This window comes from Engraulis encrasicolus, chromosome 8 (assembly GCF_034702125.1).
Source record: "Engraulis encrasicolus isolate BLACKSEA-1 chromosome 8, IST_EnEncr_1.0, whole genome shotgun sequence".
NCBI lineage: Eukaryota > Metazoa > Chordata > Actinopteri > Clupeiformes > Engraulidae > Engraulis > Engraulis encrasicolus.
This window is the reverse complement of record NC_085864.1, coordinates 5,293,333-5,365,421: the sequence shown is the minus strand read 5'-3', so window position 1 is coordinate 5,365,421 and position 72,089 is coordinate 5,293,333. Positions and strand designations below refer to the sequence as shown.

Genomic DNA, 72,089 nt, shown 5'->3' with positions numbered 1-72,089 from the left:
GCATTGTGAAGTTTTTAAACATCTCTCAGACATCAAAAAATAGAAAAAAATTGTTAGGAAATATTCTGACATCTGAGCTTGCATTTGCGGTTTTTAACACATTTTAAAACAATTACTTTCATCAAAAAACATCCACACATCAGAACTTTTCATCTTGAGAGTTTTAATGTCTCACACTTATGGAAAAGGGGATTTGTGGATAGCCTAATTAGTTTGACTGTTGCATATTTTTGCAGATATCGAGTCAGCGCCCATCAGGGTTTGGATGTGTGTGTGATCATATACTGCAAGAGTATGGTCATTAATAATGCTCTCCCAAGGAGGTCTACAGTATCATTGTGCTCTCCACATGACGCAAGAAAGGGCAGTGTCCAGATCAAATGGAGGAATACATTATTACAAATACAGATACAGGCAGTGGAGAGCTGTGCAATTTCTCTTTTCTTTTGGTTTGTCTGTTTTACTTTGTTTGTTCTATCTAATGCCGGACTGGGTTTTTTACTCTCTTGTGCTGTTTTTATTGTGATATCATCCCCTTGAGTCTGGAATAAAGAACTAAATTGAATTGATTTTGTCCTTAGCATCTCTGACAGTACATATGTAACTCGGGATATAAACAAACTGATGTAGAACCATTTATATCTATTTTGGTGTCTGTTTTCCAAAATGTGGAATTCCCAAGTTGTTCAACATTGAAAACTGTTTGGTTTCCACTTCCTTCCGTTTTGACAGTGAGGGACAAATTGTGTCATTTTAAACAAGTTGCCTAAAGACGTCTTTTAAAAGCTGAATTTGCTTATTTATTGCTCATTCATTTTCAAATGTTTATTTTTTTTTATTTTTTATTTTGAAGTAACTTGTTCAATCACGAGTGTGAATATGGCGATTTCCTTTAGGAAGTTTATGAAAGCAGCATAGTCCTGCTAGTGTAACTTTTGAAGACTGCTCCAAGAAAAGAGTGAAGACAGTATCAGTACAGGATTCAGTTTCATTTGCTGATAATGTCTTGTCTTCAGTCACGCCCTTATGGGTCAAACGGGTCATTTTTCAATATAAAGACAACTGTTTTACAGATGGGTTCAATGAAACATATTGTATTGGGGTATTGGAGGAATGAATGCCTGATGTACATACACTTTGAGTTAGGTGGAGATGCATTGTTTCATGTAATAGCCATGCTTTCAAACAGATGTAGTGAATTGGAGCATAAAACAAGTATAAATAGATATCAGGCAGAGGCAATATTTTACATTTTTATTCTTTTTTTGCATTACATTTCATATCCAGATCAAAAGATAGTGAATGGTGAAAGATATTTAAATATTAATAAAATATAACAATAACATAAATCACCATAATCACAATCAAAACTAAACATTAAGACAGCACTATTCAATCATCTACACAGATGTTATTGTAATTTTCTAAAAAAAAGAAAAAAAAAGTGGGTGAATATTGTGACCAAGATTGGTAATAGAAATAGTAGAAAACAAAAAGCATGCTATGCAGTGATTATGTAGGATACACTTCACTACTCCAGGACCAAATACAACCTTAGCTAGAAAATTATAAACTGGCTCTTTAAATGTTGATTTAGCATTTTTTACTGTGTATCGAGAATGATTAGGCCTAAACATACAAACAGTCACAAGCACACGAAAAAACTGCCAAGACATTTGTGGGATTATCTCTAAGAATCCTAGCAATAGCCTAAGTTTAATTGCCATTCATTTCTTACAGAATTTTGATGTTTAAGTGTCTATGTATGAATTCTAAAGTTACTAATGTCTTCAAACGAGAGCCGAACAATAATAAAATAAACAAAAGAAAGTGGGGAAATGGCATTAGATCTTAAAATATAATGATTACAAATGTAAATAAACATGCTGAAATATGACAAAGAATCTGAAAGTAAAATATACGCGAACCATTAAAGGCTTAGAATGTTTGTTCTTTAAAATAAAACAAATATATATATATATATAAAGATCTGATAGGGACTTTTATGCTGAAGGATAATGGTGTCTTTGTATAAGTGGCCTGTGTAAAACAGAAGGGTGAGACATACCGGACCCTCTCCAAACCAACCTACCCATTTGGGTGCCCGCCAAAACACTTTATGGGGCCTTTTAAACGGGACTGGCAAGATTTTTGACTCCACTTAAAGGTTTAAGTCTTTTTTTAAATGATAAGCAACTGAACCTTTTTTTTTCTCTCCCTCTTACCCGACTTCCAAAAGCGGACATGGGCGGAATATAATGTCTGAGGATTACAAAAATCACACACACACACACACACACACACACACACACACACACACACACACACACACACACACACACACACACACACACACACACACACACACATACATATACACACACACACACACACACACACACACACACCCCTTCCTGGGAGGTCTGAGAGGCCTATAATGTGTGTGTGTGTGTGTGTGTGTGTGTGTGTGTGTGTGTGTGTGTGTGTGTGTGTGTGTGTGTGTGTGTGTGTGTGTGTGTGTGTGCGCGCGCACGCGTATGTGAATGCAAATGCATGTGCATATACGTAGATGTGCGTATGCATTTCAGTGTGTGTACCGCATTTATGAGCGTGTGATGCTTTAGCGGGCTTTACGTGTGTGTCCGCGGCACATAGGTCACATGATGTGCTGGGATCAGAGGGATGTTGGCATGGTCTCCGTGGCGACTCGCTGGCTGGGTGAGTGACCGGCCTCTGAACTGCACAAGGGCCACATGATGCCTAATACCCAAAGAGACTTACTACACTAAATATGGCCCAAACAGCAATTAGCTTGACACCCACAATAAATAGTGCTACTTATGCACACCGAAACACCAAAGAATGGGGATCTCGTGGTTTGAAGTCTTCTGAGAAATATGGTGCACACACAGAGGTACAAGAACTAATTGTTGATTTCAGAATGGGGAGTCACGCCCATCAGAACATGGTCGTACATGGGGAAGATATTGAGGTTGTGTTGAACTACAAATACTTGAGAACAATAATAGATGATAAATGAACATGGACATGTAACACTGATGCCATCTATAAAAAGGGGATGCAGAGGCAATACTTTATGTGAAAGCTAAGACAATTGAAAGGGGATAAAGATATGATGCTTGTTTTTGTTCTTTACCATTCTTTTGTTGAGATCATTGTATGTTTTGTTCTGTGGCCTCGTATTTTCCCCTGTCTAAATAAACGTCACAAGATAATCAACATGGCCAACAAGATTTCTTGGCAGCTACTAAATAGTATGGCCATGACTGTTGAAACAAAAGTGGTAAAGAAGGCACATACTACTGTGAGGATATCTGGAAGGAAGCCTGAAGGCAACAACTTATATGCATGATATAAGGGATTCAAGATTCAAGATTCAAGATTCTTTTTTTAATGGTATCGAAGGAAATTTGTGTATGTCCAAGACAAATTTCCTTCGGGACCATTAAAAAGAATCTTGAATCTTGAATCTTGAAACTTGAATCCCTTATATCATGCATATAAGCTGTTGCCTTCAGGCTTCCTTCTTTTCAGATAAATAGAACCCGCAGGTCATTCACATTGACTAGTGCATCCCTATAACAGTAAACAAGGATCCAACTGCAGGACTGTACCTGAGTAACACATTGCACTTTAGTTCTGAATAACTGCACTTTACAATTGCACTGTATTCACGTTTATTTTGTTGCCATTTTCAACCAGTCCTGGAGGGGGCTGTTTATTGTGTGTTGTGTATTGTGCATTGTGTTTTTCCATTTTGTGTTTTTGTAACTTTATTAGACATACTGTAAATATCTATCTATCTATCTATCTATCTATCTATCTATCTATCTATCTATCTATCTATCTATCTATCTATCTATCTATCTATCTATCTATCTATCTAACAATGCTGGATGGTGCTGGCTGGCACTGGGAAACACACACACGCAAGCGCGTGTGCACACACACAAATCCGAGACCATCACGAGGTGTCAATGCTATTTTGTAACTAGGAATGAGACGCTGCGGTAGCTGCATCCCCGCCTTTTTGAATTTCAGTTTCAAAAAGTTCAACCATATTTGTTACCAGTTCCTCACTTCAATCACAATGTGACATTACAGTCACACAAAAACTGGAATCATTAGTCATTTCTCAGGATTCATTACAGGTAATTGAAGGCCATTCTTAGAAGTGCTGCCCCACTGAAAAAGCACAAGTTAGACGTCATTTTGCTCTTTACTTTATGCAAGGTATGATGAGGCATGGGAAATGCCTGCTCATCTGTTGAGCTATCTGCAAAAGTAGTTAAGTAGTTTATTGCATGAATTTACAGATAGTATGTGCACAAAAATAATTCATTATCAAGATTATATTGCGATACATGGGGTGGATCATTTTCATAATGGAAACAGCCAAGCAGGGAGGGGTTATTTGTGTGTGTGTGTGTGTGTGTGTGTGTGTGTGTGTGTGTGTGTGTGTGTGTGTGTGTGTGTGTGTGTGTGTGTGTGTGTGTGTGTGTGTGTGTGTGTGTGTGTGTGTGTGTGTGTGTGTGTGTTTTTACTGATGGGGATGGGGCCAAATGATGGCAAATGTTGAAAGCTGCTGTGAGTGATATGGCCAATAACTCTAATATAATTGCACTCATAAGATTGCCTGAAGGCACTTAAAAGCTTATATTCATGTAATATACTGTATAGTCCAGATCCAAGAAATCAGTCATTTACGATAACCCTTTCTGCCCTTCCAGTGTTAAAAACTGTGATATTTATGGATAACTCATCAATCCATCTTGTGCTTTTGATCTCACCATATGCATTTATGCAAGAATGCATTTAACCCTTGTAAGATGTTTGTGTTTCTGTTACATAAAACTTAGTTGTTATATAGAATGGACATATAGAAAAATAATTTAAAAAATGAAAACATCATGGCTCATATTCACCCTAATGCTCCCTTCATCCTAATTATGAATTTCTGTGTTTTATCTTTGAGGGTGAGAGATACAGAGAGAGAAAGATGAGGAGACAGTGAAGAAAGCGAGTAAACTCAATCCAAGATCTCGGATTGAGCCACTAGTGCCTCTCGTACAAGGTTACAACATTGATGCACATCTGGAGAGGACCAAACAATACCTGCACTCCTTTTTCCACATAAATGCCTCTGCCTTGTCTACACAACATGTGATCAGTATTGTATAAACGAGTTTAGAAAATATTGATAGCAACCCAAAATGATACGGGTCAAAAAGACCAGGGAACACCTCCTGTGTAATAGAAATGTGCAGGGGGTGGTTAACAGATTTGGGTTAGGTTAGATTCAGACTCAGGTTAGCAGGTTTTTGCAGATTCATGTTCCTCACAGAAAATGAGCCAAAGCCAGTGAATCTCAATGTCAGAGACAATAGATACTATATACTATACTATGCTATATACTATACTAAAGATAATAGATACTATTTTTATCAGGCAATTTTTTTTAAAAACGGGTCAAAATGACCCGAACACCTTTCAAGGGTTACGTGTAAACAATGTGCACTTCAAAAAATCCACATGCTATTCTATAGAATGCTCATCCTCCTAGAACATTCTCCTCAGATCAGTGTGATAATCTGCCTTCGAAGGCGGGAGATGCTCTACTGGCCAACAATGACATGAACAAAAGAAAAACGACTCCTGGAGAAAAAAAGAGAGAGCAAGAGAGAGCTAGCCCGAATATCATCGACGTTCAAATCTCTTCGAGACTTGGTCTGACCACGAGCATCACAATTAACATTTCCCAAAAGGCATGGTTGACCCGCCTCCCTTGGTTTGCTAATGGTTGCTTGCTTCCCGGCACAGTGAAAGGAGTTCCTGTATTTTCGGGAAGTCAGAAAGTACTTGCATTGCTCTTGACCTGACTAGTTGCAACGGCGAAGGTGTTGCGTCACTAGGCCATGGCCTGGCTAAGAGGGAGCGGGAGTAGGAATGGAATAGATAGAGGCAGGGAGAGACATAGAGAGAGAGACATAGAGAGAGAGAGAGAGAGAGAGAGAGAGAGAGAGAGAGAGAGAGAGAGAGAGAGAGAGAGAGAGAGAGAGATGCTGTCCCTGAGTGTGAGTGTGTTTAAATAGAGGGCCAAACCACACAAGGCAAGGCAGTGTTGTGTTGTCCATGCTGCCTACAGCACAGCCTCTGCAGCTCTCAGCTCTGGGACCATTCTCTCTCTCTTGTGGATCATAATTAGGCTGCCTAAATATGTACAAAGCTTGCCTTGCGGGATGCTGTGGGTGCTTGTGTGTGTGTGTGTGTGTGTGAGAGAGAGAGAGAGAGAGAGAGAGAGAGAGAGAGAGAGAGAGAGAGAGAGAGAGAGAGAGAGAGAGAGAGAGAAAGAGAGAGAGATAGTGTGCACGCAAGAGAGAAAGAGAGAGAGTGTGTGTGTGTTTCAGTTTTGCAAGATCTCAAGTTAGCCAGAGTCACTCATGGGAGAAATATGTTTTTGAAAAACAAACAAGTCACTGCAGTGTCGCTACACATCATATTTCACACTGCCACGAGAAGAGCAGGAGCCCACTAAATAAATAGTAGCCTACTTAAAAGCTAACCAAGCATACAGTATACGTAGTATGGCCTGCAAATTTATAGCACTTGTGTCTAAAAGCACTTTTACAATACACACAGAGTAGATTTCCGAGGGCAGTGCCATAAATCAAGAAATGTAAAAGCCTGACTGCAGGTATGGCCGCCGCGCGGTCAGATAGAGCATTTCTGTTTGATCATCAGCATGATATGTACTATTTCATATGTGACATTAGGTCTACTTCACCTTCAAGTGCCCACCCCACTGTGATGTTTGAACTGCTTTTTTTTACTCAAATTGTGCTATCCTTAAAACAATTCTTTCACATTGCCATGTTTATCTTTACAGTACACGTTCCGAGGCAGGTATTGATTCCTTATTAATTCCAGAAGAAAAACATTTTTTTCACATCATATTACGGTATACATATTAAAGGGTCAATATGTAGGATTCAGTCAATGCTTATTTGAGTCAATCGTAAGTGAATGATGACTCTCGCGACCACTTTCACGGTCCGCTGTCAGAGAACCCCGAATGTAATTTTTGATAGACCGACCTGCACAAGTGTCGTGGGTAACACTTCTCATACGATAAATTTGCTTAACATACCACCAGATACATATTCACATTTGTATCAACTGCTGGCGTTCTGTGATGAAAAACATTCTCACAGCGAGCTTTGTTAAACAACATTTTTTCACGACAGTGTAGATTTTGAGACAGACATGCCATGGGCACCGCACAAACTATGAAATCCGACATTGTGCCCCTTTAAAATGAATATTTTTACATTTGTTGTCATTGTACAAGTACATAATATCAATAAAACAGACATACATTATATTGTATTCCAGCAAAATCATTAGAGCTCTTTAACTATTCTCAGAGAGCGCCTTGGATTTTTTCACCTTAAAGGTACACTGTGTAAGATTTTTAGTTGTTTATTTCTCATGCTAACTCATGCTACCCATTCTCTAATATTACCTTTTTCATGAATACTTACCACCATCAAATTCTAAGTATTCATTATGACTGGGGAAATTGCACTTTTCCTGCATGAAACGGGGGATCTTCTCCATGGTCCGCCATTTTGAATTTCAAGAAATAGCCATTTTTAGCTGCAAAAACGACTGTACTTGGGCCATGCTAGAAAATGTTACTTTATTAGGCCTATTTAGTAAACTTTCATGTAAATATCAAATGTGGCAGTTTCAATGAGCAGCATAGTTGCAGTACCTTTTTTGACCATTTCCTGCACAGTGTACCTTTAACTCAGTCTATTGCATTGGAGATACAGTATATAGGCCCTACCAGTGTATCACCACTTGAGACAATTGATTGATTGAGTGATTTTAAATATGCTCTCCACTATGCAGCTCCACATGCAGCCGTGGACTGATGAGAGTCACTAGTGGAAAACAGCCCTCATTTAATGTCACTCTTATTGCCCAATAACACATGCCCAACAGCACACACAGCTGTTGTTGTTGTTGCACGATGTGTCACTATTCAGGTTCCTGGGTGGTGCAGAAGCAGAGAGAGAGAGAGAGAGAGAGAGAGAGAGAGAGAGAGAGAGAGAGAGAGAGAGAGGAGCAGAGATTGGAGATATTTGCTGCATGAGTGTCATTATTCAGGTTCCCAGCTGAGCAGAGGAAGAGGGGGCACAGATGGGATATACTGCATTGGTTAGTGTGATCGAGGAGCATAGGTCCTCTATCTCCCTATGTAACTCTCTCTTCTCTTTCTCCTCTCTCTCTCTCTCTCTCTCTCTCTCTAGGGCTCTCTCCTTCTCTGTATAAATCCCCCCTCTCTGACTGCTTTGTTTCCTTTCGTTCTTTCTTTTGAGCTCTCTCGATTCCTCTCTCTTTTTCATCTTCCCCCTCTCCCTCCACCCCTCTCTGTGCAGCATGGAGACACGGCTCTCTTCTCTTCTCTTCTCTTCTCTTCTCTTCTCTTCTCTTCTCTTCTCTTCTCTTCTCTGTTGCTGTGTTCGGCTGGAGTCGAGGCTGCCCTTCGTCTGACAACACTCTTCATGAGTATCATGTCTGCACTCTGTTGCTATTACCCTGTACCCTGCACGAGTGGCCGACACACACACACACACACAAACACACACACACACACACACACACACACACACACACACACACACACACACACACACACACACACACACACACACACACGTTCACATGCATGCACGCACACACACAAGTGCACACACACACGCACGAACATGCATACTCACAAATACATGCACGAACATGCACGAACATGCACACGCACACACACACACACACACACACACACACACACACACACACACACACACACACACACACACACACACACACACACACACACACACACACACACACACATACTGCAACACAGGAAATTCTACCCACAATGCACCAGAGCATTGGCACATGCAGGGAGGGGGTGGGGGATTGGAGAAAGCGGTGAGTGTGTGTTTGTGTGTGTGCATAATGTGTGTGCATGCATGCGTGTGTGTGTGTGTGTGTGTGTGTGTGTCTGTGTGTGCACGTGTGTGCATGTGTTGTGTAAGTGTGTGTTTGCATACAGTGTCTGTCGCTGGTGGTCATGACTCTCTCGTCCTCTGCCTCACACCGACCCCCTGAGGGACACAGCCACAGCAGAGTGGGGCTTTCTGAGGACAGGAGAGAGAGAGAGAGAGAGAGAGAGAGAGAGAGAGAGAGAGAGAGAGAGAGAGAGAGAGAGAGAGAGAGAGAGAGAGAGAGAGAGAGAAGCATTACACTACTTTATTGAGAGCTATCGTCACCAGTTAGAAGTGTACTTTACATGACATGTATGTCCATACACTCCATACAGAGAGAGAGAGAGAGACAGAGAGAGAGAGAGAGAGAGAGAGGGAGAGAGAGAAAGAAAGAATGTGTGTCTGTGTGTGCTCTTGAACACATGTGTATATATTTCTATTAGCTGTGTGTGTGTGTGTGTGTGTGTGTGTGTGTGTGTGTGTGTGTGTGTGTGTGTGTGTGTGTGTGTCTGTGTGTGTGTGTGTGTGTGTGTGTGCGTGCGTATGAGTATGTGTACGCTGTTACCTTCATATTAGATTAGACAAATAAGTAATAATGGGAAAGAAAGAAAGAAAGACAGAAAAGAAGACTGACAGAGAGAAAGAGTGACAGAGAGAGAGAAAGAGAGAGAGAGAGAGCGAGAGAGAGAGAGAGAGCGAGAGAGAGAGAGAGAGAGAGAGAGAGAGAGATCACACTCATCTCTCTCTTTTGTTTATTAGTTAAAGACCCCCTCTCCCCCTCGCTTGCCCACTGACCAATTATGCTTGCAAAATGTTTTTGAAGGGAAAGAAAAACCTTCTCTCTTCCCCATTGGGTGTAAATCACCTGAATGATTTAGCTAAGACAGTGACCCTGAGGTCAACGGAAACCAATTTATCCAGTGCTGTTCATTTTGTACCAGCTTCCCAAAGAGCTGGCTTTTAAAAGTAGAGAATATTCACTGCATTTGCCCAAAATGTTGTTAAGACTATTGCCTTTGCTAAGACTTTGTAATAATGAGTTTATTAATAAAAAATAATGTGTTGAGTTGGGTTCTGCTCTCTAATGACATTGGGTGAAAAAAAACTTGAGGAAAGTGTCTTAAATCAATATATTTCTTTCACAGTGTTTTGCATTAAGTCTGTGAGACTTTGTCACTTAGTCACATTATTTGTATTCACCATATTTTATAATAATAAAATAATAATTAGTATGATAACAATATTGGGTATTGATAGATAGATAGATAGATAGATAGATAGATAGATAGATAGATAGATAGATAGATAGATAGATAGATTACTTAAATTACTTTTTAAAGTTAAAGCCATTAACATCTAGTGCCAAAATGCGTTATGCAGAATGCAGTACAGGGGAAAGATTATGCACAAGTAATATGGATTGGTCTATGGGTTAAATATAATAACACACATGTTTTCACTGATGCGTCATATCATTTTGCTCCAGTTTAACCTATGAAAGCGTGGACGTAAACGTCTCGTCTCAACAGTGCTTATCGTGATAGCATCGTGATAGCACAACATGGTTCGTATCTCCATTATTCTTTGCAGTTTGAGGACAAGAATTAAAAGTTTAGGTTATCACATAGCGCCCCATTTGTTATGTCACATTTTGAAGAATAGCTAAAATGTATTGCAAATATTTGTTTAATCTCTATACATCTATTCTTTCGGTTATTTACGTCATGTTGTGAGTCTCCTCATCTTCAGGTCAAGTTCTTACACGTTGTCTTTTATTAGGCTATTATTATCTTATCTAACATCTTTGATATTTTCTAACAATGCCATCGGTCATCAGACAACCTTTAGCATTATTAAAACAGAACCTTTCATTTTTCTTTAGGGAAAAATATTGGGGCTTAGGAATAACTAATAATTTCTAAGAAAATCCATCATGGATAATTTCTCTCTTTTTTCCCCCCAAACATTTGATGTAAAAATATATCCATGACAATAGCACAATAAAGAAACGAAATGCGTGCGTAAAAGCAAGCAAACCAAATCTGTTTATATTTTAATGAAAGCTTAGAGGATAACTCTTTTGGGCAACACCCATGCCTGCCTGGAAGTCAGTCACAGCAAGTGAACCCTGCTCCTGTTCCTAATTTCCAGAACCACGTGACGGTGGGAGTGAGTGAAGTTTAAATTCCCTTTCAGAAAGCCAGCTCAATTCAGCCCCTATAAAAAATCATCCCTTTTATAGCAGCATCTTCTATACCACTCTAAGGTATAACGTGTCTGCTTGTGAATCCCCGAGAAAGGGCGCCTGTCTTTTAAGGAAGCATAGAGGCCGACAGAGCGGGTATTACAGCGTCAGTAAAGCAGAGGTAAGCCGACCATTTTAATCATGTGTGATTACTCAAGCATGCAATGAGCCTGCATGGATGGGCCGTTTTCTCATAGACATAAATATGATTAACACATTGGGATACGTTTGAGTTTGCTATTCAGCAGTTTTTGCGAGCTGGTTAAATGAACGGGCCTGTCTAAGTGTATTTCATACATTTCAGACGCGTGCGTAAACTGGAGAGGTCATCTTCTTAACCGCATGGTCACCACGCGAAAGAAAGCCTAAAATGGACCCCAATAATGTGGCATGACTTTAAAAACGAACATGGCGTTTAATATAATCCTACTAATCAACCCATTCTAGTAATGCGGAAATGTGTTGTTTGGAAAAGGTAGCCTACATTTTAAACATAATTTATTCAGCCGCATTACAGTGAGTATACTTCCACTGCTTGATCACAACAGGCTACAAGCCTATATTACCACATCATATACAAGGCTCATATTTTTAACAAAAATATTTGATAAAAGTGATCTTGCATATAGGCCTAGCATATAGAAAACTTACTAGTGGTAGCCTACTCACAAGGCCTTCTGGAGCGAGCAGACCAACAACGTTATTTTGGCGCCAATGCTGTTTTTTTGACTAATGGCAGCAATATGCCACAACAATTGGAAACAAAGCACAGAAAAAATAAACAAAATAAGAATAATAATTTAAAAAGTAAAAATAAAATAATAGCCAAATAATAATACCCTAATTAATCAATCGCTGCGTAAAATTCGTTGGCTTGATTCTGTTAGGCCTACTATCATGCCCCAAGGAAATGACAATAACTTGATAATTGTTCTAAAATAATTCTAACCCAAATCATGACTAAAATTGGACAGAAACTATTAGGAAAGTAGGTGAGGGAAAAACGAAAAATAAATATTATGGAAAACCTCTTGGCAACCTTTCATGATAACCAATATTGAAGGTTTTCTATTTTCACATGTCCACGTTGTTATCGACCATTTAAACCTATGTCAGAACCACAACACATCTAATTTCACAAACTTAGTTAGCCTAACTAGGCTGCAAGGGTGAGATAACCGTTACACGATGCCCAAGGTCTAGGCCACAGCTGGATAAGATCTTCCTCTCAGGCCTGCTGGAAATGGGCCTTCGCGTCACACCTTGTTGCTTGTGATAAGGTGTTAGTAATCACGTTACAAATATGATTGAGAAATGACTACTCACCTTGCGCCCAGATGACAAACGGTCACTAAAAGGACGTTAAGGCTGTTGCTGTTCATTTGGTCACGTCACCAGTAGATAAAAGCCAAAGCCTCACCGGTCCTCCAAATTCTTCGCATGATTTATTGATCTTTCAGCCTCAAGCTTTGAGCCATTTACTACAAAACCACAACCATATTTCAATGAAAATATAGAGTTAAAGAACAATTTCTCTTGACCCATCACAAAACAACCTCAGCCTATAGCCTAGCAATAAGCTAGGCCTATATAAGGATGATTCAAACACCACTTTCACATGATGGAAATGAGACATGGCAAAATCGTCACATTGCCTTAAAGGACGAAATGCAGATGTCGAATACGGTGATGATGACCAATAGAGGTAAATAAAATAATGGAACATAGGTTTGGAATGTGCTCTTCATAAGTGAAAAGTGCCAAATAATTGTTTACGCATTAAGAAAATGGGGCAGATTCAAAACTCAAACTAGACACAAACGGCATTCTACTTCAGAGATTAAACATTATGCAGATGTTTGTCTTTTTGGGACAGCTCCAGTGGACAGAAAGTGGATAGAAAGGACATTTGATTGACTGCATGCCAGCGTCGTGCGTCAATTAGCCTATGATAACTTCTCCACATGATATGAGAATCAGTTGTTGGGATTGGGGCATGTGGAAGGGCCATCTCTGTATTGAGCTGAAGGTGTTTTATTTGAGAGCAACGTCAGCAAAGGAGATGGGAGAGGGAAGGAAGGAGGGAGCGGGTTGAATGAGCCAAGTAATACACCCTGGTGTTTGAACAAATCAAGGGGTTGAGCAGATTCTCTTTTTTTGTTTCTTTGAAAACATTACGCTTTGGGCTTCCCCAGCACACACGCATACACACAGACAGCGAGGAGGACGTAGTTCATTGTTCTCTCTCGTCATCAGATCCACGCCGGGGTTAACGCGACAGTTCATGCGCGAGGAGTTGATGCGTAACGGGATATCGCCGGAGTACCGTTATAGCGCATAGATAAACAAATCTATCAACAGAAGATGCTGAGCAAACCAACAGCGCGCTAACGACGTACGACGCACAGGAACGTAACTTCCTGCCCTAACCTAGGGTAAGGACAGAATATTGTCGTGGGGAGAGATATGGAGGATTTCCGAACATAATATTTCATGAGGTAATTTCAATATGATATTTTGCGTCTTGTGTAGTCTACACGGAAAGCCCTATAAGCTGTTTGAGGTCTCGCGAGTTCGATGTGTGAGCTAACAGGCTGCAGTTTAATGCGATTAAAGCTAACGTTTATCTTACCAATCTTAATTTAATTAACGGTTTAGCAAGAATCCAAGTCAGTGCTACAATCATTTTCACATTATAGGCTACATGTTTTTAACAATGCGTTTTGTTGTAGTAAGTAGCCTATTGAAAGTTGTTACAAAAAGGTGTATCGAGTGTTGTGTTTGTAACTCATTGAACAAACCATCTTGAAAGGTCACGGTGAATGATAGCCTATAATGTAGCCTTGTTGACCTCTTGGCACATTTTGCTTCTAGTTTACTTTAATCTAATTTAAAACAACGGCTTATTTTTCATAGAGCACAAGGCTTGTAGCAAAAAAAAAAAAAAAAGCCGAATTGCAAAGCGCGGTGGAAACAAGTTTCCCACAGACCTAAAATGGTATTTATTATGTTCATGAAATTATGCCTGTTCTTTTGAGTAGGCCTAGGCCAATTTAATACAGTGGTAAAGTATTCAAAACGAATATGAAATATTGAACTTCGAAAAACATCATAGGCTTTGTCAAAAGTTTTCTGAAATTCTGCAGTTTAAAATGTAATTGTTTACCAATGCTGTAGTCAAAGTGTTACATGGTGGCAACATTAGGCCTAATAGCCTAGTATTACAGAATAAGATGTTATTAATTCTGTTGTTTTCTGTAGTTTTTTTAATCGAATGTAATGATTCCAAACACCTATAGGGGCCTATAACTAACTGAATGGACTTGGAAAAGAAAACAACAGAGGTTTCCCAGCAATAGAGCTTAAACAGCCTTAATGATCATGCCATAACACTTCCAAATAGGTTATGTCAATGGAGTGAGTAAGAGAGTGGTGTTTAAGGGATTTTAAAATCAGATGGCCATGCTACCATGCACTGCTCGGATGGGTCCATTTGTACAACGCAAACGAGGGGTGTCATTTTGGAATTGTGCTATGACTATTCAGGAAAGAATTCAAAGCATGACAGTCTTGTTTGTGCCTTACTTGATTATAACCTCTTAGTTACACATTCTTTCTCTCTGTCCCTTCTTTGAGGGATTAAGACTCTGAGTGTGTATCTCCATCTGAGAGTGTGTATGTCCATTTCTGAGGTGGTAGACACATAATTACAGCCCCAACTAGGATCTATTATAAGTTGTCTTATATTCATAGCTGAAGCGAAGCCTGACATTCAAGCCATGTGTGCTGTACATCCGGGGCCTGCGTGATCCCCGCTATAGAGCACCACATGCATAATCACACAAAATGGCCGATGACAATGGGGAAATTTCAGAGCGAGATCTTTCAATAACATGCATCATACAGTACCTTCAACTCATTCAACACCAATGGAAATCGGCATTGCCAGAAGCCTAAGATGGATCCATTTTCCACCCTGTCTGTGAGGGTAGTAGACTAGGTACATCCAGTTTCCCCTCCAAAGGGTATAAACACACTAGAAGCCGCCCGGCAGAGCATCTCCTGGGCAATATCCTGTTGTTTTTCCCCCTTACCCTGCAATTGATATTTAAATAATCTTAAGGAAATGTCGGACTGGAGAGGAAAGGATGGCCCATCGCTTTTGGCATTTGAGGACAGAGGATCACACGCACGCACACACACACACACACACACGCACACACACACACACACACACACAGCCCTGTATAGTGTTTTCCCTCACCAGCTCCAGCAGCACCAAGCAGAAGCAGCAGCGAAAAGCGAAAAAAGCAAAAGGCCGGCGAGAGCTGAGTGAGTGTCTGCCATGCATAGTTTAGCGGATTATATGTCCGGAGTGACACAGACATAAACACAGCACTCGCTCACTGTGCTTAGTTAAACAGAGTAGCCTACAAGTGAAAGGCGCAGCGTTTTTTGGGGGGCCGAGTGGAGCGGGGAGACGCAAGCCCCATGTGTGCTGATGTGCACCAGCCTCACTGTAGCTGTCAGGCCTTATCTTTATTAGGCTCTGCAAATGTCTGCGCCAGTTTACACGGAATGCCGCGCGGCCGCCTTTTATCTGGAGAGCGTGCACTCACGCTGTTTACCCCCGTCCAGATTAGGCAGAGGAGAGGACTGAGCCCGCGAGGCCAGGGAACGGACCGATGGACAGGCGGGCGGATGGACGGGCGAGTACAGGGCAGGACGAGACAGTGGGGTCCAGTGAACCTGGGAGTCCAGAGAGAGTGTGTGTGTCTGTGTGTTTGTGTGTGTGTGTGTGTGTGGGGGGGGGTGTTCTGAGTGGGTCAGTGTGTGTGTGTTGGGGGGGGGGGGTCAGCGAAGCCTGTGTTTTGGTTTTTACACCTGAAGAGAGTTTGACATGCACACATCGTACAGGCACAGTCTCTGGCCTACTGCACCTTTTTCATGTGAATAGAAGGGAGGAGGAAAAAGGGGAATGAGAGAGAAAGAGAGGCTAGGATGGGAGAAAGTGAAAGAGGAAAGCCGTCTGAGGCGACTTGACGGAGGCAGACAGAGAGGTCTGTGGCCTCCTGGCCTTCTGTACCTTTCTTCATGGGAAGAGAAGAGGGAAAGAAAGCAAGAGGAAGAGAGAACGAGAATGGGAGAAAATGGGTGAAGGAAAGGGGGAGAGAAAGAGACGAATAATACGAGGATGAGTGAGATGAAGAGAGACAGAGAGAGAATAAGAAAAAGGGAAAGGAAGGAAGGGAGTAGTGGATAAGAGAGACAGAAGAAGAGAGAAAGGGATGGATGAAGGGAAGGAGGGAGGGAGGGTGAGAACCGTGAGAGAGGGGCTTTAGTGCTGACCTCACTTAATGGAGGCTCCAGTGTTTAGCTGCGTTGCATAAAACTGGGGAGCTGTAATGTTGCTAGTCTAAATATTTAATGAAACAATTCCCTCAAACAAATGGATGGGAATCCCTCGATTTTGAAGGTCGGGCTGTGTTTACCATCCACGAGCTTCACTTCAAAAAATGTTTACCTCATGTAATATTTCTTATCTGTCTGGGAAATATGAGAAAGGGGCTAACAGTTAAAAAACAGAAAGTACCCTCGTGGGTCGTCAGGACTATAACCACCAAAGCAGTGATATGAAGGCTTCTGTGGCCTCTGTCAAATTTTGGATGGGGGTGGGGGGGCGTTGGGAGACAGAAATTTGGCAATGGGGGAAATTTGGCCACAGCAAACTAGAAAGGAATTTTTGTAGACGATGGAGAATTGCAAACATTAATGTAGGTCATATAATAATAATAATAAACTTTATTTACAGACTCAAGGTCCAGATACAATACATACAATACATTATAAAAGACATACAAAACATTAAAAAACATTATCTAAAAAACATTATCTATATATAATATAGAATCCTGTGGTCTGTCTGAAATGCACTATGTTTGTATTTATGTTCTTAACATGCAGAGATTGCTTTGGCTGGATCGACCATGCTGTGAGGAATTTTAGTATAAATCTCTTCTCCATAGTCCTCCTTGTCATATCAGCCATACTTCTCCTTCAGCATATGCGCACCACATGGGGCATCTTTTGATTAAGAAAACATTACAAATGCACACATTTATCATGGCTCTCGCACGGGCCAACGGCTCTCTGCTGTTTGGTAAAGTCTTTTTTCCCCTGATGCTTTATTGTTTGGGAAAGCCTACGACATTTATAAACAATTCTTGAAAGGCAAGTTAAGTAACACCACAAGAAAAATGGCCCAAGATGATGACCGCTTTATCCAATGTCAAAAAATTATGTACTTTTAAAACAGATGATCAAATAAATTACTCCTACGGGGGACTGGTGTAGAGAGCCTTTATGAAGGCACAATTACAGAATGATTGTACTGGCAGAGTAGAAATAGCTTAATATGAATATGTAGTAGAAATTATGAATATACTATTTCAAAATGGTATACGTACAGAAAATCTTGATGTAAGACAGAAATTCAAACAGAAAAGGGGCACATGTATCATTTTTATTCCATTCATGACAGAAAAAGTAAGCAGTTGTAGTTTTTCGTACATGCATGTTGAAATGCATGTTATCATAAGATTAATTTATTAGTTTTACATTTTCCAATATGAGATAGACATTTAGAATTCAGCAGTACGTCTTCAGCAAGTTTTCCCATGAGATATTGCATGCTGTCCCATTTACGGTATGTGTGAAATTAAACTTAGATATATTTAAAAAAACACACAAAAAAACTATATGCATATATATGCATATGCTTATTGCATATTATTTATTGAGTATTTCGGTTATACAGAAAAATATATTTCTTAGTTAATTTCATGTAAGCACCTCTGATATGCCCAACCACTTAGTTAATTGTGTTATGTCTTTGACACAATTGTTATTCATATATGGGATTCAAAAACAACAAAATAAATGGTGCTGACATTGCAAAAGTTCAATTGCCTATAGATGATATTCCATTTGTTTTCTGACATTTAGTCGGAGGACATTACATGCATAGCATTGCATATGGCCGTGGTTATAGAGAACCAATATCATGCGTGCTTGCTTGCTGTTTCCATTAGGCATATATCCTCACAGCACATGCTTAGGTTTTTGGTAGGCATGTGTGTGCTCTTCTGCATATTGTTCCAATATACCTTGGGCAATGTTTTCCTCTGATGATTTTGCCAAACAGATAGTATGATGTGTGCTCACTACAGGCAGGTGTGTGTATGTGCACATAAACACATTGTATAAATGGCTGTGTAATGCCTTGATTAAATCATTTTGCTAGATGAACACAGTATAGGCAGGGCTGTGTGGTCACACACATATTGTACTGATAGGTGTTGTGTAACACCTTGTGCAATACTTTGCTTTACACACTGTAGGTAGGTATGTGTGTGTGTGTGTGTGTGTGTGTGTGTGTGTGTATGTTGCGAGCGAGTCGGTGTGTGTGTCCGTGTGTGTTAAAGGCTTGTGTAATGTAATTGTCTTGTAACAGCTAGTGTAAGTTTAAGTGCTTGTATTTAGCGCGTGGTTGAACACCATAATATACACACACTACAGACAGGCAGGTCTGTTTATATGCATGGTCATACACACATTGCACTGATAGGTGCCGTGTTATGGCTTGTGATGTGTGACGGCTGGCACAATACTCACTTTTGCACAATGTAGATAGTGTGTATGAATGTGTGTGGTAAGAGCTTATTGTGTAAAGTAACTGTTTTGTAACGTCTGGTGTAATTGCCTTCATTAAGAGTATGACTGTCAAACACACATTGCACTAATAGGTGTCATGTATCGGCTTGCTTTGTGTGGTTGCAATGTCTCCACAGAGGCCTCAGGAGTGTGTGTGTGTGTGTGTGTGTGTGTGTGTGTGTGTGTGTGTGTGTGTGTGTGTGTGTGTGTGTGTGTGTGTGTGTGTGTGTTTGTTAAGAGCTTGTATAATGTAATTGTGATGTAATTATCAGTGTATTGTTAATACATTTTATTACAGCAAATGCTTGGTCTTGGACTTGATTTAAGTTTTAGAGTGATGGCAAAACTACAAAAAAGGATTTCAAGTGTGCAGACTCCTCACTCTAAAAAACTTGAGTCTAAAACATATAGGCTATCTGTATAGGCCACTCTAAAAAACTTGTATCTAAAACTGAAACCTGCTATGTGCACAACATTGCTGCTCAGTTTGAACTAGATTAAGCATGTGGGTTGCTGTGTCTCCAGAGATGCTCCAGGAGAAGGGCTCTGCTGTGTCGGACGAGGCTGCCGTGAACGCAGCCCAGCCAACTGGCCTTCCCGAGCTCAGCACCGCCGCCACCGCCGCCTCACACATGGGTCTGCCTACAGCTCCCAGCATTCCTAGCAACAGCGAGCCCGATCAGGTAACACACCCTGCACTACCCCTAACCCTAACTTAACCCAGAGTAACATTACACCAATATTAAATTAGCATTTGATTTATTGTTGTCACATGATTTTCCGAGAGCCCTACATATGACTGTTGTTATACTAAACCTATACGGCTTTTGATATACAACTTTGGTGAGTGACTAACATGCCGTGCCAGCTTTACTTCTGAATGGAAACATTTCATACATGTATCTGAATTTACTTAGGTTGTGTTTAACTGTTGTATCTATGTTACAGCATTTTTTACACATGATATCAGCTGTGGTATTTTGTTATTAATGTGTTATAAAGCCTCATGGGGACATTTACATCATGTATGGTAAATACTTACAACATATAAATTCTGTTACACCTGAGATGAATGTCTCCATTCAGGAACATACAGTCAGCAGGGTTCACACATTACTACCAGTGCATGACTGCAGTTGATGCATCCATAAAGGCTATTCATAAACACACACAACTTCATTCATAATAGATTATACTGTAATTTACACAAATATTACAAATAGTCATGGAGTCACAGATAATTGCAAACACCATTTGTTAGATCACGGACAAGTCATTTCGTGAAAAAAGCCCATGTCTGTAAAAAAACAATAGTTATGAAGGTTTATAAACACGATTTGGATATATTTCGAAAGATTCTAAACAGGCCAATCCGAGTAGGCCTATATAGATAGTGTTAGATGGTTATCATGAGCGCTATTTGTCCGTGTGGTAGTTCTTGTGCTAATGGGACTTTCACTCAAAAATAAACGGCTGACAAAATGGACATAAATCCACTGTTGTAACACTTACGGCTATCTCTCCTCCTCATGTCTCATCTACCAGAGCATAGAGAACATCAAGGTGGTCCTTCATGAGAGAGAGCTGTGGAAAAGGTTCCACGAGGCGGGAACGGAGATGATCATAACCAAAGCCGGGAGGTGAGTGTCAGAGGAGGAGGATGTGTGTGTGTGTGTGTGGGGGTGGATGGATGGGAGTGTGGGGTGAGGGTTCAAGTTTTAGAAAGAGGGGGTGTGTGTATGTGTGTGGGTCGAGATCTAAAGTTTTAGGACGAGGATGAGGTGTGTGTATGTGTGCACAGTGTGTGTGTTAGTTAAAAGTGTGTTCTCTCCTACAGTTCCTCATGTGAAAGCACCACCGGTAGCAACACAGAGCCTCCTGCTGAGGCTATTTGTGTCAAATATATCCATCACCACCGCCGTTTCTTTCAGCGGACCTATCAGCAACAGCGCTGACAGCAATTATAATATCTGCCCCAGACTTATTGCTACATTGTTGGTAATATGCCTGAGTTAGTGCGTCCTCGTCGGGCTCCTGGCTCTGAGAAAGTGGAGTTTGAATTCCTCCGGCGATGAATATTTAATTGGAAACACAAACTGCCGGACCCCGTGTGCTAGATTTAATGCCGCCGGTGGATTAGGGAGTGGGACCTCGGACATTAACCAGAAGATGAGTCAAGTCAGGTTGACTCTCTCCTACCAGACAGTCTTGGAAATCTCCGAGCCGTTCTCAGAGCTCAGCTCTGCTCTCCCCGTGCAGTGCACAATGTAAAAAGGTCACCGCCATTTTTCTTTCTTAATGCCAGTGTGCTGTGAGAGATGGGTTTTTCTCCCTGTCGGCCTGATAGAGTGCGCACAGAGTCTTTCAAGCCTTTGAAGCGCCAAAGCAGCAGAGCTCCGTCACACAGCTGCAGAGAAAGAGGCAGAGAGGGAAAGAACAAGAGATCGAAAGGGGGGAAAAGAGAGAAAGACAGAGGATGATAAGGGGAAGAGAGAGATACTAAGAGGGGGAAAAGAAAGAGAGAATGAATGAGGGGAAAAAAGAGACAGAATGATAAGGGGAAAGGAGAGACATATTAAGAAGGGAAAAAGAAAGAGCGAAAGAAAATGAGTGGGGGAAAAGAGAGATAGATCGAGACAACGAGAGGGGGGAAATTTAAGCAAAGCCGAGGTTACAGACGGCAAGGCCCCAAGGAACTGCGGAACAGTGAAGCACTCGCCTCCAGTGTGTGTCAGCCATGTTCTTAGCCACTGAAGTTGCCAGTGTTTAAGTTGTTCATGTCAATCTAATGTGCGGAACGCATGCAATCTCCTTCCGAGATATTCTGCGTGACATAAGTGTGGGTATTAATACACGGGCCCCGTCCAGGCAATCAGTTTGTCAAAAAGTCAGCAGGTTGCCACGGCAGCTACTCCTATGAAAACGGAAGATGATGTATTCGTTAGAGCCCCGGCGCCGCGGAGTCAGGTTTCCCGAGCTGACTGTGCGGTGTCTGCGCTCTGTATATAACATTGGGCCTTATTGCACACGCAGGCAGGCAGGCAGCGTCTACGCTCTTGTACTGTATATAATGTTGGCCTTATTGGCTAGCGCTCGTTATTCTTGTCTGCGCAGCGGCAGAAGCAACAACTGTTTATAGAGCTTATGAATTTGCCAGAGCAGAAAACAAGCAATCATCAAGAGCATCATAAAACAAGGGACACATTTTTTTGCCCATCGAGAATAAAGAAAGAAAAAAAAACAAATATCCTCATAAACATTTCTCTTATTTTACATGCAATCTTGTAAAAAAACAAGAGTGGCTTGTAAAACAAAACATAGGAGTAAACAGTAAATATATAGTATTAAAAAGGTAATAATAAGAACATGGCCCAAGGCGGGCGACCATGTAAGGTTCAGTGTTTGCCTCAGCAGACTGCCGGAGGGGGGGAATGGGTCACACACGCTGTGTGCAACAGAAATGTGTCAGTCGGAGGTTCAGATAGAGTGCACTCTGTACCTCTAGGCTGGCACGTGGGAAACCAAGGGAGGGTGTTGTGTGTGTGTGTGAGTAGTGGCGGCTGGGGTGAGATGGAGTTGATTGTGTGGGCGTATGAGGCGTTGGTGGAAAGAGAAGAAATTGACTGCGCGTTTGTGATTTTGTTAAACTTGACCGTGTGTGTGTGTGTATAGTGGCGAGGATGAGAGCAAGACTCTATATCTATATGTATATGTAATGGGGGAAGAGGAGAGGTGGAGTGGCGTGTGTGCGCGTGTGTTATGATGGACGCCGACTGGCTTGTTTACAATACATGTATGGTCGGCTGTGTTGGGACCTCTCACTCATCTCCATCGGCTTGTAGACAGAGTGGCGCTGCCGCTCAGGAGAAAGTTTTCAGCCTCTCTCTGTCTATACTGTATATGTACAGTATGCATCTCTTTTCATTCTCTCTCTCTCTCTCTCCCTCTCTCTCTCTCTCTCTCTCTCTCCATCACACTATAGCTCTCTACATATATGTGTGTATGTACCTCTATTTCCTGCTCTTTCTCTCTGTATCATGCTCTATCTCTTCATTTATAAACCTCTTTTTCTCTCTCTCCATCACACTCTCTCTGGGCGCCCTCTTCTTGTCTGTGGCGTGGCGTTTCGTGAGGAGTGTGGCATGGCGCCTGGCGTCACCGGCGTCACCCAGGCTCCTGCTGTTCCATCACTCGCCCCGCGCTCTTTGATCTGCCCGCCCGCTCGCCGGTGGGGTTGGGGTTGGAGGTGGGATTGGGATGTGGAGGGTGAGGGTATCCTCTCTTCTCAGACTGGACAGAATGAATCACCGGGCAAGAGAGAGAGAGAGAAAGAAGAGAGAACTAAGAGAAACAGCTGGTGCTTTGTGAGTGTGTGTGTGCATGTATGTATGTATGTATGTGAGAGAGAGTAAGAGGGGGAGAGTGTGCCGCCAGTGGTATGACATCCTTATTTCTCATCCTCTCCACGGCATAGGGAGATACGTAAGAAACCATGGGGACACCATCAACTGTATCACTAAATAATGAAATAAACACACGCACACACACACAATGCACAGCACAGCGCTCCATAGGTGTGTAGATAAGTACGCTAAGTAAGTAGCAGCAGTGCCTCGGCCATTAAGGATAGAAAAGCACTTGAGGCGGCGGACAGCCTCTTCAGGAGAGAGCTCTACCTATAGGCTGCTGTGAGCGTCAGGTTGGCTGAGCCACTAAGAGGGCATATTAGACATGCCATGTGATCTGCTGGGGATGGCACTAAGTGCAGTGTTAGTGCAATCCAGTACCGGGCTTAGTATACACTGTAGAAGAATAATAGGCATTCCCTTGTGATGTATAAGAGAATTATTTTATACCGCTTGACCGCTGTCGTCATCCAAATACAAAAAAGCTTAGAGACAGAAGGTGTACGTTGATGACATTCATAAAAATGATGAGACAGTAAATCTAAGTTCATAGCAAGTTAATAAACTGTAGGCAAACATGTCTTAACAATTGATATGAACTACATTAGAAAGTGCATTTGTATATCAGTGCTCCAATACTAGTTCTTGCAAATCTATTTCCTCAAAATTGCAATTAAAATCAAGCAGTATTTAACAGGTTCTTTTGGTTGTGTCTTGCAGCAATGGTCAACCAAGGATGCAGCAGGCGAATTTGGTCTTCTGTCGTGGCATCCATGAATAGAGTTATAATGTAACACTGTAAAGCAATGTTAAGCATTCATCACATTGTCATGGCACATTGTCTATTTCAAAACCAAAAGATACATCACTGACTGTATACATTCAGAACATACTTAAGTTACATATCAGCCGGAAATACTTTTGAGAACAAATAAAGAACCACACTGACACGATGACACTGAATTCTTTCTACAGAAATATGTGATAGATTAGACACAGGGTTTCTTCAGTTATCTGCAGTTGATCACTGTCCAAATCCAGGGATTTAATATACATACTTTTTGTAACAATTTGGCTTTTCGGAATAAAACAAATGGAGAAAGCAGCTGTGTGTGGACACCGTATCCCTTTCCCTGTCATGTAAGATCTGAGAGGGCAGGCTAGCTGTTGTCACTGTACAGCAAACTAGCTTCGTCAGAGTGAATAGCAAGGCCTGTTTCCTGTGGTCTCTGCAGATTACAGTGTGTGCGTGAGCACCATCACAACGTTATTGGATTTCAGATATTGGATAGACACTGATATCATCCCTCCCTCTCTATGCTAATCCCCAGTTGCTCTTAGCATTAGGTGTAATTTACCTTGGTTGCCCTTTCGCATGCATCTTCCCAGCCAAACATTCCTCAGCAGGAGACACACACTTTCACACACCGTCATGGCTGATCTTCCATGACCCTTGCGTGTTCTTTGTCGACAGACATTGTCTGTAAGTGCGGCCTATTGGCAAAGGCACCACGAGATAAAGCAGTTTGCTGTAATGGAATGCCCCAGGGGACTATCACAAGTTATAGCTGTATAAACCATTATGCATTCTTGCCGCTATTAAAAAAGCACTTACAGTTTATAGGGGTGCAGGTTCCCTTTGCAACTTGCTTTGACGCAGCTGGGATGAACAGAAAGTTGAGAGCTGCTGTCTTTCGTGAAGGGGTTAGCGAAGGTTACCTCACTGCCATAGTTTACGAGTGTGTCTGCTGTATTAGCATAATCTGTCTGTCATCCCAGTCTGCTCTGTTTAGAGGACCGAAATCCGCCATTCCCACATTTTTACAGAGCCACGTTCTCTCAAAACAGAGTCAATCCCTAAAAATATATGTCTGCCTGCAGGTAAATTAGTACCAGGCACAAAGCGGGTCTCTGTCCTCCTGTACAAGGGGGTTACCTGAGAGATACCTCGTAGGCCTACAATGTCTGCTTTTCATTTAGGCTATATGAGCCTATTTATTGTTGCAGTTGAATTATAATTCTGTTGCAGCCTCCCTCAGGAAGATCCCATGGTGTCTAAGTTACTAGACTACACACTGGGAGCACAGTGTAGTAGGCCAGGGGTTCCTAAACTTAACCACGACAGGGCCCCCTATGTAGGCCTACCGGTAGATTCCAGCCGAGGCCCCCCTGACATGGGTCATGCCACACAATTTTTTTTCTGAGCATCCCCTTTCACAGTCTAGGGCTGTGAGGCACTGCCCACTGTATATAAAATAATAATAATATTAGTGTACTTTTCTAGAGATGCAATAGATGATTATAAAGCTGTCATTAACAGGTATATTGTTCAGTTGATTATTGGTTTATTCTGTTTTATGTTGGTTATTCAGTTTATTCAATTATTTATTTTGTCGTGCTATACTTTTCCTGTCAACCTGCCGCGCCCCCCTAGCACCTCCTTGTGCCCCCCCCAGGGGTACAACTTATGTCCTTAGGGGATTGTGTCCTGGATATTCCATGACGCGACACGCGACCTGCATCTTAAGCAGACTTATCTGCCTTTCAGGACAGGTTGAGCTGCTAGCTCACAGCTAATCACAGGCTCATCTGTCGGTGGCAAACACTTCCTGCGACGTCTGTACACTCTAAAGTCCTTTAAGAAGGTATCATCCTGTCCTGTTGTCGTTGTCCAAGCTGTTGACTGGATTCCTTGAGCTAAAGTCTGATCTTCCTTATGTTGTTCTGGGGGAGCATTGGATTGGGTGACCTATATTAGCAGTAGAGATGCACCGGATCCAAGATCTGGTTCCGGATCCGGCAGGATAATTAGTCCAGCGGATGGGTGATTTGATCGTGCACTTTTGAGTAAAAGCATGAAAATCGGCACACATATCCTTCTTGATATGCTGATTAATATTAGCGTTGGAGGCGTCGCGAAAAATTTATTAATTTTCAAGATGGCCGCCAAATCCAATATGGCCGACCCATATTAATGAATCTACCTGACACTTTGTAGTAAAAGCATGAAAATCGGTACACATATCCTTCTTGATATGTTGATAAACATTAGCATTGGAGGCGTAATGAGAAATTTATTAATTTTCAAGATGGCCGCCAAATCCAATATGGTCAATTCATATTTATGAATCTACCTATCTACCTAACACTTCGTAGTAAAGGCATGAAAATTGGTACACATATCCTTCTTGATATGCTGATTAAGTTAAGCGTTGGAGGCGTTGCGCAAAATTCATCGTTTTCAAGATGGCCGCCAAATCCAATAAGACCGACCCATATTAATGAATCTACCTGAGACTTGGTAGTAAAAGCATGAAAATCGGTACACATGTCCTTGATATGCTGATTAATATTAGCATTGGAGGCGTCGCGGGGAAAAAAATCATTGTTTTCAAGATGGCCGCCAAATCAAATATGGCCAGCCCATATTAACTACCTGGTAATTTGTGGTAAAAGCATGACAATTGGTACACATAGTTACTTCTTTACATTAGATGCTTATTCATATTAGGGGCCATGAACAAACATCAAATATAACTGACCCATATTACAATACAATACATTGCAATATGAATTTATGTAGCACAGTATCACAACTATGAAGTTTACTCAAAGTGCTTTGAACAAAGACATACACGCATACATACACATTCACACACCAGCTGTGCACAGTGTGCAGACTGCCGTACGGCACCGGTTGTCAAGCGAGACACAGACACAGACACAGACACAGACACAGACACACACACACACACACACACACACACACACACACACACACACACACACACACACACGCCAAATCTTCACATCATTATCTGGTCTAGAAATTAATCCTAATGCTGTACAAGTAAAACTTTTCACTCAAGTTATATTTTACATACCTGAGTTGACTTTTTGATGGCCATCATGTTCCAACTGTGCCATTCACCATTTATTCAAAGTTCATGTCAATCTTTTAATTAGGCATTATTGCCAGTTTGATTGATGTTGGTCATACCATAGCCTGTGAAATCCTACTACTTTACACAATTGTTCTGATCTAAAATGTAGCATGGATTCCATCCCTCAGTGAGGGTACCAGATCTTGGGGTTCAATCAGGAGAATAGGTAGGGGTGTAAAGCCGAAGGCTGCAGTTTGTTTGAATAGATACAACTGACACGATTGGATATGGGCTACACATATGCCAAATACCACATTCTTAACGACCTATAAACTGCCATGGGCAATCGTAAATCACAACTTTACTATGAGAAATTGCATAACCACCAGATTATCTCACTTGTGAGATCAACTTGTGTTAACCAGGCAAGATATACCATACAACTTGCATTGGGTGCAGGATTGCAGTTTGTTTGAAAACCTTGTGCAGCTAGAAGTACCATCTGCCCGGAGATACAGGTGCTTACATGCTCACACCAGCCGACTCAGGGACAGCTTCTTCCCTCAATGTATCAGACTGTTGAATTCAAAAACACCAACATAGCAAGGAATCCACTCATCACATCTCCCCTTTCTCCAACCTTCCATTTTTTTTTTTGCAGCTTTCAACTTTTTCAACTTTTTAAATATATATTTTTTCCTACTTTCTTCCACAAGCCCCTCAAAAGCCTTGGATTTGTACATAACGCTACTGCCGTATTACCTATTTGAGGCCTCAAGAATGCAATCAGTGTACCTATTGAAGAGTATTAGCAGAGAACATTTCATACATATCTGTCCATCTGTACAAAACCTATAATGCAAACAAAGTCAACAATCTTCAAAGTGTAAGGCTTTAACACTTCAGTTCATGTACCTATTATAGAGTGGTATCACATTGCAGAAAATAATCTATTGTGGTGGTGGCAGACACAGTTTGGGCAAAACCATAGCATATGCACCACTTCATTTGATAACATGCCAATAATGTTTAATCATTGTCAATGGTATTTTGTGAGTGTTAATTATATGCAATGCCAAAATATTTTTGTAGAAAAATATGTAATTTCTTATAAACACTATCTTAGTTGGCCATTTTGAAAATGTGTTTTTTCCCACAATGCCTCAATTTCTAATATTAATGAGCACATCAAGAAGTAAATGTGCACCAGTTTCCATGGTTTTACTAAAAGTGCCTGAAGGATGCGTTTGCCATATTTGATTTGGCAGCCATCTTGAAATGTAAACTTTTTTGCAAAGTATCGAGTTCTTTTATCAATCAAAATATTAAAAAAAGTAACTGTGCACAAATTTCCATGCCTTTACTGCAAACTGTCAGGTAGCTTCATTAATATGGGTTGGCCATAATGGATGTGGCGGCCATCTTGATAATACAGCATTTTTAGCAATGCCTCCAATGGTAATATTTATCAGCATATCAAGAATTATATGTGTACCGATTTTCATGCTTTTAATACCAAATGTCAAGAAGATTCATTAATATGGGTAGGCCATATTGGATTTGGCGGCCATCTTGAAAATACTAAATTTTTCGCATCGCCTCCAATGCTAATATTAATCAGCATATCAAGAATGATATATGTACCAATTTTCATGCTTTTAATACCAAGTGTCAGGTACATTCATTAATATGGGTCGGCCATACTGGATTTGGCGGCCATCTTGAAAACAATGCATTTTTCGCTACATCTCCAATGCTAATATTAATCAGCATATTAAGAAGGATATGTGTACCGATTTTCATGCTTTTACTACCAAATATCAGGTAGATTCATTAATATGGGTTGGCCATATTGAATTTGGCGGCCATCTTGAAAACGATGCATTTTTCGCGACGCCTCCAACGCTAACATTAATCAGCATATCAAGAAGGATATGTGTACCGATTTTCATGCTTTTACTCAAAAGTGCACGATAAGGCCCTTTTGTGTGTCCCATCCGCTGAACTAAATAGGGTTTTTCACAGGATCCGGGTCCGGCAGGATCTTAACCGCTATCCGGTAGGATCCTAAAAATCAGGATCTAGTTAGGGATGCACCGATACTGATACTGGTATCGGTATCGGCACCCGATACTGCTCATTATACTCGTACTCGTACTCCAGGGATTCTTGAGAGATGGGACAAAACGCGTTTTGAAAACCTGATTTAGGAAATTCAGAATATGTTGTTGATGTTGATAACATGTTTACTTTCACACATAGATTTTCGTCAACTCAGTCAGACACAAGAAAAGTACATAATTAAATTATTATAATAGTCCAACAAGAATCTTTAGCTCTGATTCGTATTGTAATGATACTTAGTTACTTTGATGTACAATAATATATATATATTAAATTTTCATTTAAGGCTGTTATTAACACACAGAGTTCGAAAAATTGGCATTTTCAGACTTTATCTTTTATTTTGCAACCATGAGGAGAACACCTAAAGTAATTAAGCTACATGGTGGTATAGATCTAATGACCCTTTATTGCCTAAACAAAAAAAATGATTAAAGAATTAGCTTTTTCCCAAAAATATTACAAAAACACCTGAAAGTGCTGAGAAAAATCTTACGGAGTTGACGAAAAACTGACGGAGTTGACAAACTGGTCTAATTTTTGGAGCCTATTTAGTGCAAAATGGTTTTTCACAGTTAATTTTTAAGTTTTGTTACATTCTTAAGTTTCTCATTTTTCAAAGTTTATTTGTTTTGAATTAAACTTTAGTTTTAACTTTTTTTGTCCATATATCGAAAAAATATGTAGTTATATACATTATATGCACATTAATATACATATAATATCCTAAACTAACTTTTCCTCCTGTTTCTACGTTTGAAAAGAATATCATATTAGCATATTAAGCAGTTTTTGGTGAATTTGTCAACTCCTTAAGAAAATCTTATGGAGTTGACTCTTACGCAGTTGACAAATAAACCTACTTTTCATAATACGTGATTTTCTAACAGAAATACATCAGCTGATACATCAGCAGTCGCTTAAGGACTTGCCAATAAAGTTATTCTAAGCTTTTATTATACAAAATACTGAAATAACCTCTATTTTTTATGCATTATGGTGTTGACACATTATGGTTGTGACATAGTTGGTCTTCCTAAAGATGCATTGATAAAATCAAATATTAAATGTGACCTTAGCAGAACAGTGCCTCCATGGCATGTATACCAAACAGGAAGTAGTACCAGGCTGCTTAGAGTGTGAGCTGACCACAATAATTGTAGATTTATTTGTATTTTAAAAAAATCTTACGGTGTTGACTGAAAGTCTGGACACATGTTCAATAGTTTAAAAAGTATTTAAAAAGGTTCATAAAACATTGCACATACATGTAGTTTGATTAATTATCCAAAATACTTGATGACAGCTATGATGTTTGTTACATTTCATTTTAACCAATCATAGGACATGGGGTTTTGAAGGTACTGATGACACACTGCAACGTGTAAAATAAAAAAAATAAAACTATATAAATATGAAATCATATTTTATTGTACAAAACTTCTTCTTCTATCATTCCAGCTAATTTTGGTGCAATTTTTAATTACATTTTAAGCACAAACATGAGTTTTATCTCCTGGACATGTTTTGTCCCATCTCTCAAGAATACCTGTTCGTCAAGCACTTGCCGATACCAGGAACAATACTGCTATAACAATGCAAAATCTTGTCACGTTCTGTGGACTTGAAAGCAGCATGGAAAAAAGTGACACCTCATACATTTACTAACATTTAAATCTACATGGAAATGGACAATAAAAATATCACCGGTGGAAAAAAACAAGCCCATGCATTTATTTTCATTGTATATTGGTGGTAAAAGGTATAGGTATCGGTAATCGGTATCGGCAAGTACACACATAAATGTACTCGTACTTGTATCGGTTTTCAAAAAAGTGGTATTGGTGCATCCCTAAATCTGGTGCATCTCTAGTTTTTATGTAGCCTAGGCTTTTCAGTCAGTCTTTCACAACCCCAATCGCTGCATGGAGTGAAAGCCCTTTGGAAGCGCCCGTTGCAGGCAGTGTGGCAGTAAGCCAATCGAGTCTAAAAAATAGTTTGAGCCAACGTAATAAAAAGGGCCCACGAGTGCGAGTAGGCTATGTGTTTCAACCCTTTCGTAGGATCCGGTTCCGGATCCGGCAGGATCTTAAATAGTGGATCCGGTATCCGGCAGGATCCTTAAAATCAGGATCCGGTGCATCTCTAATTAGCAGGCAAGTGAAGAACCGTGTGTGTAAATAAATACAGTAGCTGAAATGTTGATTAGCATTTTAAAAAGGTTTTGTTGTTGTTACCGAAAGGCAAAACACCCAAATCTAAATAAAAATCACCTATAATATGACAGCAATACACTCACATGCAATGGTGTAGAGTTGGGTTGGAAAGTGGTGGGAGGTGGGACATTAACATGGCAAATTGTCCTGGTCTCCTATTTTTTGCATTATGTTTGTGAAACTATCTGTGCAATACTTTTTACATTTGATTTTTACTATTTAGGGACCATCAACCTGTACATGGACAAAATATGGAAATGAGCCTTTTGGCTATGATCTTGTATGTTTAGCATATTGTTAAATGGTATTAAGATGTGCTTTCCCTGTTAAATAAACTTCAAGGGGTGAGGAAAATCGAGGTTCATCCCAAGAGGAGTGGAGTAGAAGAACACTTACTAGATCAAGAAACTGACTTGAGTAGAAGTAGAGGTGCTCATCCAATACCATACACGTGGAAGTACTAAAGCATTCATGGCACTAAACCGTGGGATGGAAATCTACAGGGTTTAATGAAGAGGGAAGTGTGGGTCACCAGACCAGCAAAGCATCAAGGATATCTGGACTTCCATAACTCCCATGCAATGCACCTGCCATTTTCAATGTTAAACACATCATGGCAGGTCATTTAGGAAGTACCAAATTTCGTATGATTTGATGAAAATGGTGATTTCATTAAAATATTTGAATTTTGAGAACACCTCAATTTATGATTTTGCTGAGCTGGAAGGCCAAAATTTGTAAGAATAAACAAATGAATGATTGGAATACCGGTAGTTCAAAATGTGGGCAATGAATCTATAATCCATGAGAGTTGGACATTATTGATGATATTATGGAAATAAAACAACTTTTTCATGATATTCACATTTTTTGGGCTGGATCTGTAAGGGGGAAAATATTACTCTAATGTACAGTGCACCTTTATCTATCTGCCATAGGAGGATGTTTCCCAGCTACAAGGTGAAGGTCACAGGGATGAACCCCAAAACCAAGTATATCCTCCTTGCCGACATCGTCCCTGCCGATGACCACCGCTACAAATTCTGCGACAACAAATGGTAAGTGTGCAGCTTGTGTGTGGGTGGACAAAAAATGACATAAAATCTTTTTTTTTTATGGTGAAAATCAGAGCGAGTGGAACTTTCCCCCATTCATTTCATTTTTTATTCATGTTTGAATATTTTTGATAGCATTTTGGAGATAAATCTCTTCAAACTTGGTCACTTTATGCCAGTACATAAGAGGTGGTTGTGGTCTAATAGTGACTGGTCAGCATTCAGGACTTGACTGTGGAGTGTGTTTGATTCCAGCAAATGGTAGGCCTAAATGTGCAGATTGTGATGAAAAGGCAACCATTTATTCTTCTTCTGATAGTCACCATTCAGGGAGTGTAAAAACAGGTCCCAGCAGGGGCAGACACCAATTATGACCTTGAGGCTCAGCCACCATTGTGACCTTGAGCAAGACATAACCACCAGAGTTGCCAATTCTGCTTATTACAAGTGACTTTGGGCTGCACTTTTGGAGCAGTCGCTTTAAATTTTGTACAGTCGCTGGATGCGTTTTTTGGCTTGTCCTTTTCAGGGTTTGATTTGAATATGAGTTGAATGTGTTTGGATTAGGGATGCAAGTTATCGATTAATTCATTAATTATCAGTTGATTGACCTCATCAATCAACTTACGTTGAGTTGGTAAGCAGTGTTTTCCCCCCCAAATCTCAAAGTTTACAAAAAAACAAAACATTTAAATTAAATGTGAGATAAAATGATAAATTTCAATCCAAAAATGAAATGTTCTTTACACCCCTCCTCACACACTCTTCACATGCCCATTTCACCTGGGCCTCTGGCTAGTCAAGTTGGTTAATATTTTTTAATCGCATTAACGCATTACTCGATTAAAGTCGATTAATTGTTGACATTCCTAGTTCAGACGCTCACAAAAAGCAAGGTCTTCTCTGACAAGGCACATGACTGACAGCATACCCTGTGTTTTTTTTTAAAGTCATAGGTTGCTTCTTTTGGGCTTGTTTTCAGCACGCCAGTCACTTATTTCTCTCCTAAGATCTGGCAACAACCACATAAGGTTCTCTAGGGGAAGTTAGTTACCTACCTGTATGTCAGCCTGAATGATGTGTTCTAATAAATGATTCTGTAATAGAGATAATATGCTGTCACCACCTTGTTAGGTGTAGGGCTACAGAACCATATCCTCAACCTATAGCTCACACATGTCTTGCATACTGCAGGTATGTTATTGTTGTTACCAAAGGCAAAAGACAAGGTAAATAAGAGGGACTTTAGGAGTCAGAGAGAAGCATTTAGGGAAGTGCAACTTAAGCATGCATTTGTGCATACAACACGCACACAGTAATTATGTTTTAAGTACACCATACTTATGTGTTCACTGTTTAAATTCTATGCAAAACACAGAGGATCTTGCACAGAGGATCTACCTGCAAGAATTACAAGGAAATGATCCTCCTCTGTGTATTGTGTGAAAAGTAGCCTATGTCTCTCTCTGGGGTGGGCAGAAAGGAACAGATTCAGGAATGCAACTGTTGAATACTACTTCATCCTCCTCGTCCCAAAAATAGCAACAGTAACACATGAAAATGATCACTGTCTTTGGGAGGAATACGCCACCGCAACACAGACGAGAAGGACAAGCATCGCTCTCAGCGAGTCTTTGTGTTTGGGCAGACTAAGAACGGGTGGCATGGTTGATGCTTGCCTGGCACGATCAGTGGTGATATTTGCCCGTCCCTGTAGGCACTCGTTCTCTTAAATTGCTATGGCTTTGGCTCCTCTTCTCTCTCTACAGTAACACACACACAGTCAAGGAACATAAATACAGAGACAGAGACCGTGTGGGGACACAAAACACAATGTTTTCACTCTGAGCCTGCAATGACGTGATGCGCTAACTGAGACCTTCTCACGGACAGCCATTCCCTGCCCTTTCTGATCTGCCAATGGCGGAAGCAAACACATGATTTCCTCTAATTTGCTCTTTATGAATCACCATCATGGAGTTTGATACCTGTCAAGCCTAATCAGCGAGACATGAAGAGTTTGAGGGTAAAAAAATAAAATAAATGAAACATCAGATAACTCCTAGTAAAAAGTGACACTAAGTGATACGTCACTGTATGAATTGGGAAACATACATATATCATATAATCAGAAGCAATATGGTTGAGGAAAGGGTCTTAGAGAGGCCAGACTGGTGTAATCAATGAAGCTTTTCTCTCTCTGCGTTTATTAGCCGTAATTTCTCCCCCTCCCACGACAGCCACAAAACAAGCCTTTGCTATGCTAGCTGTGGTTCCGGATTGTCATTAGCACACATTTAAGTACTCCGGGATGCTGGCAACTGGCCTGTCAAAACCAATGGGCTTAAAGCAGCCGGCTGTGCTGTCCTCTCCATGACCGTTCGCCGCAAGCTAGCTATAGCCTACCCTACCACCAGAGATGGGCACAGCGCGCCAGCGCTGCATGGGCACCATGAGAGGGGGGAAAAAGGAAAGATGGGAAAAGAGGAAAAAAAGAAACAGTTTGACTTTTTCCAGTGCACAGCAGAAATGTGATGCCATCAAAACCTTCATTTAAGAAAAACAAAAAGCACTTCACATTTCTGAAAATGGACTAGTGTTTTTATGGCCATTTCTCTGGGATAGCTGGGAATTTTTGCCAGCAAGGAGGCCTGGAGTTTTTCAGCAACACCTTGAAGGCACATAATTAGCAGTGATCTTGCTTTCAAAGCAGCCACAAGGAGCTATTCTTGTAGTAGCCTAGTGACTGACTCAAAAAACACAATACGCACAATCTGTGTATGCCATTAATGTCCATATGATAAATATACGAGAGTGTATAAAACAAACCACTCTACCTAGCAGCGAAATTGATGGTTGTCGTGCGACCAGGAGAAGTACAACTTGGGTTTCAGACATGTGGTCGATTTTGGTCCTTCGACAGCTTTGGTCCTTTGGTTGGGTCTGTTGAAGCCATGCTGTTCACCCATGAAAGTTTGTAAGTCTCACCTTCTTCTATTTATTTTACATCTGTCTGTGTGTGCGTGTTGTTTCTCCAGGATGGTTGCGGGTAAGGCGGAGCCGGCCATGCCAGGGCGTCTGTACGTGCACCCGGACTCGCCCGCCACCGGGGCTCACTGGATGCGGCAGCTGGTCTCCTTCCAGAAGATGAAGCTCACCAACAACCACCTGGACCCTTTTGGCCACGTGAGTGACTACTACACCCACTCATCTGCTCTGTAGAGTGTGAATAGCTTGGGATATGTACTTTCGCACATTTTAGGGTATAGAAGGTGTGCGTGTGTGAGAGAGGGAATATTTGTATGTGTGTATGTGTTCCACCAGTAGACCATGTTGTTCTCATTAGTACTTGGATGATAGTCTAAGGCACAGTGAAGTTTGAGTGAGGCCAGTTTCTTTTAACTTTAGGAAATACAAAATGCATCTCAGTAATATTGCTCAACAGCCCCCTGATGTGCAAATTGATTTCATAACAACTGTAACCGCTTACAATTGTGACCGCTGTAATAACACCAATTAAAATTGGTATTTTAAAATTCTCAATTTCCTGCAAAGAGCACAAGCATCTGTTCAATACCCAACTACAATTGTTCAATAATACTTTGGACTAATATGCGAATAGAGCTTCTAAGACTTTTATTGAATCTTTAATCACTTAAAGACTACTAAGTGGTTTGTTGGCATGTAGGCCTACGTACCATACATCTGGTGCTCTTTGATATTGACTTGTGTAGAGTTTTAATGCAAGGATGTATACAGTTTTTCAATATGGCAACATCCATGTCATAAGTGTGCTTCTGGACAGCATTGACGTCATCTAATTTCAAGGGCCAGATACTGACAAGTAAAAGTTGTCCACAACTCAAAGACCAGAAGAGGTCAGAAGAATTGAGAGGCAAAGGCTGTTATGTTTGGTCATTATTTTATTTACCAAATGAGTTTATAATCGACTAAATTGTCTCATAGATGTGTTGATGTGCTCATCTTATCACACACATAGTGATCGTCTGTCATTGTGGCCCACCTTTTTAATATACTGTACTTGTAATGCCATGCATGTCAACACAAAGTTTGCCAGAACAATACAGAACAGAACAATTTATGTTATCTGTATTGTAACATAAGTATAAAAATTGGTAATAACAATACTTAGTACTGTACTTGGGAAAATTGCGGGGGAGGTGAGTATTTTGAGGCTTCAATTTTAAAATATACAGTCTTAAAAGGCCTTGTTATGTCACTGATTTTCACCCATTACAGGGGGTTCTGTCTGGGACTACTCTGCAGCAATTGCCAGCGGTATCACAAGCTACAACTTCCATATTGGGAATTCAGTATAATAAATTCAGATTATGACCCCTAAGAAATTTCAAGGCAATGTGAATAAAAACATGAGTAAAGCACTGTGAGGAGGGCAGAATAAGGAAAAGACCACTGAGACAAGAGGGAGAGAAACGAGGGATGAAGCAGCGCGCCACCGTGAACAAGACGTGAACAGTGTGAGCATGACATTGCCGCCCAGAGGGGACCCTGGGTTTGCTTGTCCGAAGCCATCCCGTCAGAGGGAGCTCATTAGGTTCATAACCTGTCGGATCAGCGCGGGGTCCGCCTGTCAGGATTAGTCGAGTGCCTGCGACGTGATAAGGGCGAGTAATGAGGCTGGGGAGAGGCCGGCTAAGCCAGGCTGACGCCCACACCAGCAGGGGCGCCAGGCGGGGCCCGTAGCCTGAGCGAGCCCCCACACCGCTGCACCGAGGGCAGCCGCAGCCAGCCTTTACAGCCAACACCAGTCGCACAGCTGGCCCACTGGTGTCAAGGGCTGGGCAGTGAGGAGTGGGAACTGAACAAGCACGAAAACATGCAACAACATGCCGAACAGAGGGGCCCTAGTATTACACTGCAGTCAGGGTAGCCATGGCCTCATTAGAGTCTCTCTTTTAAGGCTTGAAGTCTGCGATTTCCCCCCCCCAAAAATGGACATTTATTGCAGAGGATTTAGTAGCAGAACACTTGACCAAAAATTGTAGGGATAAAAATCCAAATTAGCTACCAAACTAATACATATAAAAAGACCCCTCTGACTTTATTATTATTACGTTTGTGGCAAATAACATACAAAAATACACCATTGAACTCTGCCTTGAATTGTTTTCTATATGCTAGTGGGATAGAGAAACTAGATATAAAAGACTAAATGTTTGAAGAGCTTGACGTCAGGTCAAGCCCCCCTTTTTATTTCCAGGCGTTTAGGCGGGCGCTCTGCTCCTCGCCGCCAGTAAAAATATTATCTTTGATCTGAGCCGGGTGTGCTGCTACTGTTGGTCTGATGACAGCACTGATATTCCACACCCTTGACTCCTCTCTCCTTTACCAGCTTAGTGTGAGGCAGCGTTGGAAAGGGGCTGCCAAGACCTGCGCACAGAGAGGCCAGGAGATAAGGAGTAAATTAGTGTGTGTGGACGGCGGTGCCTTGGTATTTAATTGAGCAGCCACTGTCAATCTGGGATCAGAGAGGGACATTTAGAAACCTAGAGATGGCCCGGGAGGACAAACAAAGAGACAGATAAAAGACAGCGTCTGCAATGTGTCAGTTTTTGACACGGGCCGACGCTTTTGGTGAAGCCTGATCAATACAATTAGTCTGTCTGCTTTTGTATCGACTACCCCATAAATATGACTTCAAAGGCGGCAGACGGACAAGCAGACAAGAGGTCACATGCATGCATGTATGTCTCTAGTACCGGCACGCTAAACTTCTGACTGCCTCTGACCTGGCCCCTGCAATAACCCCATTCCAACTCCCCGCCTCTCCACCTCTCCCCTCCCAAATCCAAACCCTGCTGCCCTGGCTTCTGTCTGCCACTGTTGCAACGTTTGGCCAATCAGGCTCTTGTAGAGATTTCGGTCTCAGGGGATAGAAACATGTAAAAATATGTCTTTATTAAATATAAAAATGTTTTTTTGCCAACTATACTCAAACAAAAATCACAAGACAACGCTAATTAGTGAGTGAAAGTACCTTTGCTAAGCGCCCTTCCATAATAAATAAAGAAAGCATTTTTTTGTTTCCAAATCTAGCAACCACTTTGCACTATGACTCCAGAGTCCTCTTCAGAGACAGTATGCTTTGTAAGCAGAGGAGCCGGCTCCATGTGGCTAGGCAAGGGGTGGAGGAGTCTACATGAGGCTCAGGCAGGGAGAGAGAAGACAGGAAGAGGGAGGGAGGGAGGTAGACAGGCAGGCAGGGGGAAAGAGAGAGAGGGAGAGGTGGACTACAGAGGAGAGGGAGAGAGAAGAAGAAGGAAGGAGGAGGAGGGAGAAGAGGGGCCTGATGTTCATTGCCCTTGACAGAACTGTGCTGGGGATGACCCTGGACCTAACGCTCCAGTGAGCCGCGAACACAAGGCAAAGGCAGGGCCACGCAGCCTCCAGCCTCAGCACAGCAGTGCACCAACACAACACACAAACCGCTGTATGATTTAGAATGAGCTAATTTTGCATGGGTATGCTATCTAATTCCAAGCATCGGCCAAGCTACACTGTGTTTCTGTTTGAGCATTGCGAAATCTAAAAACTTAATCATCACCAATTTGCTAATTTTGCATGGGAATGTTATCCAATTCTGTGCATCGGACACTGTATTTCTGTTTGAGCGTTGCACAAATGTAAAACTAAACCGCCAAATCAGATAAAGTTACTGTGGAGGAGAATATTACACTCGTTTTAAACTGAAAGGATTATGAGATTTTGGGAAACAAGGAATCGATTCAATACTAAACCCAGATTTACGACATTTGGCAAAGATATTTTGGTTTTAGAGTCATAACGTGTTGTGGTAAAATACCTGCAATCAGGATATGTGGAAAAACTGACTACTGCGTAGGTTTCCACTGTGGGGCTATTCAAACTCCATTTAAAAACAGAATCCAGTGGTCATATTTGGATCAAGTAGGCCTGAACACAAATACTTGCACAAGACTCTCTTTAACAAGTCAAGTTTTAATTACAGTGCATATTGCATATCATACAACAAAAGTTCAATGGTTCACATACTGTAGCGAGTGAAATTTTTATAAACTCTTTGCATACTCAGAGGAAGGGATTTTGATTTTCTTCTCATAGTGTCTGATTCTGTGTCCCCTGCAGATCATTCTCAACTCAATGCACAAGTACCAGCCCAGGTTGCACATTGTCAAGGCAGACGAAAACAACGCCTTTGGCTCCAAGAACACGGCGTACTGCACCCACGTCTTCCATGAGACCGCCTTCATCTCTGTGACATCCTACCAGAACCACAAGGTATTCTGGTCCTCTTTTAAAAAAACATGTGTCCCCCGGTAAAGCAAAGTTACACATGCATGATGTGGATCATATGTGGCAAAACAGATATATATATAAAACAACTTTTCTGTCTTAATGAGCGTTTTGGCATACTAATGTTAAACCACAGGCTATGGCGTGCCAGCTCTGCACGAAAGGCAGGGCCTTGATTATGACACATGGTTGGATGTGCAGCATGCTTTCAATTAAGGAAAGCCATATATGGGGTGTGATATGTGCAATTTGCTGGACTGAATCCCGTCAGTGGTCGACATCACATGGCTGCATCTCTCGTTGACAGATTACCCAGCTGAAGATCGAAAACAACCCATTCGCCAAGGGCTTTCGCGGCAGCGACGAGGGAGATCTGCGTGTGTCCAGGCTCCAGGGGTAGGTGGCCCACCCAGACCACGTTACTCATTCACACCAAGCCGGCAGACTCGAGTCGAGGCCAGGCCCACGTAAACAAAAAATGTGGCTCGCTCGCGTGTTTGGACTTTAATCATTTCCTACTTTTCATCCTTGTCCTCTTGCCAGGAAGGACTACCCAGTGATTTCCAAGAGCATGGTACGTCAGAGGCTCATCTCCTCACACGGCAATCTGGCGGGAAAGCTTGGAGTGGGCATGCTGGGAGGTCACCCGCAGGTCCTCTCCCACTACCAGTATGAGGGAGGGGTGCCCATGTCCGGGGGAGATGGCCAGGAATCACTCGGGAACCACTTCCCCTCTGGTCGGGAACCTGGACTGCTCTACCACTGCTTCAAGCACAGAGGTAAAGAGAGAAAACAAAGTGCTGCTTTCAACAGGCATTTAAGATATAGTGTAGGGCTGCCGTGGCCTTGTGGTTAAGGAGATGGGCTTTACAGGTTTGAATCCCACCCTTCCACTCTCTTTCTCACTCCATGGCTGAAGTGCCCTTGAGCAAGGCACCTAACCCCACACTGCTCCCAGGACTTTGACCAATACCCTGTGCTTAAAATAACTAAGTTGCTTTGCATAAAAGTGTCTGCTAAGTGTAATGTAATAGTATAACTTGTAGTGTAAAATGAGTTTCATTTGTGAAAGAACGAGAGACAAAGAGGCAAAGGACAAGCAAGCCAACATATACTCCCAATTACTGTCCATTTAAAGTCAGACAGCTCTACCACTGCTTCAAGCACAGTAAAGAGCGAAACTGCGGCTTATAACAGACATTTAAAATATCTTATATTTAGGTAATAATTTGTGAAAGATTGAGGCATAAGTAGAGTAAGCAGGACATCATACTCTCAAGTATTGGCCATAACCTCAGTCAGTGAAAAGTTATATAGTAAAAAAAAAATTCTGCATCCGAAAACTGACAACCTTTTTCGTAATTTTTTATTTCGAAATGAAATGAAATATCTCTCACTTGGTCTTGCTTACATACATTCTACTGAGGTTCTGCAACAGAGAAACCCCCCCAAGGTGTTACAAATCAAGACTGCAGTGAAGAAGAGAGCACACATCTTGGGTTTATTTTGTGCATATTCAGTAGAGATGGAGTGGACAGTTACAAATCATCACAGCTGCTTGTTTTGGTCCTAAGACAGTGGAGAAGAGGACCAACTGGTTAGGTACAGCATTGTTCACATTAAGCCAAAAGTGACTTTTCTTTTGTTTCAAAGTGTTATTTCATGCCTTAGAACGCATCTGACATACAAACATATCTTGACGAGACTGACGGAACATCAGAATGGCATTGTAAGTTCTATAGTAAACCGAACGTTCTTGAAATAAATTCAAAGGGGCATTACAATATTGTTTCTAATTTCCAGAGTAACCAGAGGCGTTTCATGTGAAGATACATCAGAGACCAGTTGTCAGACACACAAAAGGGTCTTGCTTTGGTTTCTGATGAGTACATTTTCCATCCCTTAAGTCAGTAGTTAAATTTTACATCCATAATTACATTCTGCTCATTATTTTGGTCCTCTGACACAATGAATTGTCTATTTGTGACCAAAGACAAAATACATTTCCCTGCAGCATGATGCTTTTTAATGAAATTTCCAAATGGCCACTGAACAATAGCATGTACTCCACAGAATATATGCCTCCAAACATCTTTATTATGCATTGGTTCAAATTTAATTAACTCATATTTTAATTTATTTTATATGGCTGTTTTGTAGCTACATATTCTGATCAAAATAGAAAGTATTAAATATACCCCTTTTGTAAGATTTGGGGTAAGATTTTGATGTCACCCTGAAGCTGTTAAAATGTCAATCGTAAAGGGGTATGCCACTATTTTGGGGCTTAATACAGTTAAAATTGTTGGCCAGGGTTTATAAAGGTGGTTAAGTGTCTTATTTTTCATGTAAGCCGTTGTCTTGCTTTAAGACAAGTTAAAAGAGGTAGCATGTCGCTAAGCTAGTGAAAGTCAATGGATCCGTGTAGCATGCTACAATGCTACGTGGATCCATTGACTTTCACTAGCTTAGCAACATATTCCCTCTTTTAACTTGTCTTAAAGCAAGACAACGCTTAACATGAAAAATAAGACACTTTACCACCTTTATAAACCCCAGCCAACAATTTTAACTGTATTAAGCCCCAAAATAGTGGCATACCCCTTTAAGGCTGATGTCTCTAATGTACAGAAGAGCACGCTGCATATGTAAAGAAATGGTAGACAGGCCAGGACAACTAGCTCAATCCAGTCCTAGTCGGTGATTGGGAAATTGCACTTAGGAAGTGTGTGGTGAAATTCCGTGTCAGCGCTACTGTACTTCCACTATTACGGCCCTTCTTGTTGAAAAATTCCATGTCAGCTCTTCTCCTATGCTGCTACCATCTATTCTCTCCTCTTCTCCACTCACAGACAACAGCAGCAGGCACCTGGAGCTGGGCTGCAAGCGGCCGTATCTGGAGACCACCCCCCAGGCCGTGTCAGAGGAGCACTACTTTCGGCCGTCATCCTCCTACGAGCCTCCCCTGCTGTCGCACCCTTACTGTGGGGAGGCGCTGAGCTCCAGGGAGGCCTGCATGTACGGAGGTGTGGAAGGGGAGGCTAGTGCCGGCCCAGGAGCCACAGGCGGGGAGGACTTGCCACCGCCCTCTCTGAACTGCAACATGTGGGCGTCGGTGCAACCGTACCCGCGCTACGGCGTGCAGGCGGTGGACACCGTGCCCTATCAGCCCTTCGCTGCCCACTTCGGCAGTTCAGGTCCCGTGGTGTCGCATCACTCGCCCTCCATGCAGCGCCCACAACCAGCACCGCCGGACCTTGTGTTTGGCACCCAACGAGGTCTACCCCCAGCACCCTCCTACTCCTCATCCTCGTCTTCTTCCTCTCCTCCCGGACCGACTTCTAGAGATCGAGCCGGCCATGGTGCTCTGTACCACCACCATCACCATCACCACCACCACCGCAAGGCCGACTCTCCTCTGCGGACCCACAGGGATTTTACGGGGTTTCCTCACACCCAAAGCCCCCCGACACGTGACTCGGCCTATCAGTACCAGATGGGTCTGACCGGGGTAGGAGCTCACTGGACTGAGAGCTAGAGGGGTATTATCAACCTCTGGGCGCCACCCGCATGTGGGTATGGGGCAGCATTCAGCGCATGGTCGGCTTGCCTCTCAGGTGTCAGGGTTGTACCTCTGGGGCGGTGCCTTGATGCTCCCCTACTGAAACATTTTGCAGTTGAGATTACAGCTCTTAGATAGCCATAGTCTGGGTGCTGAATTGCACACTCAAGCCATAGTGGGTGAGCTGAGTGCATCAATCTGTGCAGTGTTTGCTTGGTCTGTGGTTTGTGCCAATTAAATATTTATTTCAACTTGTTCATGACGGTGACGGTGGATGTTTATACTAGAGGGGATGAGGAAACATTGTGCATTTTGAAAAGTGGGATGTCTTGAAAAATAAGCAGAGTGGAACTCGTGGTCTTTTCCACCTTCTCAGTGGAGAGGGAAAACAAGCACAAAATGTACAAATTATGCTTGAGAATTGAAAATGTCTGCGGTCTGAAACGTATCCATTTGTCTATATTACTGTGTACAAGTGAGTTTATATTTTATGTATGTGAAATATTGATTGAAGGATCGAGTGACCTTGGAATAAGCTGGTGGGTTTATGCAGGTGCAAACACAAGTGCCATTTAAAGTAACAGGTAACGGGGGCGCCTGTGAGACTGGGATTTGTTATTACAGGCCCTGGATCAACAGTAAAATTTGATACTTGATTTGAAGTTTTCCTGATGCAGTACTTTACATTGCACTAAACCAGTATGGAATACCCCAAATAATTTACAAGCTGACCATAGTTTTGAAAAGATGTATCAGTATTCAGTAACGCGCTAATGACTTAATATTATTAGATAGATTAGATGATTAAATCAACTATTATTTCAAGGACTAAATAAAAAGACTGTTTTGTGCCAAGTTAAAATTTGCAGCTTCTCTGGACAAATGTTGACTTCTATGCCTCAAATGGTGTATTTATGCAAAAGCAGTGTTCTAAAAGCCTATTGTTTTGGACTGAGAGACAAACCCGCATTTCAAAGGGAAGTGTGTAGTTACCGTTAGGTGAGATGACCCGAGAAAAGACTGGAAGCAAACTGTTCAGCTGTTTGAGACCGTCTGTGAGGAGACACTACAACTGCCCTGTCTCTTGTTTTGGCAATATTCATCTGCTGGAAACAGTCTGCATCTTCTGGGATGTCCAAAGTGAACTTGAGGAGTTTCCTCTCTCTCTCTCTCTCTCTCTCTCTCTCTCTCTCTCTCTCTCTCTCTCTCTCTCTCGTTTTGGAGTTGGACGCAACCCGAATGGACCCATCTGATCTGCATCCCGGGCTCTGTCTGACGCAGTCCAGAGCCACGCACTTCGCAACAAGCGACATCAGAGAACTGCTCTGCAACCAGATGGGGGCTTAGGGGCCGTCCTTGAGCCACAAGGAGAGTCGAACAGAACAGAGCAGAGCAAAACAGAACAGAGAGATCTGCTCAAATCCCAGATCCAAACGACTTGAGTTGGATAAAATCCCTGCAAGACTAAAAATGTTAAACGGTTTCAGCCAGCAGAAAGCCGCAAAGCAAGTCCTGAGAGTGTAGCGGACAAAACGGAGTAAAGCCTGCACTAGCCTTGAAAACATTAAGGATGTTGGGGAAGGGAGACAGAAAAAATGACATGGCAGTCTTTTAACTCAATGTGTATGGGATTACTTTCTTTGAATATTTCGGTGTTCTTTTGCACACATTTGTTGAATAAATTGTATTTTTTCCCCTCCCAGTTCTCAGTTCTCCTGGATGCGGCTTTGTCTTGAAAGGGTAACCTCTACAAACTCTGTGGGCAACAGGGGGAAATCATTAGCCTTCATTAATGCACTTTTCAGGCTGCTCCGTCTCAAGCCTGGGTGTTGGCTGAACTTCAGATGTATCACCAATCAGTCATTTGGAAGCTTACTTAGGGTAGAGCCAATCCCACTGTTACTCTTACTCTCCCCCTCTCTCTCTCCATGTTTATGTGTGTGACTGACTCCACTTAACCTTCTCCCGGCTGTTGTTTACTAACCTCACTTCACTTATATTGACAGCCACAAAATGACATCTACAAACCGACGGAATCATCCTAAAAATATTTGATATTAATTACATTAACCCATTACGCCCAGGATATGCATCTGTGCACGGCAATCTGTAAGACCGACTGCAGCATCTATGCATATGTATCTTAGCATTATGCATATTGTATCTTAGCATTGGCAATTCTTTTATGTCTTAATGGGTTAAGTGAATGCTTTTAAATTCCAAAGCAGTCAATAACTAAATCTGATACTTTTGACATGTAAATGGGTAGCAATGGCGTGGTTAGTGCATCTGGTGGGTGTAGTCAGCTACGGGAGATCTAATTCGTTAAATCAGATCTCAATTCCATGACGTGTAGCAAATATGGAGCATCATCATAGCCCAGTCAGAACATGGGAACCGACGCTTGGTGGGAGTAGTTAGGGTGGATTTTGGGGAGGTGAGAGAGTTGGTGGGGGTCCAGAGACATTGAGGAGGTGGGATGCCCGAACTTGCCTGATGTGGTTGATTGATGTGGCGTTGCATCCCTAATGGCTAACTGTCTTGAGAGTTACCTCAGGCTCTGTGAGCGGGTTTTTCGGTAAAAGTGTAGGGTGCGATGATGTCTCGGGGAGCAGGGTTTTCCCATTCTTCTCGCTGTCCCACAGACTGCAGTCATTAAGGCTATGAGTTACTGCGGCCAGACCCGTTCTGGATCTTGTCGGCACTCCTGCCCTCCCCTAAGCCATTCGAGGCACTGGGGGTCCCTGTACTGTAGGAAGTGCCTACCGCCCCAACAAATCAATGGGACCTTTGCGGAGCTGGAGCCAGCAGATGGGCTGGCGAAGGAGTTGAAGCAGATGGCTTAGTGAGCACTGCGGTCCTCAAGAAACCCCAAGAATCCCCAAGCCTCTGACAGACTATGGTGAAGAGTCCTTCAGTTTGATAGGAATGCAAATATTTTCAGCAGATGATTATATTTATCATATTCAGCAGGGAGACTGTAACTGTTCTTTTTTTTTTTAAAGGCTTACAGTATAGGGAATGACTCATCATACTACTTTTCTTTGTTCACATTTATTCTATGATCAGGAGTTATCTAGTGTACAAAGTTAAAAATTCTACAGCTATTCAACACAAAGAAAATGTTACCAGCAATGATGCCAGGAACCTCAAAGAAGTCAATGGCGGTTTAATAATGAGAATCATGTGCTCTGGAGAATGTTTGGTCTTAATTGATTTACTTTAGCCAAGTACAAAGGGACATTAGGTGCCCTATGTGCTCATTTAAGTGGTATCAGACCAGATCTCACTATAAAACAAATCTCTACCCGATTGTTTTCACATGTGGGGTTTCACATATGTGAAGTAAGTACACTAGCTAGCTAAAAAATAAAAACAAAAGACACACCCAGACTCATACACACACGCACACACAGACTCATGACACAAGTAATAGTATGCCCAAAAGCTCCGAAACTGTGAATGGGAATGAAGATGTACACTTCAGTGTAGTGTTACTGATCTTGCCCCTGCCCTCCTCTCACACCGCAGCGGCTCCTGTGGGGGCCCCTGTGCTCAGCATCCGGGAGCAGAACCTGACAGCAGCGGGAATCAGCCACATCTGAGGAAGGAACAAGGACAAAGAAAAGAAAAGAAAAGAAAAAACACAAGGCATCAGATAGGAAAGCTCTTTTTATATTACTTTCCAGAGTGATTGTAAAAGCAGGTTTCGTGAGAACTCTCCTGTGCTACCATGCATACGAGGACAAGGCTGTAACGAAGATGTTGCTACTTTGGACATATATGGATAGGGGAGCCAAAGGTTGCATTTTTGAGGGAGGTTGAGAGATGGCTTAAAGGAAATGTCATGCGGGCCTTTAATCTGTCTTTTAAAAGGCATCCTCTGTATATCAGACCCATTTCCGTTGCTTTTTAAGCTTAGGAAAAAAGGCTAGGTTTCATTTGATCAAAACTTGACTGACCTTTCTTTCGGTTGAAGCTTTAGTGGCGTATAAATGCGAAAGACATAGTGGACAACCTGAAATTTACGCAATTCAACTTTCCACATAAAAAGCAGTCTATCTCTATTAAAAGGAAGCCAGGTCTAAGCCCCTTGTAGCACACTATAGCCCCGAGTATCTCTCGGAGAGAGGGGCTGGGGCCGAGGGGCATCTGGAACTCATTGGCGCAGATCTCCCCGTGCCTCTCCCCTGCTCCGAAACTTGCCCTTCTTGAGCTGCTTCCCACTGTCATCCCTAAATCCCGTCTGAGAGCAGCCTTGGCTGGGCACACTTTGACCCACAAGCTTTAATTCGCTCCTCCTTGTAAAAAATAAATAAATAAATAATGACAGAATGAAAGAGAGAAAGAAAGACAGGAAAAAGAGCAAGAGCTCGATGTCTCGACGGAGCACTCAGAAACGCACTTTAAACACTTGAGAAGGATTTAATATCAACTCCATTACAGGCCTTTGTGGAGCCTAGTAAATAGTCAATTAGCGGATAATTCTGATTTGATCCACATGCAGCCAGATCTGTTCTAGGCCACCACTTGGCGTTTGTGAGCTCCAGGTCTGGCCAGGGTGTCAGGCTGTCAGGGTTAGCGACGGGAGGCAAAGGGGTCAGTTGTCCCAGGCCCAGAGAGGGCAGAATTGGGTCCCTTTTACATAGAATTTATTGAGTGGGTGAGATTTCTGGACGGCTTTCTCTGGGCCTGGCCAAAGCTGTCAGTGGTCCTGCATGCAGTGGTCAATGCCCCCAGGGAGAGCAGGGGGAGGAGGCAGTGGCGGAGGTGTATAACGAGAGGAAAAGAAGGTGGCAGGCTCACTCATATTTCACTCACTCAGCCAGTCTACCTCTCCCTAGTATACCTGCTCAAAGGCAAGGCAAGGCAAGGCAAGTTTATTTATATTGCGCATTTCATACACAGGTGCAACTCAATGTGCTTCACAAAAGCACCAGAGAGCAAGAATGGCGCGAAAGGTAAGGTGAGGTAAAAGTTGCCACGACACGAAGACAACTTGAGAGTACTAACTGATGCCACGATGGTAAGAGTTACGATAAGACAGGCTTGGATTTAGATGGAAAGAGGTACAATATACACACTCTTGGCTTTAGATCAGGGGGCTAGTTTGTGCAGCCCCAAAACCTCCCCTCAGGCCACTGGGGTTCAGCCCTGCAGTGGAGGGACACTTAACTGCAGTCGAGTCCCCCTGATCAAAGACTCCATCTGGTTGGCTCCATTAAGACATAAGCCCCATCACATAAAAGTTGGGGTCCGGCTACACTGGAGTGGCACTGGATGAAAGCGTCAATAAAAAAATTAATAATTATAGTTTGAGAGCCACGTGGATTAGGGTTTGGGTAAGGAAATGGCCGTCCGGATTAACGTTTTATCCACAAGATTAAACGCTTGCCCGAAAGATTGATGCACAATGAGCAGTAATGGCTGTGGGACACTGACCAACAAACAAGTTTAGCTTTGAGAATAAAACGGGATTTGAGCCATATTTGTTTAATTGGCTTCAGGGCCAATCAGCACTGAACTTTTCTGTGTGAAGGGAAAAAAAAAAGAGTCCATCCTTGTCCAACATCCTACCTCACTGAACCATGCACATGTTTTTGGGGAAAAACAGGATATCATTATAAAAGCTTTTGTGGTGAACTTTGATGACTGCAGATGCATAGTCAACATCTGAGTTCACTGTTGCATCACACCGATCGCCTGTTATTGGATCCAGCCACTGGCTGTGCGTGACTGTTAGTGTCTGTGCACGCATCTGTGAAATAAGAGTAGCCATGTTTATACGCTAATCACATTTTTGTGTTGGGTCTTCCTCTTCCTACTTCCTGGAGCCTCTGCTACTGGTGGCTTGGGCTTCAGTCTGCTCCCTTGACACAGCCAATGAGGAAGGAGCTTTTGTGTCGAGTAGCCTCTCTGCTTCACGACAGAGCCTCCCACAGTGACACCCCTTAGAGACCTAGCACACCAGCGCCATGGCTGGCTGAACGGCAAAAAGTGGCAACACAGGGGCTCTATTTTGTCTGCTCGATCTCTGCACACAGAAATTGGAACTGCTCAACTACTCAGCCCCCACCTCCCAACGTACTAGGACTATATAATGACTCGCCGCCCTGTATCAGACTACCTTCATCAACTCTTGGCTATCCTGCCTCAGCCTAAACAGAAACTGAGTGCAAAAGCCACCAGAGATAAGTTTCCCTTCACACACTGCCATTGTCTTCTGCTCTTTCCCCCTCTTGCTCTCGTTCTTTTCGTGGGCGCTGGTGATGGGTAAAGAATGCACCCCTGTAAGAGGGCCAAACTCTGGTATACTCTAAAAGGCACCCCTCATGCAAGTGTGTGGAAAAACAATTTATTTCAGATCAAGGCTCTGGTGGTTATGCTTTTGTTACAAAGACAGTACTCTTGACAAGCGTCACAGTCCAGTTTATTTAATAAAATAACAAATGAGCTTCTGGCCAGGGGGAGGAAAAGTCTGTTCGGGAAAAAGGGGGGGGGGGGGAAGGCAGGGAGAGAGATGGCGTAGGGAGTCTGCGACATAGATCAGCTAGTGGTTGCAAGGAGTGTGAGACTAGGAATAAACCATGCCAGACCTCAGGTTTCAGCAGTTGGAGTGTGAAACCCCTCTACTGGCCAAACATGGGAAGTGCTGGCCTACTCAGTTGTTCACAAGCTCTTCTGTATGGCTCCAAAGGTTTGCAAGAACTGCTTGGCAAAGTTAGACCTCATATGACATCTACACGTAGATATCAGCTAGGGCATCAGTACAGATAATCCTTAGACTTAACATTGTGCTAGACCGTGTAATGATATGAATGCGGCGGAGAAGGCACAAACACGGCAGTATACCTTCTCTGTTTACACAGGCTGCTGCCAGTGGTGGTTAGTGAACCCTTCTGTGCCCTGGCAACATGGTGGGTGCGACTCAAAGCGGCATGAGGGTCATATGCCAGCGTGGTGCACCTGTGCCCGCTTGTCATCTGGGACAGTTGCCTCATTTAACATTCATCATTTGTTTTATTTTGCTGTGGTTTCCAAAGTACAGCCACATGTTATTCTATTTTTTTTTTTTTTACTTTTGCTCGAACACCAACAGCAATTTAAGCCTAGGGTAAGAGGCTGTTGCTGGGGTTTTCCACCATCCTGAAATCCATGCATGCCACTGTGCACAGTACCATCGGCACCACCACCTGCCCACACCAACCTCCCACTCAGCTGCTCTCAGTGCTCCATAGACTTAGAGCGGACCATGGTAGAGGGCAGGGTAACTAACCTCTTGGGATTACCGCCAAAGAAGTGACCGCAAATCTCTATCTCCTCAACATGTTTGTCCTTCTTTTAAATCCTCATTTGAAACTCTCCTCTGGCTCCTGAGACGGCAACCCACGGCTGATGGCCCTTCTCAGATCAAGTGTTGTCTTTGACAAATACGGCTTATGGAAGGGATCAGGGCAACGGTGACGGACAGATCAGTTAAAAGGAATGAGCTTTCCCCACGGGTGATTACTCGACTAAAGAAGAACCAGGATGTGATTTGCAGAACCTTGTTTGTCACTTTGCATGCCCTGTCGAGCAGAGCGCCCCTCCGCTAATTGGTCAGAGGCACTGGCCACATAAAAATAAAACAAAAGAAGATCGGATAAAGTTCAGCTGCCACATCCACTTGGCAGATTAGTAGGACAGGTCTAAGTCGAGGGACAACAAGTCACTGACCCCCCCATATGCTTAAGTTGGGAAACGAGGAGAATGGATGGCGTCAAGGAAGTGGCTTAGAATGTAACACAGAGGGGCCAAGTAAAAAGTTAACCCCAAAACAAGGCCAGGTACTTGTGGTGCTTCGCCAACACGTTTTATTGGCATGCGCAGTGTGCTTAGCAAGGAGACTTTACATTTTCAGACAGCTCCAGTTGTGTTCCCTGAGTTTCACCTCAAAAACCACTGTCATTAAATTGGGTTTCTGGAAAGACCTATTTCACTTGGTGGCGGTCCAAGTAATCCACTAATAAATAACAGCATTATTGTAGTAACAGCAGGATTGAACGACTGTGAGAATGTTCTTTTGAATGATGTTTCACTCTGGCTCACCGACCCAAGAATTTGGAACCGAAACCACAACCACATGCTTTAATTGTTTTATTTTTAAAATATATAGCATATATACATGTATAAACAAAAACATCTCTTTTAAAGTGCACCACTATCTGAACTTGTACTGAACCGACAGGCAAAACACTGTGCATCATTTTCTGCTGTTGGCCTGCCAAGCCAGGAGAGCATTCCAGTATTCACCCAAACCAGCCCTAGGGTACATTTCACAGCACAGAGGCTTTTCTGAAACGAACCCTACTTTTACCACTAACATTTGCGGTAAGTTTCTTGTGTGTGCTCCTCTCTATGTGTACGTGTGTGTGTGTGTGTGTGTGTGTGTGTGTGTGTGTGTGTGTGTGTGTGTGTGTGTGTGTGAGGGCTTCGGGGCAGACTAAGCATAGATCACGTCAGCTACAGCGAGAGAGGATTCCCTCCTCTAAGCTTGTAAGAGTGTCCGCGGTCTCATGCTGGATCACCTGTGGTGCCACAGCGGCACACAGGCTTTCCTGGAAGCCAAAGCCTCCATGTCATGTCAGCTTGCCGCACGCTAAGTGCCCTAATCCAGAGAAGCAGGGCAAACTCTGAGATTTGGTCCCGCTCGGTTCAGGTACTAAAGGCTCTTAAGCAGGTGATCTGGGGCTCATCCCCTTTTGCTGGCTTTAGGTAAGACCTTCCTGGACCTGGCAAGGTGCTGGCGGTAAGGCCAGGGGACTGTTTCCTCAATCTCAACATCATGGGAATTCACATGGAGGTTTTTCCATGGGCGTAGGTAGTCGTAGGGACATTTGCATGTCATACAAGGTGATGCAAGGTGATGCAACAGCTTTGCCCTAATCTGTGTTAGGTTACTAGCCTGAAAATGCTATGATGGATCCATGGAATTCTACCCACCTTTCATGCCGTTATCATTACAGAACACCATTACAAAAAATACCACAAAAAAGGCAGGGCATACCAGGTTCAAAAAGTTAAAAAAGATCCACTTTAAGAATTTGTTCCAGTCAATGTGCTGAATTAAGCATGAAGTACCTATGCACATCAGCTGATTAGTTAAATCCCCTGTGTTGAGAGAACGGGCTAAATGAAATACATCTTCAATCCAGTTTGTCCACCTTTGCCAAAAGGTGAAACTTGCCAGACCACTCACGACGGTGACACAAGTGCTCCCTCCACTGGCAGCAATGGTGGCATCGCCAGGCTTAATAGTAGAAAAAAGCTCAGCCGTTTTTCAAACTAAACTCTGTCATGCCTAAAATCAGGCACTGAACCTACATTTTATCCACCCTGCCTTATTTTCTCTTCGCCCTTGGGATTCTCTGTCTTTGTTGCTGGCTTGCTTGGCAACATGCTAACATGAAGAAGACACACAGACATCATGTCTGTGGTAAAGGAGGGGAATGAGAACGCCAAAGGAGACATGATGTTTTCCCAACTGTTTGCCATGCTTGTCAACGCCACACAAACAAAAACATGAGGAAGGAGGTCACAGACCTTAACAGACAGGAGAAAGAGAACGGAGGAGGAAAATTCTTTAAGTGCTATGTAGAAGACGTCTGTCAAAAGGGCCTCCTTCTTATCGGTGTGTCTCGCTTGAACACCGTTGAGGCACGTGAGGAACGAGGGTCACATGGAGGGTCACAGGTAACATGACGGGCTTGATGGCTGCACACACACACACACACACACACACACACACACACACACACACACACACACACACACACACACACACGCACGCACGCACGCACGCACACACACACACACACACACACAGGGTCATCCCTATGTTCCCCGGGTCCTGTGTTCCCCTCTACCGGGGAACATAGGACCCTTTTTTCAAAAAAGGGTTCTATGTTCCCCACTGCTTCAAAGTAGACTGCTGCCACAATGCAAAGTGCAGGTTGCTTTTGCAACTGTGACAGGTTAGGTTTAGGGATAGTTTTGGTCAGGGCACAAATTGAAAACTCAGAAACATTGCATTACGACAGGTTAGGTTTAGGGATGGTTTTGGGAAGGGCACAATTTGAAAACTTGGAAACATACAATGCGGGGAACTTAGGATAGCCTGGGAACTCCCATACTGCCTTTAGTTCTACACAATCGTTTCGATCTGATTAGGTCTGGTGTTAACCAGGCAAAACTTAGGACCCTTTTTTCAAAAAAGGGTTCTATGTTCCCCGCTGCTTCAAAGTAGACTGCTGCCGTATGGCAAAGCACAAATTGTTGTTGCACCTCTGACAGGTTAGGTTTAGGGATAGTTTAGGTCAGGGCACAAATGTACAACTCATAAACATTGCATTTCTGACAAGTTAGGTTTAGGGATGGTTTTGGGAAGGGCACAATTTCAAAACTTGGAAACATACAATGCGGGGACCCTTTTTTAGAAAAAGGGTCCTATGTTCCCCGCTCCCATACAAAGACAGGGGAACATAGGACCCCGGGAACATAGGACCCGGGGAACATAGGTACGCTCCCACACACACCAAGGCTTGACATTAACTTTTTCGCTTGCTGGTCACTGTGGCTAGTAGTTTTCCTGAGTCACTACTAGCCATCCAGCTATTCTACTAGACACATTTTTTCCCATCATGACGCTGTACATCTAACCTCAAAAGATGAGGTGCTTAAAGCAAGAAGATGAGTGCATGGGTTTCTACATGGAAATAAAACAAACAAATAGAAACTGAGTAACTGAGCTTTTTCTTGAACTTAAATACAAACAATTGATACAAAGTGCAGAATATACACTATTCTGATATGCCATACCATAGAATAAGCTACCTGCCAAATTGGCTTTTGACACTTAAATCGTTACCAGCCACAGCCAAGTTTTACCAGTATTTGGCCGGTTGCCAGGTGCCAGTATCTCACACACACACACACACACACACACACACACACACACACACACACACACACACACACACACACACACACACACACACACACACACACACACCAGGCCCAGTTGTTGCAGTGGCTGCAGGGTAGTAGCATGGGATGTTGGACACACACACACACACACACACACACACACACACACACACACACACACACACACACACACACACACACACACACACACACACACACACACACACACACACACACACACACACACACACACACACACACACACAGGCCTGGTGGCTGCTGTTATGTTGGTGCGGAGAGACAACACGGCCACACAAGATATAAAGTTTATGTCCTTTATCTTAACTGATTACGGAGCATCCATTTCAAGCACACGCAGGTGCGTAACTGATACAACCCATGTATTTCCTATCTGACCCCTATACGTCATTACGTCACTATAAGTGTATGCATTTAAACCAATCACACAACATCCCCCTTTGTAGGAAATATCTACAGATATTATTTAAACCAAGGTAAGTATCTGATAACTTAAAATTCAGGACTCTCTTATTTTAAAGTGTCACATTACTTAAACAGTTTTAACCTCAGAATACTGTATTCAAATATCACATTACCTGTTTTAACTCAAACCATTTTAAACTATGCATTCAAACATTTTACCATGTACTGCATTTAAACTTCATTCAAGAGGAACATAAAACACAACAATAAAGCTTGGCATTTTGCTTTATAAATCCAGTCTCTTTGGTTTCACTATTTCTCTGCCACTCCTGGTTGTGGTGACAGTCTCTGAGTTCAGAGGTGGCTGTGGCGGTACAGGCGGGGCCTGTTGGGGAGGTGAGTGCGCTTGAGCAGGACCCTCAGGTGCACCCTGCTGGTTGGCTGTGACCTCTAGAGGCAAGAGGTGCTTTCTGTTCCTGCGCATTACTCCCTGTGGTCCTTCCACCAGATATGATCTGGGGGCTGCATGGGGTGACAGAACAGTCCCTTCTGCTTTCACATCCGCCATCCACACCTCAGTGCCTGGTGTGAGTGGGCTCAGGTCACGTGCGCGGTGTCTTTTGTTGTACACTGCTACATCCTTCTGTCTCCTCTCCCTTTCTGTAGCAGCCAACTTCTCTCGATCAGGAAGCTCTGGAAGCAGCGTAGAAGGAAGCTGGGGGACAGTGGTCCTGAGCCTGCGTCCCATCAGCAGTTGTGCTGGGCTGTAGCCGTTGGCCAGTGGTGTTGCTCTGTAAGCGAGTAGTGACAGGTAAGGGTCTTTTGCTTTTTTGAGCAGGTTTTTCACCGTCTGGACGTGGCGCTCGGCTTCACCATTACTTTGGGGAAATTTTGGGCTACTAGTTATGTGTTTGAAACTGTAGTCCACTGCAAACTGAGCAAAGTGGCCTGACGAAAATTGGGGCCCGTTGTCAGAGACAAGGACCTCAGGGATGCCATGCCTCGAAAACATTGATTTGAGGTGCACAACTACATCCTCGGATCGTGTGGGTGTCAGTCTAGCAATCTCAACATAGCGTGAGTAATAGTCAACGACTAACAGGTAATTGGTAGAGTCCAGTGTAAACATGTCAGCGCCTAGCTTTTGCCAGGGTCGGTCTGGCAGCTCAGACCTCATGAGTGGCTGTGCAGGATTGTTTCGCCTTTTGATGCAGGGTCGGCAGTGTAGAACGAGTTCATTCAGCTGCGCACTCAATCCTGGCCACCAAACAGTCTCTCGGGCTCGCTCTCTGCACTTAACAATGCCCTGATGGCCCTCGTGCACTTTCTCCAGGACAGTGTCTCGCATTGCAGAGGGGATCACCAGCCTGGTGCCTCGGAGTAGGAGACCGTTCTCCACAGTGAGCATTGCTCTGTCTTTCCAGTACTGTTTGAGGACTGCATTCAGTGCGCTACTCTCTGGCCATCCACTTTGGCACATGGCCATTACTTGTGAACAGGTGCTATCTGCTTTCAGCTGCTCTCTAAGTTCAGCAAGGTAAGTGTCACTGGCAGGTAAGTTACACATGATGCTATTCACATAAATGTTTGTGTCCTCCATTAGGCTACTGGCTGTGCGGCTGGCTCTGGTGCTGTTGTGTACTGGTGCACGTGAAAGTGTGTCGGCTGTAAGGAGTGTCTTACCAGGTACATGGTGGATCGTGTAGGAGTATGTCATGAGTCTCATACGGAACCTCTGGATCCGCGGCGGCAGTTCAGACAGCGCTTGGTTCCCCAGCAGACTGACCAGGGGTTTGTGGTCTGTCTCGAGCTGGAAATGCTGCCCGATGAGAAAGGCTCNGAATCTCTCACATCCCCACGTCAAGCCTAACGCTTCTTTTTCCACTTGTGCATAACGTTGTTCAGTCTCTGTTAGTGATCTAGAGGCGTATGCAACTGGCCTCCATTCATCCTCTTCCTTTTGCAGAAGGACCGCTCCCAGCCCATATGAAGACGCATCAGCCGACAGCTTGAGCTCTTTGTTTGGGTCATAAAGTGCGAGAACAGGCGGTGAGGTCAGCTGCTGCTTCAGGAAGTCGAAAGCAGTTTGCTGAGCGTGTCCCCACACCCACTCGTTCTTCTTGGAGAGCAGATCTCTCAACGGCTTGTCTCGTTCTGCTAGGTGAGGAATGAATTTCCCAAGTTGCGTGACCATTCCCAGGAAGCTTCGCAGTTCACTGACATTGGACGGCTCTCTCATGTCCTGCACAGCACTGATTTTCTCTGGGTCGGCTCTCACTCCGTTGGCTGATATCACGTGGCCTAGGAAGTTCACCTCTGATCTGTTCAGCTCACACTTGTCCAGATTCAGTGTGAGCCCTGCTTTGCGGAGTCGTCCCAGCACGTTGTGGAGTCTTTCGTCGTGCTCCGCCTGTGACATGCCCCAGATGAGCACATCATCGATGTGGCACACCGTGCCTGGGAGGCCCTCCAGCACGAGCGACATCCGCTGCTGGAAATGTTCCGGTGCTGATGTGATGCCAAATGGGAGTCTGTTGTAGTAAAAACGCCCAAATGGTGTAATGAATGTGGTGAGCTTGGCGGATTCTTCTGACAGCGGCACCTGCCAGAAGCCCATGTTGGCGTCTAGCTTGCTGAAGATGCGCGCTCCAGCTAACATGCCTAGCGTGTGTTCGACTGAGGGCAGAATGAATTTCTCCCTACACACTGCTTCGTTCAGCTTTGTGAAGTCTGCACAAATTCTCACTTTGTCATTCTTTTTAGGCACAGGCACCATAGCAGCACACCAGTCCGTTGGTTCTTCCACCCTGGAAATCACACCCATTTGCTCCATGCGTGCGAGCTCATCTTTGACTTTGCCTAACAGCGGGATTGGCACACGCCTGGGTGTTGACAGTGAGTATGGTGTAGCATCCGGCTTCAATTTGATGGTGTGTGGCTGTTGCACCCTACCCAGTCCACTGCACAATGAGGGGTAAGTCTCTTTTAGTGTCTGTGTGTCAATGGTATCGAGTCTAGCCACAAGACCTAACTTTGTAATGGCAGGTCGGCCTAGCAGAGGAGTGTGCAGGCCGCGTACCACATACAAGTCCTCCTGGCATGTGTGCTCACCCTTTTTCAGTGTCTCTTTGGTCACTCCAGCGACAGAGAGGCAGCCGCCCCCCGGGCCGAAGAGTGGTTTGTCTGTTTGGGCCAGTGCGCGTTCGCCGTCGGGGCCCATGATCGCTGTGTAGGTCTGATGCGGGATGACTGACACGTCTGCCCCTGTATCAATCTTGAACCTAACTTTCTGGTTGCGGATCTCTAAATCCACTGACCATGGGTTTGTCCCGGCCTCGACTGAGCCCAGAAAGAGGCCATTAGGCTCTTCATCTGCAAAGCCTACCGCATTCACAGACGTTGCTTTCCTACAGACTTTTTGGAAGTGGCCCTTCTTGGAGCATGTGTGACACACTACATTTTTGGCTGGACACTGTCCCTTGGGGTGTGCTGGGTTTCCACACTTGTGACAGGTAGGTTTATCTGAATGCATTTTTGGTCCAGATCCACTTTTCTTTTGCTGCATGTTCGGCTTAAACTTTCCTTGCATGTATTTATTTTTAAACATCACTGCATCCACTTCAATGGTGCTTTTTGCAGGCTGAGCATCTGCTCTTAAATCACACTGCTGCTTTTTGATTGCTTCAGATTGTCTTGCCATTGTAACAGCTTTAGTCAGTGTTAAATCTTTGTCCAATTGCATCTTTTCAGATAGGGCCATGTCTCTCAGTCCAACGACCAGTCTATCACGAATTAATTCATCGTTCAGTAGACCATAGTCACAGTTTTGGGCGAGGGCATACAGTGCGGTGATAAATGAATCAACACTTTCCGTTCCTGACTGCACTCTCCTGTTAAATTTCGCCCTCTCATAAATGACATTTTTCTTGGGGACAAAGTATTTGTCGAAGGCTTTCTTTACAGGGTCATACTGTTGTCTTTGCTCTTCGGTCAACACTAATCCGCGGAGAATGTCATCGGCTTCGTCGCCCATACAGTAGATGAGAGTGTTTACCTGATTAGCATCAGACGAGAGATTGAGATTGCTAGCCAGTCGGAAACGTTCAAACCTCCGTATCCACTTCTCCCACTCCAGTGGTTTTGAGAACGTGAATGCTTCAGGTGGTTGGATGTTGAAGGCTGCCGGTGTAACGTTGGGTTGCCGTGGTGGTACGACTGGTCGCGCTGCTCCCTCGCCGCTTTGTGCCGGCCGCACATTGCCTTCTGCAGGGGCTGCTACTGTCCGTGAAGTGCTTTGTTCGCCAGTGCTCATTTTGGCGCCCGAACTTTAGCTAACTTTCCGAACACTTTCGTACTACTCACTCACTTTTCCCGAAAATAAAAACACTCAGCACTTCACTCTTCCTGGCGTGGTATACGACGCATTTCTGACACCATGTTATGTTGGTGCGGAGAGACAACACGGCCACACAAGATATAAAGTTTATGTCCTTTATCTTAACTGATTACGGAGCATCCATTTCAAGCACACGCAGGTGCGTAACTGATACAACCTATGTAGATTTCCTATCTGACCCCTATACGTCATTACGTCACTATCAAGTGTATGCATTTAAACCAATCACACAACAGCTGCAGGGCACGAAGTGATGTCAGAGACACCTGAGGCCATTGGCCCTGGGCTGACACCATAGTCTCCATGGGGACAAGTGGTGCTAAGAGAATTCGAGAGCACAGCACAGCACTTCTCCTCTCCATGTCCCGCCTGCATAATGCATAAGCACCAACACTTCAGTGTGTGTGTGAGTGTGTTTGTGTCTGTGTCAGTTTATTTTTGCATGCAGTACTTGTGATTCTATATATGTCTCTGAAAGAAACTGTGAAAAAAAGGTGTGTGTAGGTGCTAAGTTGCAACATGTGACTACTGTACTGTACCACTGTGTGTGTGTGTGTGTGTGTGTGTGTGTGTGTGTGTGTGTGTTGGCTCTAACTTCATAGCACAAAATGGCACCACCGGTAACCAATTTGTGGGCTCCAGGCTCCTGTCATTGTCTGACAGGCAAACAGGCTTGTTTGCCGCTAGTTAAAGACAGCCAGTTGGCAGCTCTCGACCACCCCCAAGTGTTTCTCCTGTCACACAGACTCCAGGCCTCTAATCACGGCAAAAAAGGGCTTTCTTGTACCGGACGCGGAGGAGGAGGAAGAGAGGAAGAAGAGATGGGCGCACGTTATGGGCCGCAACCTACACACAGACACGGACACACACGTGCATGCAGGCAGGCAGGCAGGCAGGCACACAGCAGATGGCAATCGGAGTAGGAAAGAGAGGGGTGTGCCGGGATTGGCTAGGATAGCGCAGATGATGATCTGTGGTTGACCCTACACCCAGGGCTGGACTGGTAATCTGGCATACAGGGCATTGTCCCAATGGGCTGAGAGTCCTCATGGGCCAAACGTGTTGTTTTTTTGCTTGTTTGTTTTTTTCTTGACAGTGGACTGAACTAGTGGTTATATACCGTAGAAAAGTAGGGGGCTGTGTGAGGGACTGGCCTGTGACAAAATTGCCCAGGCTGTTTTTGATTTCAGCCCAGCCATTCCCCCACCCCAGCTACGCCCCCCCTCACGGCTCCCTTCTTGCCTGTGGCACTGATGTGGAGAGTGTGACACCTCCCTTTCCTCCTCCATCTTCACCTCCTCCTCTCGCTTCTACCCCCTGCATGCGGTGGGACCCTTGCTTACACCAACGCGCCTAATGAGCACTATTACAGCTAATGGGCCAGATAACATCATGACACAGACACAGACACACACACACAGCATAGTTGACAGGAAGAGTACATCCTGCTTACTTCAACAGTGCCACCCACATCAATCTCAGTCACAACACATGTACACACGCACAATCGCTTGCACAAAGACACACACGCACACACACACACACTTTAATCACATCCCTTTTCAGACATAGTGCATATTAGGGCAATAGGATTGTGAAATAGGATGCCTTGAGCAAGTTTGATTATGAAAAGGGTCTTCACATCTGCTCCTTGTACTGTGCGTTTTTAAACAAACATAAAATGCAAAGACATAAACAGAGCGAAAAAAAAGTCTGCTTACTGTGGCCCTGAATTGAGTGTTGTGTTGTGTGAAGGCTGTGTTTTGTTGCCTGTGTGTCTGTGTCTGAGTGTGTCTCTGTGTGTGTGTGCGTGTGCGCGTGTGTAGATCTGCAACATTCTAATCTGGAGATCAGTGACAAGGCCACGTCTGAGCCGAGGCCTTGCTATCTCCAGCCCTCATCACCCACACCCACCCACCCACACACCCACCCACACACACACACACACACACACACACACACACACACACACACACACAGGCCCACGAATCTCTAGGATGGTACAAGCAACCCAAGCGCCTGATATAATTAAAGGAAATTAGCTGGACTACGTGTCTGTCTGTGCAAGACCGTGCTGGCCGGAAACAAGACAGCGAGAGAGAGAGAAGCAGAGGGAACAATAGGTGAAGAGGTGAAGAAAGAGAGAAAAAGTGGAAAGGGGTGACAGACAGAGAGACACAAACAGACAGAAAGAGAAAGAGAGTGAGAGAGAAGGAGAGAGATGAAGACAGAGATGGAGAAAAAGAAAGATGGAGACAGATGGAAGAAGAGATAAATGGAGTGGAAGAAAGATAAATAGACACGGGTAGAAAGAGAGGAGTGAAAAGAGGTGGAAAAGGAGAGAGATTGAGAGAGCAAAGAAGAAGGAGAATGTGGGCAGTAAATGGGCAGTCCCAAGGTGCCAGGCAGCAGCTCTGGGTGGTGATCACATAGAGAGATAGACAGATAGAGAGAATGAGAGAGAGAGAGAGAGAGAGAGAGAGAGAGAGAGAGAGAGAGAGAGAGAGAGAGAGAGAGAGAGAGAGAGAGAGAGAGAGAGAGATAGTGCCGACTGCCTGGCAGAGGTGAGGTGATGGCATCGAGGATAAACGGACATGGCAGACACCAAAACACACATACACACACACACACAGAACCTCAAACAGAAGTACGCAAAACACACATATGGCCACACAAACAAACCTCAAAGACCTCAAATAAAGGCACACAGATAGACGATCAGATGTACACACAAAACACAAACGTACACATGCACACACAGACACAGACAGACAGACACACACCTCAAAGACAAACAAACAGCCCTTGTGTGTGTGTGGTTTGTTTTATTTGATATTGTGCTGCTGCTGTCCCCTCTGCACCTGCTGGTGATCAGTCAGGCTGCCTCCGCTTTTGTTCGTCCTGACCTGCTCTGCTCTGCTGCACTTCACGTCGCTTTACTTCACGTGTGCTTTGGCCACGCTATGGCACGGTTTGACCAGGCTCCGCAAACAAACACCTGTGATTATGGCACATTCGAATCAGCACAGTCACCCCACTTCCTTTCAGTCTTCTTCTTCTTCTTGTCATGTTTACACTGAGGAAAGATGCTATCACAGGGTGTGTGTGTGCGTGCGTGCACTGTGTGTCAGTATGAATGTGTATGTGCAAAAGAGACTGTGTGTGTGTGTGTGTGTGTGAGAGAGAGAGTTTTCACTGTTGTGTGTGACCAAGGGTGAGCGTGTGCAAGTGTGTGTGTGCGTGTGTGTGTTTGTGTGCAAGACAGAGTGAGCGTGTCAAAAGTCCAGCTCGTTTCGAGGAAAGCCACATTATAAACCACATATTCCTGACGTCCCGCGCCATTACTGTAACAATGGATTACAAAGCAGCAAGATCCAGTCAAGCACCAGACGAGTAATGATATTAGCCACTCAACGGCAAAGCACATGACACAAGGAGAGAGGGAAAGTGGCATAAGAGAGAGAGAGAGAGAGAGAGAGAGAGAGAGAGAGAGAGAGAGAGAGAGAGAGAGAGAGAGAGAGACTGGGATTTGAAGATGAAGATGAAGGTAATCTTAGGGAGACATCAAGACGAGTGTGTCCCTGTCGCCTCTGTGACGCAATCACCGCCACCCCCACGACGCTGTAGGCCCTGTCTGTTGTCTGGTGCCAGTATGTGGTGTGTGTGTCTGTGTTTGTGTTTGTTTGTGTGTCTGTGTGCGGACACGCTTGTCTGTGTGTGTGTCTGTTGTCGGTGCTCAAGACAATTTCTTCATGCCTTATTGTCCATGGGTGCATAAGTATGTGATGCCGTTCAGTGTGTTTGTGTGTGGAGCGTTTTTGTTGTGCCTGGTATGCTTGTGTGTCAGTGTCTACATTAATTTGTCTGTATGAGTATGTGTATTAGTTTGTGTGTGTTTGTGTGTGTGTGTGTCTCAGTGTCTATGTATTGCTGCGGCTGCGTATGTGTGTGTGCATTGCTGCTGCTCAGTATGTGTGTGTGTGTGTGTGTGTGTGTGTGTGTGTGTGTGTGTGTGTGTGTGTGTGTGTGTGTGTTTGTGTCTGTGTATTGCTGCTGTGAGTGTGTGTGTATTGCTCCTGCTTGTGTGTGTGTGTGTGTGTGTGTGTGTGTGTGTGTGTGTGTGTGTGTGTGTGTGTGTGTGTGTGTGTGTGTGGCTACTGTATTGCTTGTGTCTGACTGGTGCTGATGGTTATCAGGCTGCTGCTGCTGCTGCTTGGGTCCCAGCAGGACCTCTAATCTCATCCCACGCCGCTGCCTGCCCTCCTCCAGCCCGCTCTCCCTCCCTCTTCTCCTCTCCCTATCATCCCTCTCTCCCCATGGGTCCACAGTCCTCGTTATCAGCTCTCTTCTTTTCTAACACACACACAGACACAAAAACAAAGACACAAGTTCTCCCTCTCTCTCCCTCCATCACATACACAAGACAGAACACAAACATGCACACTGGCACAATGCCTGTATACGCTGGCAAAAATACACAAACCCATTCCCACACGCACGCACGCACACACACACAGCGACAGATGTGTTTCCCATGCCTGGTTGGGCTACAGCATAGCTTCATCCGCCCTCTTCTCGACAGTACACCACACTATGGGCAAATCCAAAATGCGCAATCATTCATTTTGGTCCACACCAACACAATGTAGTAGAGCACTATAATCACCTTTGGGACACTACAGCATACAGCAGTCAACAAGAGAAAATTTGGACACGACGTGGCACATTCGTCGCCATTCGCCAATGTGAAACTCACAACAATTGCATGACAGTGACCTTTTGGTGTCTCTCTCCCTCGCTTTTGTTGTTAATCATCACCTCCATCTCCCCCTCCCTACTCCGTACTGTCTTCTCCCTCCCCCTGCATGCCCTCCATGCCCTCGCGCCTCCCCCGCCCCCAGCGCTGGCATCAAGATGGGGCTGGAATGCGGCGATAAAGAGGGAGGGTGACAAAGTGTGGCGGCGCTGGCACCAAGCATGCCAGGTGCCCAGGGGACATGGTCTGGCTAAGAAGGCTGCTTCCTTTCCACCAGAGATGATTTTTCGTACTGTGTTGTATCTTATTTAGCTGCAGTAGCAGAGAAGAGATGCTTCATTGGTTCGGAAGGGAAATAAAGGTGTCCAGCAGTAGACACATACTGTACTTAACATAAATTGTCTTACATACCCATATATAATACTGTATGAAATATCCTTACTATTGTGGGACTGATTGTGAAGGTGTACAGACTCAGTGCTAATGTCCTAATCTAGATAATTATGGCATGCAGGGCAAAAGGGATCTGATGGCGTGACAGTAATGTGAACTGTGATGGATTACTGAGATCCCCGAGAGGTGTGCGTGTGTGTGTGCTTCTATGAGAGAGAGAGAGAGAGAGAGAGAGAGATGGCATATGCAATCTTCAGATCTTCAGAGGAAGGAACTGTCTCAACTCAAACAAACTAAATATCTCCACTCAACCTTGCAGCCCAAATGACACTCGGCACAAACAGACGAGCAACAAAAAAAGCATCAAGTGACTACACCCACATCCTGCTTACCCTCATTCACACACACACACACACACACACACACACACACACACACACACACACACACACACACACACACACACACACACACACACACACACACACACACACACACACACACACACACAATGTAGCTACTGACCGTAATGAATAATCAAACAACCGGTAATGTTATTCCAAAGGTTACTTGGTAATTTGTGTAAAAATGAATAAATAAAATGGGAACTCCGGCTCACTTATCTACGCCTGGCTTGTACACTCCACACCATCACGGAAGCGCAGATTGATTAAAGCCTCTTTAGTGAGCAAAACCCTCTACAAACTTTTCTGATAATCTGCATTTATTTTGTTTTAGTCCACACTATTGTTGGTTTGGCTTGAATTGTTGTGCTTGATAATAAACATAAAATATTCCTAAAGATTTCTGAGAAGGCCCTGTGATCCTCTAAAACCAGTACCAGTGTCACTGATAAGAGTCGATATCAACTATCTGCACATAAAAAAATGTGACAAACAGTATGGTTATATAAAGAGTCTGCTATCACATTCTCTCTCTCTCTCTCTCTCTCTCTCTCTCTCTCTCTCTCTCTCTCTCTCTCTCTCAAACACACACACACACACACACTACACAGAAAATTCCTGTCTCAAACTGAAAATTCTCATCCCCTCAGACAAGATAGGAAAGGGGAACACGGGAGAGCAGGGACAGCTGTTGCCTAATGGTTAAGGAGATGGGCTCAGATAGGATCAGAGGGTTGCAGGTTCAAATCCAACCCTTTTACTCCCTCCCTCACTCCATAGTTTAAGTTCCCTTGAGCAAGGCACCTCACCCCACACTGCTCCAGGGACTGTAACCAATACATTGTGAATAACTTTGGATAAAAGCGTCAGCTAAGCGTAATGTAATAGAATGCAAAGTGAGATGAGAGTACTGGAGCGAATAGGGGAGGATTGGAGAGAATAGGAGAGGACAAAAGAGTAGTGGATGTTGTCACCAGTGTCCCAAACAACCGGTCACGTTGCCATGGAGATGACTCAAGTTGACTCAGAAATGGGCTTAGAATGAGGACCTGCTTTCCGTCACACTGAATTACATAACTCAAGGGACATGACAGTGAGAGAGGATTAAATTGCTCAGGACATTGGGACACCTAATTCCCTTTCTGTACCGGGTAATTCCCTTTCTACAAACAAACCTTTTCTAACTTTACTACTAGTGTGTTTCCTGAAGTTTACTTTGTGTGTGAATCACACACGACAAAAAAGAAAAGACAGCGAGACACATACAAAAACACACACACACAGAAACGAGATCTGTTCGATCTAGAGTAGAGCCAAAAAAGAATGGCTCCCCGAGGGCCATTTGTCTGGAGCATGTGTCCGGCCTGTTATCCCTCCTGTGACCGAATGAGTGAGTGTGTGGGCCCAGAATTTCTCAGCCCAGGCCAGGACACATTCCTATTGCCAGGCCTGAGTGAGTGATGGAGTGGGGGCTGCACCTGAAGGGCAGCTGGTGACACCCGCAGGCAAATAACAACACTGCACTCTGGACAAGTCAACACCATCCATCTGATGGCCGCATGGCAATGGCAATCCAATTGCTGAACAAATGGTAACATATGTGAAAAATGGTTGTATCAGTGGACAGATCTCATAAAGTGATATTAACTGGCAATGGCAAACAACAACACTGCACTCTGGTCAAGTCAACAGTATCTGTCTCTGCGTGGCATAACAATGCCAACCGGATTGCTGAGCAAATGGTGATCACGTGCCTTAAAAAAGTACCAGTGGACATCTCATAACATAATGTTAACTTTTTTGTCAAATGTGCTGGAAAACAACAATACTTCACTCTGGACAAGTCAACACCATCGGTTGATTGCCTGAACCAATATTGATGATATTAAAACTATAACTACAAAACAGACTTAACAGTGGGTGGATCTTTATACATTATTACATTAACTTTTTGTGGCAAACACATTCACAAGCTAACAATAAAACTGCAGTCTGTTCAAGTCTGACGTGAAAACACCATCTACTGTCTAATGCAGATTGAATGTCTAACAGTGGTCGTATTACTGTACTTAAACTATAACAGTGTTATCTCTGGACGGGTCTTCACATATTGCTATATAAACTGTTTTGCTGAATGCTGTTGTTCACACTGCTGTTCAATCATAATTATGCAATATTGAGCAGCTTTTAAGTTTTAGATTTTAAGAAAGATTTTAAGTTTGCGTCATAACAAATAATTTATCAGCTCATAGAAAACAACTTTTGATCTTATAGAAAAACAAAGCTTCCATTCCTAACCCAGATTACTCTGGGCGTTTGAAAGTAATTACAAAACCAAACAATACACAACACAAAACAAAAAGGCAAATGTAGGCCCAGGTGGGCTATTGATGGGCAAATACACAGCTACACACAAACCACCAGGAATTACACACACACATCAACGTACATGGCTGGCTTTGTGTAAAGAGAGAGAGAGAGGGATCCAGTCAGGAGCCTCACAGCTCCAACGCCGCTCCAAATAAAGCCTTGCTGCTCCACTCCCTTGTTTGCTCTACAGATTATTCTCATGGCTTCTGCCTGTATTTGTTTACATGCTGGGTTTGAAGGTGTAGATGTGTGTGTGTGTGTGTGTATGTGTGTGCAGTGTAGTGTGAGAAAAAGAGAGAGAGAGAGTGAGTGATGTATGCTCAAGGCTGAGACCGCAGTGCTTCTTTTGTTCAGATGACAGCCACAGTGTGTCTGTGTGTGTGTGTGTGTGTATACACTGTAAGTGCGTGAGTGTGGGGAATCCCAAAAGGCTTTCACCCGGCGCTGAGTTAACACCCATCCTGCGTTTTTGGCAGTTGGGACCAATCCCCTGCCTCCGCCGCTGCAGCACACAATTGCCCGTAGAGTAGCCGCCCAGATGAAGAGAACAGAACAGAGGCGCTCCCCTCACCTTGCTCAGGTGAAGGTAAATATTGACCAGTGGTAAGTGAACCATCAATACACACAGGGATTACGGACAAGACCAAAGGGAAGCTTTGGCACACCGGCCAACCAGGAGGCGAGTTAAAGGATCTGATGGCGGTGACTTTGCGTGACTCGCACTAATTTTTATCCCTTTGTCAGGGGACGGTGAACAAAGAGCAGGACAGGGGGGTGACCGCTCAATGAGAATAGCTAAAGCGCAAGCTGATTATCCGTGTGAAAAGCAGTCACACACGCACACACACAGACACACTGATGCCTACTGAATGACGCCACATAAGTCTACCACTGGTGATTGGTTGCGGAAATTTACGAGTCTGCAATGTGTGCCGGTCCAAATTGTGACAAATTGCAAAAGTCAAAGGGTCGCATAACAAACCTTGACCCTATGGCTTGGCTGGCAATTTGTCCTTGGCCACGCGTAGATCACCAGGCGATGATTGCTTGTTTGTTGCTCCTCGTTTGCCAGTTTCTGTTGTCGGCCTCTCTGGGGACCATGGTAGGCAACAGTCTGTTTGTGTGTGTGTGTGTGTGTGTGTGTGTGTGTGTGTGTGTGTGTGTGTGTGTGTGTGTGTGTGTGTGTGTGTGTGTGTGTGTATGCAGGGCCGCTGACAGCTTTGGCCGGGAGGCCTCCCACCCAATACATACAATGTAGTGAGGACCCAATTCTGGGCTCCTTCTTCCCCTGGGTGTGAGACAACTGACCCATTTGTACCCCTTTGTCAGCATCCCTGTGTGTGTGTGAGTGTGAGCTCCTCGTTGCGAAAGTGGTCGATGTGGCGTCTCCTCTCTCTGTGTCAGTGAGCATGCAGGATTAACACTTCAAAATAACAAAACCTTCAGGTCTACTGGGGACGGCAGCGGAGACACCCAGTCTGAGTAAACAGCCCGAACTTCATAGGCAGGCAAAGCACAGCACAGCCAAGTGAAGAGCAGGACTTTCTACAGGACAGGGCTGTATTTGCAGAGCTATTGGCTGTCTCAACAACGCTCTGCACCTAGCAGATCGAGACAAGTTCCAACTTTTGGCCAAGCCGTTGCCTCTATATTTCGTACATAGAAAAGCATACTCTCTCAAATAAGCCTCAAGTCAAAAGACCAAGAGCAAACAAAGGCGAAAAGACAAAGCCAACATGGTTGTTTGCTAACTAACGCCCATGCTGGCATTTAGAATGAGTGAGCAAGAAGACACCAGAGCAGGTGAGTTGAGTAGAGCTGGTAGAGAGCGCCCTCTGTCTGTGAGGTTGGAAGGCGCAAGGCGCAGAGGAGGGGAGGGGGGCGTCCGCTCTGTACAAGCAAGGGGCCCTGTGATGCTCAACAGAGTGGACAGAGCTCGACGGACCAGGACGAGCACGTCACCGACACCTCTGCACCTTGTCGCTAGCTCATGGGGGGTGGGGGGTTGGGTGGGGTAATTAGACAAAGCACCCCAATCAGAAGACTCAGCTCTCTAGCCCACCCTCCCACTCCCTGCATGGCTCCAGACCCTTCTTGGTTGGAGTGGGTAATTGGACACATGACCAAGGCAAGCACAACGGGGGAGCCCATGGCCAGAGCAGAGCCCCCTCCCCAAAATGTGAAGAAAGAAAAGAAGAATTGGGTCACAGATGAAAAGCCAATTTAAGAACTATTGTGAAATGGCGAAAGACTTCAGCGAAGCAAACATCAAGAAAACTAACACACACAATTCCCTCACTCAGGTGAAGTGCCAGACTTGGTTGATGATGAACAAACTCTTGATCACGTCAATATGGAGGCAATTACTGTACTTGAGATCAACTGAGTTCAGCTCGACATTGAAAACCTTAAACAGTAGAGTGTTTATGATTATGGATTACAGTAAGAAAATAGAATAGTTTCAAATAAATTTCACAGTTTGACCGACATTTGTGTTCTTGGAGCCACAGGGTTGCAAGAAAGGAGACCAGAGAACTAACACTTGCAGTGGCCAGGATAACCAATCAGTATAGTACAGTAACACAGACGTTTGACAAGGCACGTCTGCTCGGTCCAGTTGGCTGGTATGTTAAGAGGAGAGGCCCCTGTCTAGGAGTTAGAGGAGAGCCATGGTGGAGAGGGTCAAGGAGCCCCCCGCCATTCGCCCCCTTTGCTTGCTTGGGCGTCTCTTGTTGTCTCAGTGGAGTGCCTCCCTCCCAGTGGAGCGCCGTTCTGTGTAGGTAGGTGAGTGCACTGCATTGCATGTCCTGTTCACACACAGCTGGCTGAAGACACTCGCACTAATGCCCCCCTTTGTGTCTGTGTCAATAATCCTGTTTGCCGTCTCATTATCGCGGGCTTTGGGCCCTTCTGCAAACGCTCCCCTGTCGCTGTTGCTGCCGCTGCTGTTGAGGCAGCGCCCGAGCTGGCCCTGGGCGTGATATATTGCTCTCTGCTCTCCACAGTGGCAAAGGCTGAACTTGTGGCAATTACCAACATGTTGTTTCTTTGCTCTTTGCAATCCCTGGGCCTAGTCAAGTAGCCCTGCAACCCCCCGCCACCACCTCACCCTCACTACTCCACTCCACTCCACCCCAGACACTCTCACAGTAAGCCAGTTTTAACAGGGCTTGAGCAAACGCCGACTTGAGAGGGGCAAGTGGGACGGGTTAATGCCTGAGGAATCTGGCGGTTGTCGCAGACAGTGTGACTGCAGTGGCTGTACTGAGGGCCGACAGTCGTCAACCAGAAGATAACATGGTGCAAGAAGATAAAGTTCTGTGCCACCGTGTTTTAAGTCAAGATCAACACTCTGACACAGACTACAGGCACTGTGTTTTAATGGCCACCAAAGGAATGAAGGAGTGGTAAAAGATAGATGTCAACTAGCGATAAAAATGAAACACGTCTATATTGACTTAAAGGAAGGAATTGACGTCTACAGCCGTCTCCAAAAGAGTTGTCGCCTATCCATCTGTTTGGAATAACAGCTAATAACCTGACTTTCAATTAATCACTTGGCTTCAGAAGTCACTCATATGAACGCTACAACCCTCCCGAATGAAGTTTTATGTACAAAAACAAATTTCATGAACCAAAGAAAGATTGAATCTTTAAAGGGGTCCACATAAGAGCTGTATCCCTCCCATGTTTGACTTTAGGCACCATGAATTTTTTTCCAGATTCTTCACCTTTAACACCAAAGAAGTCTCTCCCACTGCCCTGTCTCAAAAAAGCCAGTCAAGAGTATGTCAGGCCTAATTCTGACAAAAATGAAGGCTACTCTGAAGTCATGATCCCAAGATCAACCATTTTAGAACTGATAGCATCAAAACTGTATGGTGTTGGAGATGAAGAATATGAAAAAAGAAAAATTGTGCATAAAGTGAAACGTGGTAGGGATACAGCTCTTATGAGGAGCTGCATGCATGCTGCAGGTGTTTGAGGGCTTTTATCATTGATTAAATCATGAAGTTAAACATGTATTGCTCTACGAATAGCGAATATTTCACCATCTCTCATTGATCTTCATTGTTTTTCATTGTGTTGCTTTCCATGATTACAATGACCCTAAATATACACCTAAGGCCAAAGTTGAATTTTTTGAAGAGGTGAGAGCAGGGCTCTAAATTAACGCACGCCAACACGCCAAATGCGGGTGAAAAATCATTTTGGCTGGTAGAAAAATTCATCCACTAGCCAAATTGGCCGGTAGCGCGTGCCCGACTGAATGTTAAACAGCTGCACGCACAGATCTGTAGCTGCCGTCTGATGAACGTCAAAACGTCGCCTACATTACCCATGAACATTAGTCCTACCGTCATGATGTAGCCCACACCCATTGGCTGACCGTTAATCACAATAAGGCAGCCTCACATCCATTGGCTGCGTGTTTGATACCCGCGCGCTGGAACTAGTGTTGATAAAATATGTTCAATGAGCGGACTAGCGCGGATTACTTTGGTTTTGTAGGTTTTGGTCTGATGAAAAATAATGTGGCAGTGGTTAAAGCACGGTTATGTGTCGATGAATGCAAGTAATAGCAGCGTTGTGACAGTGAAATAGAGTATTGGTGGAGCGAAAACGGCGCGCGTGAGTGGAGGGACAGGAGTTAGAACAGCTGTCTGTCAAAACAGTGTCGTTGCCGTCAGAAGCCGTCTGATATTTGCGAGGTCCTCGCAACTACAAACGATGGAGTTGTCGTTTCCTAATAACGCCCACGCCA

At 43.7% G+C, this 72,089-nt stretch overlaps 1 protein-coding gene across 1 annotated transcript; it reads left to right on the top strand.

Moving 5' to 3' along the window:
• The first annotated feature begins 13,756 nt into the window (after positions 1-13,756).
• Positions 13,757-45,285, top strand: tbx4 (T-box transcription factor 4). The gene is made up of 9 exons (XM_063204864.1): positions 13,757-13,820; positions 19,561-19,718; positions 20,581-20,675; positions 32,604-32,723; positions 35,759-35,906; positions 39,867-40,019; positions 40,342-40,430; positions 40,578-40,813; positions 42,887-45,285. Exons 2-9 carry the CDS (start codon positions 19,563-19,565, stop codon positions 43,570-43,572), a joined length of 1,683 nt encoding a protein of 560 aa, XP_063060934.1. The 5' UTR covers positions 13,757-13,820; positions 19,561-19,562; the 3' UTR covers positions 43,573-45,285.
• Positions 45,286-72,089: the final 26,804 nt, after the last annotated feature.

What these genes read in the sequence shown, in the direction of transcription:
- tbx4 (XM_063204864.1), top strand. Translation starts at nt 19,563, where the DNA reads ATGCTCCAGGAGAAGGGCTCTGCTGTGTCGGACGAGGCTGCCGTGAAC. An exon ending in GCAACAGCGAGCCCGATCAG is followed by an intron (nt 19,719 to 20,580) that starts GTAACACACCCT and finishes CTCATCTACCAG; the next exon opens with AGCATAGAGAACATCAAGGT. An exon ending in CCACTGCTTCAAGCACAGAG is followed by an intron (nt 40,814 to 42,886) that starts GTAAAGAGAGAA and finishes CTCCACTCACAG; the next exon opens with ACAACAGCAGCAGGCACCTG.